The sequence below is a fragment of the Harpegnathos saltator genome, unplaced genomic scaffold (genome assembly GCF_003227715.2).
Source record: "Harpegnathos saltator strain DR-91 unplaced genomic scaffold, Hsal_v8.6 scaffold711, whole genome shotgun sequence".
Classification (NCBI taxonomy): Eukaryota; Metazoa; Arthropoda; class Insecta; order Hymenoptera; family Formicidae; genus Harpegnathos; species Harpegnathos saltator.
This window is the reverse complement of record NW_020230551.1, coordinates 1-72,089: the sequence shown is the minus strand read 5'-3', so window position 1 is coordinate 72,089 and position 72,089 is coordinate 1. Positions and strand designations below refer to the sequence as shown.

At 41.3% G+C, this 72,089-nt stretch overlaps 3 protein-coding genes across 3 annotated transcripts; 1 reads left to right on the top strand and 2 right to left on the bottom strand.

The window, feature by feature from the left end:
- Nucleotides 1-41,083: 41,083 nt before the first annotated feature.
- Nucleotides 41,084-42,137, bottom strand: LOC109504022 (piggyBac transposable element-derived protein 4-like). The gene is made up of 2 exons (XM_019842360.2): nt 42,066-42,137; nt 41,084-41,977 (listed from the first exon to the last, which is right to left on the bottom strand). Exons 1-2 carry the CDS (start codon nt 42,135-42,137, stop codon nt 41,084-41,086), a joined length of 966 nt encoding a protein of 321 aa, XP_019697919.2.
- Nucleotides 42,138-58,429: 16,292 nt separating this feature from the next.
- Nucleotides 58,430-58,865, bottom strand: LOC112590095 (uncharacterized). The gene is made up of 2 exons (XM_025305787.1): nt 58,741-58,865; nt 58,430-58,655 (listed from the first exon to the last, which is right to left on the bottom strand). The coding sequence occupies exons 1-2, from the start codon at nt 58,839-58,841 to the stop codon at nt 58,430-58,432; spliced, it is 327 nt and encodes a 108-aa protein (XP_025161572.1). The 5' UTR covers nt 58,842-58,865.
- A 3,530-nt stretch (nt 58,866-62,395) lies between these two features.
- On the top strand, nt 62,396-64,145 carry LOC112590094 (uncharacterized). The gene is made up of 2 exons (XM_025305786.1): nt 62,396-62,596; nt 63,972-64,145. The coding sequence occupies exons 1-2, from the start codon at nt 62,396-62,398 to the stop codon at nt 64,143-64,145; spliced, it is 375 nt and encodes a 124-aa protein (XP_025161571.1).
- Nucleotides 64,146-72,089: the final 7,944 nt, after the last annotated feature.

Sequence of the window (72,089 nt, the reverse complement as noted above, 5' to 3'; positions counted from 1 at the left end):
GAGAGAGAGAGAGGGAGAGAGAGAGAATGATTAAGAAATTTTGATTGAAAAAAGCACAATTTTGTTTAAGTTAACCATAAACCTTGATGAATTAGATTCAGTGTTAATATTTTCAGTTAATATTTCTCTGTATCGTTCATATTTCATTTGCAATCTGTATCATGCACCAAATATTTTTACCATATATCATGCATAAATTGTTGTCTTATATCGTAATTCTTGTCAGTGGTATATTAACGACAGAAGGAACTGAAAGTTCTGTATCATACAATTGCGAAAAGAGTACCATCGTTGTCAATGGTGCACCAACGATACTCGGTATAAAATTGATTCCTGTGTACAATCGCGATACAACACAAATCCGAGTGTTATTTTGACACGTTATTTTTATGCGTGTTATACCTAGGAATCAATTTTATGCTGAGTATCGTTGGTGCACCATTGACAACGATGGTACTCTTTTCGCAATTGTATGATACAGAACTTTCAGTTGCCTCGGTCGTATACCACTGACAAGAATTACTATATAAGACAACAATTTATGCATGATATATGGTAAAAATGTTTGGTCCATGCTACAGCTTACAAATGAAATATGAACGATACAGAGAAATATTAACTGAAAATATTAACACTGAATCTAATTCATCAAGGTTTATGGTTAACTTAAACAAAATTGTGCTTTTTTCAATCAAAATTTCTTAATCATTCTCTCTCTCTCCCTCTCTCTCTCTCTCTCTTTCTCTCTCTCATTTCGTCAGAAAATGGGTTTATTCAACCAAACATATTTTCCGTGTAGACTTGAATAAAACGATAGGACACGATGAGCCTCTACGCGAATTCTATCATACTATAACAATTAAATATTCTCCTAACGATAGAGTACAATAGAGTACGATGAAAAGTGTTCATCGTACTCTATCTTTACGCGATATCATTTCTTTCGGATCCGATGCAGCAAAACGATAGATTGCGATAGAAAATGATGAGAATCTCTGTAGATCTCATCGCTCTCTATCGCTTTCTCCTTTTCGATGTTTTCCTTGATCAAAGAACTTTTGAATCTTGAACTTTACAATTCAATATGAGCTATCTGTGGTACCTCATAAAATAATCTCATAATTGTAATCGCGAATATTCAGCGGCCATATCGGCGCGAGCTTAGACGCGGTGCGGCGGGATGTAGGAGCGGCGAGGTAAGGACATAAACATTGGCGCGTCGTCCTTCCTCTCGCCGCGTGCCGGCAACAGTTCCTTTGTTGACTGGGCAGTGCTCTTTAACCTGAGCGGCTACAGACTCCTCCCATAACGTCTCGACGTGCACTCATTCCTCAGATTTCTGTCATTAATAACTCGATAATTATTGCGAATCTCACAAAACGGTACGGGACTTTTATATTTGTCTTAACCCGTCTCCACGAGCTCTGCCAGATTTGTTATAAGACACCCTGTATACAGGGTGCGTACGGTATTTGAGAACAAATTGACATTAAAACTTATTTGTTCATATTTTTTGCAAAATTTATTATAATTCCATGAAATTTTTACACGACGTTAATTGACTCCTAGACTATACAATTACTCAATAAAATCCCCATTAACGGCAATAACGGACTCAATCCGGGGTCGGAAACGATTGCATGCCCGAATCAAATGCTCTTTGTTCATTTTGATCATTGTTGTTGTTATAGCATCTTTCAGTGATGAAATATTATTATGAGGATGTTTATAGATCTCCCGCTCAACTATGCCCCATATGTAATAATCCAGGGGATTAAGGTCTGGGGAGCTAGGTGGCCATAAGTTTGGTGCAATGTGGTCATAGAAATTTTTGGTCATCCAATCTTGTGTCGTCATGGCTTTGTGTGAAGGAGAAGAGTCTTGCTGGAATATGTATGGTCTGCCCCCATGTACACTGTCAATCCAAGGTTTCACAACTGTTTTTAAAACCTCGATGTAGGCGGCAGTATTCACCCGAAGGCCTTGACGAAAGAAGTGGGGTGGCATAACATGTCCTTCGTTGCTCACAACTCCTAAAACCATGACAGTTGCTGGAAACTTCGTGTGCATAACACGGGGAATCTCTGTAGGATGAGAGCATAACCACCTGTCATTTCTCCGATTGATTTTTTGGTCTTGGTCGAAATTTTTTTCGTCAGAAAAGAACTACAACATGTTAGGAACTTCAGGGTGCTTAAGCTTGTTCAAAAGACGTTTTCTTTGGATAAGTCTCTGTTCCCGAGTTTTTGCCGACATAAACTGTCCTCTGCGCATAACGTAGGACGTATAACGAAGGTCTCTGTGGACAACTCGACGGATTGGGCTCTCAGAGACATTCAGGTCCCTCGCAATGGCCCTCATGGACTTTGAAGGGCTTTCGTCAACGATCTCTTGCACTTGTTGGACAAATTGTGTATTTTTAGTAGTGTCCGAACATTCCTCATGCTTTTTGCGGTTTGCAACAGTTCCTACATCACTAGCTGATGCTTCAAATTCACGACGAACCTTATGTACGAATGATCGGGCGTAATTGAGAAAATTGGAGATTTCTAAATCAGTGTGTTTCGCGCATATAGTGACGATAACTGCATGTCTCTTCATTTCTTGCGTTATTTTATAGTCCTCCATTGATGATCTGACAAGAAAAAAAACAAAAAAATTGTTCTCCAGAAATTACATTCACATATATGAGTGTCCTCAAATACCGTACGCACCCTGTATATATATATACACAACATACATATCAAGAAATAGATTTCATTGCGAACTAAAATGTATACTTATATTAATAAATGCTCAATTTGTAATTAATACGCAACCACTCGTCACAAATAATTATTTAACGCAAAAGTTCTCCCTTTCCTCAACCGTCGCTCACGGTCCTATCCCAGGTAAAAGAATTCAGTTCCTTGACCTAGATAAGGGACCACCGACGTATGTCCGCGCCAGATAAAGGGGTCATTCCTATCTTTGATCTGCAGCGCAGACTTGCGAGTACGTCGGAGCTTGCGAAAGCAAGCGGCAAGTTGCGTTTCTTCTTCAGGACGTAACACTATCCAGGATGCTTTTAGCAAGCGATTCTCCCCACACGGCCCTCCCTCCGGTTGGACTGGAGGTACTGCCCATGTGGATCATTGGATCACCTGTGCCTCCCCACCACGGTAAGATGTCATCCCATCAGGAAGGTGACGGGCCATACCTATCCACATGCTACTCACACACAATGTACTTCTACCTACTTAGAAACACGCGTGAAGCCTTATCTTACTCGCCATGACCTCTTTATCCTACAATCTCAATAAAAATGTTTAAATAATTATAACTCTACGAAAAAAATCATAGATACCTCGACGACCTCGCATTGTTCTTGTCTCGAGAAGCCCTTTCAAACGAGCCCTCACTCAACCCCACATGTCATTTAAGATTTTCTGATCTCTCTCTCTCTCTCTCTCTCTCTCTCTCTTCCCGCCTCCCTGTAATGTGGAGTTGGGTGTTTTTGTGGTTAAATGATAGACTATGTAATCCCATCGTATCCCTATAAATTTTCATCCAATATCTTAAACCATTCAGAAGTTATATAGGCGGCCTGAAACTGGCGGGCACTGTATACCGGATGTTTCAGACCACCCGAGTCAACTAATTTTTTCTTTAACGCGACATTTTAGAGAAAAATATTACAGACAAAAGTTGTAGGGCTTCAAAGGATTTATTTACTGACGCTATGAATTTGATCTTGGAATAACCTCAAAAAGTCCAATCAAAATCAACATAAAAATCTTAAATGGATACTCTAATTTTTTATTACTTCATCTTTTTCTAGCAATTAATTTTAACAACTTTTGTCTAAAACATTTTTTTATTTACATAATATTTTTTTATATATTTAAGGAAAACTTGATAACTTTTTCAATATTTAACTCACGATATTTCGCTAATTATTTGTCAGAAGAAAAAGTGGTACTAGACTTTTTTGCTCTATTTAGTCTCAAGAATATATTTTTATAATAGCGCTCTGATTTTTGTTAACTTGCTAATTTTTGGAAATTTCAAAATCATCCAATTAACCAAATTCAGGGTGCTATTGGGACAATATATTCTTAAGACTAAATAGAGCAAAAAAGTCTAGTACCACTTTTTCTTCTGACAAATAGTTAACGAGATACCGTGAGTTAAATATTGAAAAAGTTATCAAGTTTTCCTTAAATATTAAAAAAAAATGTTAGGTAAATGAAAAAATGTTTCAGACAGAAGTTGTTAAAATTAATTGCTAGAAAAAGATGAAGTAATAAAAAATTGGAGTATCCATTTAAGATTTTTATGTTGATCTTGACTGAATTATAAGGAATTACAAGGTTATCTCAAGGTAAAATTTATAGCGTCAGTAAATAGATGTTTTGAAGCTCTACAACTTTTGTCTGAAATATTTTTCTCTAAAATGTTGCGTTAACGAAAAAATCGGGTGACCCGGGTAGTTTGAAACACCCGGCATACTCAAATTTGAATGTATATATCTCTCCTCTTTTTATGAGTTTAATTACTACAATCTCACTATAGAACATTCAGTAATATTTGTAATAATATATTATGTCTTGTTCGGTATGTGTGCATTAATATAACTTCTTTCTTCTTATTCTACTTATAAAGTCTTGTGGTAGTTTGCGTTTCAGTCACCTTCACTTTTTATGACAGGTTCCATTAACTGTTATGCTAATGAGTTTAGGTGCGAATAAATCCTTGTCTTGTATCATTTTACAAAGTTTGCCGTCTCTTCTTTAATCGGAGGTAAATTAAGGTCATGGTGGGGTATTTCGTTAGTTATGAATTAAAGTGAGTTTATGATTATGCGGAGCGTTTTGAAACCTTTGTATGATTTATATATTGGAGTGGAAAGCTATATCCTAGAGTTATATCCGTATTGATTTTATGATACGTTTGTATAATAAAAGTTGGTTTTCCAATGTTAATTTGGATTTTTTGGTCATCATTCAGTATATTTTGCGAAGGTGTAGCCCAAGTTGTTTCTGTTTTATAAATATGTTTTTTCTATGTAAGCCTACGATTCAGATGCATTCCTATATTTCACCACATCAGCTTGTGAAATTTGAATGTTGTTCAATGAAACTGGAGGCAAGTCTCATGCCTCAACATGAAAGTTACGTGTATTGATTTCGTCTCATTAACTTTTCTGTTTTTCATTTTCTTAACCATCTCGAAATCTTATAAGGAACATCCGCGATGTGTCTCCGATTTCGACGAAACTTAGCATATATGTAGAGTAGCCAAAAATAAGAGACCCATATTTTTTATCGGCAATAACTTAGATTTATGGGGTGAAGCTGTTCCTCTAAACTTTATCCTCTTTATGCTATCTTGATAATTATTGCAAAAAGAAAAAACTTTTTAAACAAAAATTGTAAAGTTTTTTATGCCGTATCATCAGCAAATATTCCTATCATAGCTATGAAATCGGAATGTCGGAGATGTACAGAAGATATAGAATAGAGCCGAGGACATTGAGATACTTCAAATCGTATCATGAGGCCTGTAATAGTTTTATTACATTTGACCAAAAAGTGACGATTTTTAGGTAAGATTTAACATATCTGAACTGGATGATAGATTGTATTTTATTTTTAATAGCAGACCCTCATGTCATACCTTGTCAAATGTCTGAGAGACATAAAAAAGGAGCAGTATATTCTATTTTCAAAAGTGGAATGAATTTTTTTTACAATCCTGTAGATTTAGTCTACAGTGCTACTATGTTCGTGTCGAAATTCGAATTGGTATTCCGGAATCAGTATTTTTTCCCAATTATAGGCATCATTCTGATTAGAATTTTTCTAAGACTTTAGAAGCGATGAGCAGCAAACTAATAGGCCTGTACAATTTTAGGTCTTCTTGGATGATTGCAGGTTTGTGCCCGATTTTCATAAATGGCGTTAACTTACTGCATAGCGGAGCTCCGGTGTTTTTGTTTGGTTGTTATTGCATGCACTGAATAGGTGACAGTATCTTGTGTCACTTTAGTGTCAGGCATCTTTCAGATAAGTCGATTTGTGCGTAAAAGAAATTTCTAAAAATGGAGAACGAAAAGGTGCATTTGCGGCATGTAATGCTATACGAATTTCGGAAAGGCGTAAGTGTAAGGACTGCACAAAATAACATTCAAAGCGTTTATTTGGACCGTGCTCCTGCTCTCCGGACAGTTAAAAAGTGGTTCGGCAAATTTCGAAATGGTGATTTCAACTTGAAAAATCAACCCCGCTATGGACGGCCTTCTAACAGTGATGACGACATTGTATATGCCTTAGAAGAAGAAAACCCAAAGATTACAACTGAGGAGATGGCTGAAAATCGATAATTCGATTGCATTTCGTAAGAAGTGAAGCGCTGCTCAGCAAGTGCGTGTCCCATCGATGCAAATAAGTAGTAATCGGACTGAGCCAAGTCTGGTGAGTAAGGCGCATGCGAAAGTATTTCCCAACTAAACGCCTCAATCGTTTCCTTGACCAGTTTTGCTGTGTGCGATGGTGCATTATCATGAAGCATAATCACTTTGTGTTGCCCTTTTTGATATCCTGGTCGTTTTTCACGCAAAGCTTGATTCAAATCGATCATTTGTTGTCGGTAGCATTCAGTATTAACGGCTTCGCCAGGTTATAGCAGTTCATAATAGATCACACCCTTCTTATCCTACCAAACACAGAGCATTGTCTCCCGTCCATAGCGATTTGGCCTTGCAGTCGATGTCGATGGTTCGCCTGAAGTTACCCATGATCTTTTACGCTTAGGATTCTCAAAATATATCCACTTTTCATAGCCAGTCACATTTCGATGGAGAAATGACTTTCTTTTGTACTTGGCGAGCAGCATTTCGCAAGTGGTTTTTCGGCTTTCCTGCTGTCTTTCATTCAGTTCATGTGGGACCCATTCTCTCATCTTCTGCATCTTTCCCACGGCTTTCAAACGTATGGAGACAGCTTCTCGTGTCACATTTAATTGATTCGTGAGTTGTTGTTGCGTTTGAGCGTCATCCTCATCCAACAATGCTTGCAATTCGCTGTCTTCAAACTTTTTCGGTGGTCTTCCACGTTCTTCGTTTCTCATGTCAAAATCGCCACGTTTGAATTTTTTAAACCACTCAAAGCACTGTGATTTACCAAGAGCATGCTTACCGTAAGCTTCGACAAGCATTCGATGCGATTCTACAGCAGTTTTCTTTAAATGGTAACAGAAAATCAATGCTGTCCGCAAATCGTAGTTTCCAGGCACAAAATTCGACATGTTCAACGCTATTATAAACTATGCTGTTGTATGAAACTCGTATTGTTGTGAGTTGAATAATCTTCGTCAGATGTCAACAAATGGAAATGGCGCCAATGACGCGGTTTGACGGTAACTACATTGACAGCTAGGACCATCTATAGGCAAATTCCGGTTTCATATTTGCAGATCTGGTATAATACTACGCGCAGTGGAGGAACATGTCAATGGTGCAATAGACGCGGACACTTAGCATCACAATGTCGCGAAAGACAAATTGTTAAAAACCAATCGCGACCAGTAACATGTCAAGTATGTCGGAAATCAGGTCACAACGCCCGTGATTGCCATGAAGATGACATTTAATAGAAAATTGCGTATTACGACTTGAAAGGAACGGTAGGAATCAGAGAAACTTTCAAGGGTTCCCGACAGCGCGAACCGAGGAGCCGACGGATCGGGGAGCCCAGTGATGACTGCACTAACAGAGGACACAATAATCGAGTTTCAATAATTCGACCGGTAGAGATTAATTTGAATAAAGGAAGCTGCGTTCCTACTGTTCAATTAAGTTTAAACGGAAATAGTTATTTTGAAACTTTTATGTTGGATATGGGATCGGGACCTAACCTTATTAAAGAAACTCGCATTTCGGGAACTCCAGACTTTGATCCAACACATATATTAAAATTAAACGGAATTAATAATTCACTCGTATACACTATCGGAAAAATTACCAAGACAATTTTGGGAATTCCTGTCGATTTTCATGTAATTTCCAATGATTTTCCTACTCAATCATGTGGGATATTAGGCAACGACGTTTTTCAACAAATCAAAGTTAAAATTGATTATTCAAGAGGTCACTTAGAAGTTTTAACCACTAAAATCCTTTTTTATTCACATGAATCTGTAATTATTCCTGTGCATTCAAAAGCATTGTTTTTCGTGCACATTGGAAATTCGCATATTAAAGAGGGATATTTACCCAAAATAACTGTAGAAAAAGATGTAGAAGTAGAATCAAACGGCTTAATAAAAAATATCGACGGTAAGGCTTGCACTAACGTAATTAATTCTCTGGATACTGAGATAGAAATTCTAATACCAACTATTAATATACGACCCGCGATTTTAAGGGATAACGAGAAAGATAACGATATTAAAGATGGAAAATTAAGAATAATAAAGATAACAACTGCGAAAATCTAAAGATAAAGAGGAACATATTCTTGACCGCGAAGAAAGAGAACCATGAAATGCGGCATCATGCGACAGTCAAGATACATTTAATCATATACATATTAACTCACCGGAGGAAAATCTCGTAATCTCCGTCGAATCAAGAAATGTTGAAAACAGAAATTTTGAAAAGAGGGATCAGTCTCAACTTCCCCGCCTAATGACGAAAACTCAGAATTAAAAACAAAGAGCGATCTTCCATGCTCCTATCAAACAAAAAGAAAAAATTAAACAACATAAAAAGTTCGAATCGACTCTTCCTGTAGGATTAGGCAAAGGCATAAACAAGATTTCAAGAGAAAATTCTCAATTCTCCTATCCAAACCATGACCTTCCCAGCCAAGGGGACAATTTCCAGATTCCTCATCCAGGAGAGAAAGTGGGTAACCAGAAGGAAAAATCTCTTGAAAAATATAATAACTCTAAAGAAAATACTTTAAAAACTAATGAAAGTATATATACGAGTACCATTGAAGAAGAGTCACACGATAAAATACAATCGCATTATCCAGAATACAATTTCTCAAATGTAACTGAAAAGATAGGTACAAAATTTAATGAAACTCAAGAAGGAGTATTCAAGACTTCCTATGAAAACATTAAGACATAAAAAATTAAGGGATATGACGAGAATCTTGTATTAGAGATTGAAAATTCTACAGGAAATACTGAGTGCGTGTCAGAAATTGATCTCCTAAATTTCAATGGTCCCTTGCGATCGAATAATGTAAATAATATACACAGTCAGATCTATAATCATTCTTCTAATGAAAATAATATTTCAATTCCATGTCCTCTTAATTCAGTAACTAATAACAATTTAATTACAGCTATTGTACCTCTTACCGACAGACACGACACGAACGTGGCCCGACGGCCGGACGAAGAAAACCTACCTGACACTGTCAGAGACGCGATTACTATCTGCTTAAACGATTCAACTCCTCAATTGAGCATCTCGCAAATAAATTCAACAACTGTCTATGACGAAAATAGATCAAACAAATTATTAGATCTAAGTACTTTAAATCATTTAGACGCACTTGAAGCTAATAGTATAATCACATTAATAAAACAATATCAAGAATGCTTCCATTTACCGGGTGAACAATTGACCACAACACGCGTACTGCGACATCGCATACCGACAACTGACGATTATCCAATAAACACAAAACAATATAGATTTCCTCAAATTCATAAGCAGGAAATAAATTTAGAAGTACAAGAATTACTGGATGGTGTTATTGTACGACACTCACATTCGTCGTATAATACTCCCGTCTGTATAGTGCCTAAAGAAAGAATTCAGAAGGCAATAAGCGATGGCTTATGGTGTTGGATTTTCGCATGCTTAACGACAAAACTATCGGAGACGCGTATCCGTTACCGAATATAATTGACATCCTTAATCAACTTGGTGGCGCACGATATTTTTTGGTATTTGACTTAACTTCGGGATTTCACCAAATAGAAACGGATCCACGTGATAGCCACAAGACGGCTTTCACTACGCCGTTTGGACATTATGAATTTACCCGCCTTTCGAATTAAAAAACGCTCCCGCTACATTTCAACGATTAATGGATATAGTTTTAGCTGGAATTCAAGGACGAGAAGTATTTGTTTATTTGGATGATATCGTGCTATACGCATCTTCTTAAAAAGAACATGAATTCAAATTCAAAAAATTTATGCAAAAGCTTAAGGAGGCCAATTTAAAATTACAGATAGATAAATGTCGCTTTTTATGCAAGGAAGTCAATTATTTGGGACATACAATTAGTAGCGAAGGTGTTAAACCGGATCAAAGAAAATTATTACGCGAATTTCCAACGCCTAAAACACCTAAGAATATAAAACAGTTTTTGGGATTAGCTGGATATTACAGGAGATTTATATCAGAATTTTCTAAATTAGCTCGTTCTCTAACGCAATTATTGAAATTAGAAGTGCCTTTCAAATGGAATGATGCGCAATAACAGTCATTTGAAATATTAAAAAATTAACTATGTAAAGAACCGATGCTGCAATATTCAGATTTCTCACAACCATTTATTTTAACCACCGAAGCTTCGCAGTAGGAGGAATTATCACAAGGAAAAATTAATGCAGATTGACCAATAGCTTACGCTTCTCTTACCCTGAGCGATTACGAAGTAAAATACGACACTTACGAAAAAGAAGCCTTAACAATTATATACCGTGTTAAACATTTTAGATCATATTTATATGGGAGAAAATTCACACTCGTAACGGACCATAAACCATTGATGTGGTTTAAAAATGCTCAGGATGCGAAAATGCGAATACTTCGATGGAGGCCAGAATTAGCCGAATACGATTATGAAATAGTTTATAAAACCGGAAAGACAATTGTAAACGCAGACGTCTTATCAAGAAACCCGATTAACTCACCTCTAACGAACTGCAAAGTGATTAACACTAGAAGTAAAATTAATCCGAATAATCCACAAGATGCCGAAGCCATCAGATGCCTTTTAGAAGAGAATAATAATCCTGAAGAATCAGACGAGGACGATATTAAAATGACGTACTTATCAAAGGATCATGTTTGAATCGAAGACTTTGACGAAGAGGGAACGTACGAAATCAATTCAATTGATAACTAATTACAACCCAAGAGGTTAAGCACAGACACACGGCACGAAAAAACTGATTGTCCACACTGTGACGTGGCAGCCGGGAAGGCGCCCGTCCCAGGGCGAACCTTCGGCCCTTAGGCGAGGGTGCGGGGGGGCGGACAGTACATCGCGCGAGAATTGCGGGGGGGGGAGAGCCGCATTGCGCCCCCCCGTATTAATTAGTGTTAGCGATAGGAGCGTGCAGGTGGAACGGTCCCGCGTCCCCGAGCTCTGTGCCCCTGGACCTCCTGTGCCGCCCATCAAGACCGGAGGGTCCAGCGGAAGAAGAAAGAGGACGACACCCCTCGACAAGACCGCCACCCCAGGTGAATGCGCTTCTTTATGAGTAATATTATCGATTCCGTATCGCCTTGAAAGATTCTCGCTGCCGATTCCGTTGTCCACAGGCCCGCAGGGATATCGCGCCAAACTGTCGGCGTTCCCGTGCCCGAAGCGTAAGCGCCGGCTAGACAAAGCCGGCCTAGACGAAGAGACAGCGGGAGTGCGAGCGAGAGAGAGAGAGAACGAGCAAGAATAAGAGCCCCCGTCCCGCGGATCGAAAACAAAGATCCGCGGAAGGATTCCCGTATCGGGAGATACGACGAAGAACGGGGAAAGACGGGTAGCGCGACAACACAACAGAAATAAAAGAGGGCACTCCCGTTTCTTTTTCTTCTTCTTACCGCTTGTTTCGAGAGTCAATTGCCGAGAACCGAAAGAGAATTATCGTGGACAAGAAGAGTGCCTGTCGTTAGCGAAAGAACGAAAGGATACTGTGTACTGGGGTGGAGTGCAGGAGTTTGCTGGAGCGACGGAGTTTGGTGGAGTTCCCTGCGCCCGGAGGATTACCGCTGGTGGCGGAATTTCGGAGGAACGACCCCGAGGAAGGAGACCGAGAGTCCACGCCGCCGGGAGGTCCCCGCATTTGTAAGACCGTCCACTTGCTTTATTGTATCGGTGTCGCAAACGTACTGAGTCTCGTAATAGTTATCGGCGTAGAGCAAGTTTCGAATTCGCGAGAACGCCTCGCGGAGTGTACCGTATCGAGGGGTCGGATCGTGCCGATCCCCGACAGAATAAAGCTGAGATAAGCGAGGCGCGTCTCTAGTCTTGTGTCTTCCCGACTGAATCCCGGATTCCCGATCGAACCCTCCCGTCTACCGACTATAAAATACCGCGGAGCTACCGGTCCCGTCGAATTCGCGTGTCTCGGCCTTGGGTGGTGTATCGTTTCGTGTTGGTGAACGGTGCAGCCCGCTGCACCTGGCGCCCAACTCTTTGGTGCGAGTGCGAACGACCGAGGCGCATGGACCGACGGCAGTTTGCCGACGGCGAGCGAAAGTCACGTCGCAACACACAAGCAATTCGTGCGAAACATATCCGCTCGAAGATCCGAACCAAACTGAAAACTTTTCCGCCAACTCTATACCCTTCACGCCTGAAGAATTAGCTGAACTTTCAAGTACACAAGTAACCGACGTACTAGTCTACTCACCCGATCTGCCCACAGAACTAATTGAAGAAAAAGAGAGTGAACAGAAATCCGCTGAAACCCTTCGGCCCATGCTAACACGAAGTCGAGCTAAACAAAAGCCCAGGATTATAGATGAAGAACTGATAGGAGCAAAAAAGCAGCAACGACCGCCGAAGCCTTTACCTGAGGATACCGATGACAGTGACGCTGAGCTACCAATGGCTGTTATAAAAAATTCACAATACATTGACCTCCAAGCCAAAGGGAAAAATTTAATTGAGTCTAGAGGTGCACATTTTTTGAGCAGGGATAATTTGCTATATTTTACATATACTTCAGAGAATCCTATTGATACCGGTGCTAAAAAATTATTCGAGAGACAGGAAATACCGAAATTAGCAGGTTTATCGATTAGCGTATCTAAATTAATAGAGAAAACTAAACGATACCATATCATTCTCCCCATCAGTGAAGATCTGACCGAAGGACCGACGATGATACTAACCAGCATAAGCAAAGCAGCTATCAACTTACAGAAAATAACTGAAGAATTGAACCTCGCGAGCATCGGTGTCGCTATAAATGAACACATATTAACCTTGGAATGATATTAAAATAAAATTTCGTATTGCATTTTCAGGCTCCAACGCAAAAATAATTATTTGTAAGAGACTAATCAAATATCCGCCAAAAGGTATACGAGAAGCTATACTCCAAGAGATGCATTGCACTCCAGTGGAAGGACATAGAGGAATAATCAAAACTTACAACCGAATCCACTAAAATTACTAGTGGGAGAACATGAAGGAAGAAATCCGACGACACATTCAATGCTTGTAGTGTCAATCAAAGAAATTGGTTGGAGTAAAGACAAAACAACCTATGATAATAACCGATACATCAGGATGGACATTTGACAAAATAGCAATGGATATCGTTGGATCGCTGCCACGAACTAAAACAGGTGACGAATATATATTCACAATGCAAGACCAATTAAGCAAATTCTGCCTAGCTGTGCCGCTACAATAGCCAATAAATTTATGAAGTGATTTATCGCCATTTTTGGACCACCCAAAGCTGTACTCATAGATGAAGGCAGAAACTTCATTAGTGATTTAATGAAGAAATTGGCCATATACTATAGAATACGAAAATTTCGCACCACCGCCTTTCATCCTCAGTCCAACGGCTCATTCGAAAGTTCTCATCATGCATTGGGAGAATACCTGAAACAATATGCCAGTGACGAAAAAGAATGGGATGAATGGGTAGACTTAGCTATCCAAAATTATAATACTAGCATACACGACGGAACTATACATACGCTGTACGAATTGGTTTTCGGGAGACCTGTACGAATACCCTCGAACGAACCATTACTTGAAGACGAGAAAATTAAGATATACGACGATTATCTGATACAATTATTTACTAGATTACATCAAATTCAAACAAGAGCAAATCATAATTTAGTGGAGGCTAAAGAAAAATAAAAAATTCGTTATGATAAAAAAATTAATCCCCAGATATTTAAACCCGCAGATTTGGTATTTTTGTTAGAAGAACCCAAATCTAGAAAATTTGGATATCAATATACGAGACCGCACGAAGTATTAGAAATAGTAAATAGAAACAATGTCAAAATCAGACTGAAGAAAAACAGTCATATCGTACACCCGAATAGACTTCGAATCTCTTATGTTACCCCAACTCCAAAAGCAAGTTGAAACACCTGGAAAATTTTCAACAATCATTACTCAAGTAATTACAACTTTCAGATGTATCGCAGATTCAGCACAATCATCTTCTCTCTGTACCTATTACAACATCTCCCGGTTGGAAAGGGAATAATTGGACATGACTGTGGCTCTGCTTCTTCAAACATCACCATTGTGTCACTTTTAACCACTGAGGATGTGACATACCACCATAAAAAATCAACTCCACCAAGTTAAAACTACAACTATTAAAAGCTAAAAATTTCCAATCTGTAATAGTAAGGCAATGCAAGATGGAAATAGATCGTATCATGAGAAGATGTGGAATGCATTCCCATACTATTGACGTTACAGTAGTGTTTATGTTGTTTATTTTTTCATTTAGCCTTCCAGCTTCTTTGATGTTGCTTGAGTTACTTCTAGAGAGTAAAATTATATCCAGTATTTCTATAGCTACTTCGTTGATTGGAAGTTTTTCACTATAGGAGTTAGATTTGTGTCTATTTGTGACAAGGTTTCTATGAAGAATTTGCTAAGTAAGAGCTATCTTATTGTGATGATTTAGATCTTCGTCATCTCTCTTTTTTCATCCGACTTGAGACTGTTTTTTTGTGTAGTTCTTTTTGGCGTTATTTAATAGTTCATCATTCATTTTAATCCCACGAGCGTGACGGGTCGAACCGTCATCCTGGGCAGAGCCCTTTATGTCCTCAGAGGAAAGGATAATACTTCAGGGGATACACCAGAATCCCTAGAGGGCCGTTCGAGGCTGTATTATTTATATTCCCACAGCCATTCACTCTTCAGCACAATACCGAACACTTTGGGTTTAGAATTTGTTTTCTGTCAGAATTTTCCTTCTTCTGGCTACTTGCTCTTGTTTTTAAGCGTCAGAGTCTCGCTTTACGATCCATGCTGTGACCGGTCATATCGTCCAGGGTTCGCGACAAGAAAACTAAATGTTTTGGACTTATTGGTTTATTTGCTGATGATGTTCAACGCGGCGTTTAGTAGCTTTTAATAGATACGCCTCTTCCAGCAAGAGGCATATCACTGCAGCCTCACCAACTCTTGAAATCCCATATTCACATTTTAGAGTTTGAATAATTGAGTATAGATATTTAATATTTGAATGTTTTTCCATAAAGGTAGGTGTTATGCGCAGCAAAGTTTGCGCAGTTTTTGCTGTAAATTTGCTACAAATAGCCTGGCAGATCTATTGCATATTAACGGCAATTTGGCGACAGAATTTGATAACATAGATCCTGTATTAAATTTGTTACCTACCTGCCATCAAAAATTGATAGTAAACTTTGTTCAAAATTTGCTCGCGCAGATTTTGCTATCTGAATATCTGCCATGACTAATATCATATTGCCCAGGCTTCGCAAATTCAAAGACATTAGATGATTGTATTTAATGGTAATGTTGCTAGGATGCAACATGGCATAACGCAGTATTCTTTAAATATATATTTTCCAACAAAATGTGCACCACTGTGATTTAACATAAAAAAAAATTCAAAACCATGTAACTCCAGATTTCGGAAAAAATAGTTTGCAACAGATTTGGCCTACCTCGTCCGTCAACTTAACTAATATAATATATTAAAGTAACATATTATATTATATAAATAATATTTGATATATAATGATTGATACTCTATGATTTATAATTAGTGCAAAATATCCTTAGTGGGTAATAAATATGCGTAGCAAAATATAACATCTTTAGTATATGAAAAATTATATATAATTTTATCATAAAAGAATAAAATGTAAAATTAATTATCAACTATTAACTATCAACAATCAATTATCAACGATTATATCGATATGTTATCAACTCTTTTACAGGGTATGCGTCTAGCTTTGTCAGTATATAGTACATCATGGATCGGCAAATCGTCAAAAATGAAAAATGATATTTTTATAATGCTGCAAAGAAGCCAGAAACCACTTTTAATATCCATGGGTGGCTTCTTACCTGCACTCACTTTAGAATATTACGCGAGCGTAAGAAAAACCTTCTTTATAAAATAAAAAAAATATATATATATTTATTCTTAATATTTAACCCAAAAAATTTAAATATTTTTACAGTTCTTAACTACGGTCTTATCATATTTTATGACGATGAGAGCAGCGATCAACACCTAAACCATAACAGAACTATTTAGCATTAAATGAATGTATGGGTATAAATAATACGATTTGACTGTATTTATAAAAACAGGAAAATTACATAAATAATATGAATGTTATATTCATAATTTTGGTTATATTGTCTTATATTTGTCTATATACTGTGACGAGTAAGCTTCTTGCTTTTCGCGCTTGAATTTCGCGGGTTTGTGCTTCGCCCGTACATGAAGAAGGTCGGGGCAGCCGACGACGAGCATACAAGTCCGACGTTCAGAAGATCAGAAGTAGATTGACGGCCTCCAAAGAAGCTGCGCCGAAGACGCCCGAACACCCCAGCCGAGGATCGCCGAGCCGGTCCGACCGAACACTCGAACATGCGCGAGGCATCCCAGCAAGAGGTATACCTGGTGTTTCAAACCACCCGATTTTTTCGTTAACGCGACAATTTAGAGAGAAATATTTCAGACAAAAGTTGCAGAACTTCAAAGCATCTATTTACTGACGCTATGAATTTGACCTTGGGATAACCTTGTATTTCCAGTCAACATTAAAATCTTAAATGGATACTCCAATTTTTTATTACTTCATCTTTTTCTAGCAACTAATTTTAATAACTTTTGTCTGAAACATTTTTTCATTTACCTAATATTAGAAGTACAAATAAGTTTCCGCTGTTTTCTATCAAAAATTAGGAATTTATTGTGAAAGAACGGTACATTATGTTTTATTCAAAGTATTGTCCATCACTAGCCATTACTTTTTCCCACCTTTCTGGTAGCATTCGGATACGTCGGAAGAACTCTTCATCTTTTGAGGCTATCCACAAGTCGACCCAATTTTTAGTATCTTCATATGATGTAAAGCGCTGCTTAGACAGGTCATGTGCCATCGACCGAAACAAGTGATATTCGGAAGGGGCAATGTCCGGTGAATATGGCGGGTGGGATAGGACTTCCCAATTAAGTGTTTCCAAATAGGTTTTGACCGGTTTTGTAATATGTGGCCGAGCGTTGTCATGTAGGAGAATAATTTTGTCGTGTCTGGAGTAGTAATTTTTCCTTGAGTGCTCGGCTCAATCTCATTAATTGTGTTCGGTAGAGAGCTCCAGTAATGGTTTCGCTCGGTTTGAGCAACTCATAATACACGACACCAAGCTGATCCCACCACTACACAGCATGAGTTTTTTTCCATGAATATTCGGTTTGGCTGTCGATGTTGAAGCATGGCCAGGTGGTCCCCATGATTTTCTCTTCTTTGGGTTATCGTAGTGGATCCATTTTTCATCACCAGTGACTATACGATGCAAAAACCCTTTCTTTTATGCCTGGCAAGCAGCATTTCACACATGTAAAATCGGCGTTCAACGTCTCTCGGCTTCAGTTCATATGGAACCTAATTTCCTTGTTTCTTAATCATTCCCAATGATTTTGAACGATGTGAAATTGCTTGTTGAGTCACTTCTAATGTAAGTGCAAGTTCTTCTTGCGTTTGGCACGAATCTTCCTCCAGTAATGCTACCAATTTCGTGTCTTCGTACATTTTCGGCCTTCCACTACGTTCTTTGTCTTCCATGTCAAACTCACCGTTTTTAAACTTTTGAACCAACCACTCACAACTTCTCTCACTTAAAGCAGTTTCTTCATATGCTTCTACAAGCAATCGATGCGCCTCAGCTGCAGATTTCTTCAAATTAAAGAAGTAAATCAACAGTTCCCGCAAATGACGCTTATTCGGTAAAAAACTTGACATTTTCGCACGAAAAAAATTATGTGATACTGATACGGAGTCACTAATACTTCAAGGTTATATTGTTACCAGATGTCCAAACTTACGATATTATGTTTCATATCTGACAATTTCAACATAATTTTCTTGTGGGACTATCTTTTGTCAAACGGCGGAAACTTATTTGTGCTCCTAATATTTTTTGAGATATTTAAGGAAAACTTAATAACTTTTTCAATATTTAACTCACGATATCTCGCTAACCATTTGTCAGAAGAAAAAGTGGTACTAGACTTTTTTGCTCTATTTAGTCTCGCGAATATATTTTTACAATAGCGCCCTGACTTCAGTTAATCTGCTAATTTTTGGAAATTTCAAAATCAAATTAACCAAATTCAGGGCGCTATTGAAACAATATACTAGGTGCGCAACTAAGTTTCCGGGTTTCACACATGGATGACGATAACGGCACATGTAGTCGACATACATGTCTGAAGTTGTTTTTTTTATAGCTTGGACATCTGTTAACAATAACCAGTCGTAATACCAACACATATCACAACGCAAAAATATTTTTTCTAACAACGAAGGTGTTGAGTTTTGTGCTAAATAAACAGCATTTGCGGGAAGCTTTGCTTTTCTGCTTTAACTTGAAAAAAATTCAGCTGAAGCACGTCGTATGCTTGAGGAAGCCTACGGCGAACATGCACCACCGAAAACTACCTGTGAAGATTGGTTTAAACGCTTTAAAAGCGGCGATTTCGGCACTGAGGACAAGGAGCGCTCCGGAAGACCAAAAACAATTGAGGACGCCGATCTGTAAGCGTTATTGGATGAAGATGATACACAAACACAAGATCAACATGCGGAGGCATTAAACATGACTCGCCAAGGTATTTCCAAACGTTTACATGCCATGGGAAAAATTCAAAAAGAAGGAAAATGAGTGCCGCATGAGTTGACTGAGAGACAGATGGAAAATCGAAGAGCCACTTCCGAAATTTTACTTTTGCGGCATGAAGGAAAGAGTTTTCTGCATCTAATTGTTACTGGCGATGAGAAGTGAATATATTTCGAGAATCCCAAACGCAAAAAATTGTGGCTTTCACCTGGCGAAGCATCAACATTGACGGCACGGCCAAATCGCTTCGGAAAGAAGACAATGCTCTGCGTTTGGTGGGACTAGAAAGGAATCGTATACTATGAGCTGCTGACACCGGGCGAAACTCAGTGGGCATCGCTACCGACAACAACTGATCAATTTGAACCATTGCTCGAAAAACGGCCAGAATGAGACACGAGACACGAACGAGTGATATTGCAGCACGAGAACGCTCCGTGCTATCGCACTTCCATCGTCCAGGACACCATCAAAACGCTGAAATGGGATCTGCTACCGCACCCGCCATATTCGCCAGACCTGGCCCCTTGCAATGATCATTTGTTCCGTTCGATGGCGCATGGCTTGACTGGGCAACACTTAGCCAATTTTGAATAAGTGCAAAATTGGTTGGATGAATGGTTTCGGTCCAAAGACGCGTCGTTTTATCGTCGGGGTATTCATGCATTGCCAGAGAGATGGCAAAAATGTGCAGCCAGCGAGGGACGATACTTTGAATAAACCATTTTTTGTATTTCTCTTGAAATTTTCCATTTTTCATGGATAAAAAAAACCCGAAAACTTAGTTACACACCTAGTATTCTTGGGATTAAGTAGAGCAGGAAAGTCTAGTACCACTTCTTCTTCTGACAAATAGCGAGATGTCGTGAGTTAAATATTGGAAAAGTTATTAAGTTTTCCTTAAATATCTTAAAAAATATTAGGTAAATGAAAAATGTTTCGGACAAAAGTTGTTAAAATTAATTGCTGGAAAAGGAAGAAGTAATAAAAAATTTGGGTATCCATTAAGATTTTTATGTTGATCTTGACTGGACTTACAAGGTCAAATTCATAGCGTCAATAAATAGATGCTTTGAACTACAACTTTTGTCTGAAATATTTTTCTCTAAAATGTCGCGTTAACAAAAAATCTGATGACCCGGGTGGTCTGAAACATCCGGTATAGACTAGCGACATCGAAATCCGAGACATCAGTTCCTCGATAGCCGTCAACAGAGACACAGCTAGCAGCGAGTACCGAAGATACGCTTTCACTCAGCAACCGATAGGTGAGGTCCGTTCTCACGACACGTGCCTCACCATCCGGAACGATCTAATCGTTCACATGGCGGTAACGCCGATATACGCCACTTACCTTCTGGAACGATTAGATCATTCACACGGAGGAAACGTCGACATACGTTACTTACCCTCCGGGACGACCAAATCGTCTACCCGACGGTAACGCTGTCATCCGCTACAATAGTAGTATAGGGGTCGATATGGCTCCCCAAAACATTCCTCCTCCAGTCGACCTCTGGAGCCACTAGACCACGCCCACTCGTCGCCAGTGGTCGAGTGGAGGGGAATGTTTTGACGAGCCATACCTACCACCAAGGTCTGATTTTTTATATATGCAAATTATGGGCGAAGCTAATGAATAGCGGAAATTTGAATCAACTGACTAAAAATTAACAATCTAAAAATTAACATTTTCTAGATATTAGTATAATCTAACTCTAATAGCACAAATATCCAGAAGACGTCCAGAGTACGTCTTGAGAATATCCTGGAGATGTTTCTTCATCTTCAGAACGTCCTTAGGATGTCCCCAGGAGAACATATACTATCAGGGAAATATCAAATTTTTATTATTCATTATTGGGCGGTCGTGATTCTAACTTTTGGTCAGCTGGTTAATTTACATATTATGTTTGCGAAATCTCCTAGGCACTGCAAGGCTCAAATCTGGGACTTTCGGCTCTGTTGTTATTGTGAAGCCCGACACCCGTAGGATGCCGCGCTGTGCTACCTCGGCTATGAAAGCTATACGCTACACAACTAACCACTTTCAAAGCGAATTGTCCTCTTACCACTGAAACGGGCAATGGAAAAATCCAGCAGCGCCTGCGTGGGTCGTACTTCGCAGGATGAGCGGTTTAGTTTTTAGTCGTGACACGCACGCCGACTCCCGTTAAGGTGTCGTTTCTCGCCCCACGTCCACGGGGAACTACGGGGAGGCCCGCTCATTTGTATCCCAAACCCGGACACACTCTGACCTTTGGTAGGATAGGACAAGAAAGGAATATATGACGCAGTACTCCCGTTTCTTTATCAAAATGAATGCCCAGATACCTAACTTTCTTTTTAAATTGAATTCTCTTTGGTCCTAATCGGATGGTCGGTGGTCTCGCCGCGAGGTTAGATTTCTTGGCTCTAACTGCTTTTCACTTTCGGTCCAGACGTGCTCCTCTCCTTCTACCTATCGGGGCTCTCTTGATCAATTCGCTCCTGAGGACATCCGCCTCAGTCTTACGCGAAGAGATCTGGAGTTTTACCTTTTCGCACCATTTGTTGATTAAATCAACAGTGCACTGCCCTCGCTCTTCAATTTCGCAACGGGAGTCGCCTTCGACTGTGACCAGCAGATCGTCGGCATACGCAATAAATGACCTGCCTATCTCTCGGTTAAGTTCACGGAGGAGGTCGTCGAACATGACTGTCCAGCAAGCTGGGCCAGCAAAACTAAACTTTGAGGGCAGCCTCTCTCTGCCTCTTTGGAGACGCAGATGTCTCCGAAAGAGATTTTAACTTTTCTATCGCTGAAGTAGCTGCACAGAACCTGGAAATTATTGCGCAGGCAGTCCCGCTCACGAGCCTGCAGTACGAGAGGCCACTAGACGTTGTCAAAGGCGTCAGTTATGTCGAAGAGCAGCGCAATGACGTATATTCGCTCTGAAGCGGAGACCATCCGACGCAGCACCACGGTCGCGTCCTACGTCGACTTTTCAGGCATGAAGTTGAACTGTCAATCGGAGAGCTTCCCCGACGACAATGACGTCTGGGTGAGTCGCTCCTTTAGGAGCTTCTCGAAGAGTTTCCCTACAACGGGGAGGAGACATATGGGTCTGTAGGATTTCGGGTCCTCCACTTTCTTGTCCTTGTCTTTCAGAAAGATTTTAAGCGAGCCCTCCTTCCAGATCGAAGGAAAGACGCCCTACCGGAGGCAACCGTTAAAGAGCCTAAGTAACTGACCAGGTATTGTCTTTGAAGCTGCCCGCACAACTGCAACCTCTACGAGGTCGAGGCCGGGTGCTTTCTTAGACTTCAGAGATTTTGCGATCGCGACAATTTCTGCCTCCTTGAAGAACGGAACGTCATCGGTGTCGGACGCGATGCGTGCGCTTCCTCTGATGTCACGCTGCTCGGGCATGTCCTCATTCTCCCGGTCTTCCGAGACATGCACCTCTAGCAGGCGTCCGGTAGTTTCCTCTGGAGTGGTGGTCGAGGAGTTTTCGGTACGAAGGCTATTTAGCAGCCATATTTTTGTCCACTCGGAGCTTTTGGGCTGCGTGTTTGTACACGAATCCCCAGGACTCCGAGTTTCCCACTTCTGTCACAAAATTTTGCTAGCTCTTGCTCTTTTTCTTCCGTAATCACACGCTGTATTTTCGCAAAGCTGCGCAGTACTCTTGGCGTTTTGCGAGGCGCGTCGACTTATCGCTCTCCTGCTGGAGAGCCCGTCTCTTCCTGTAGACATCCTTCTTGAAGATCGTCAATTCTTTCGTCCATCACGGGTTGGACTTTTTAAAACGCCTCTTTCTGGACATGGCCCGTCTTGAGGGGCCTTCTATGAGGACATCTGTGAGGACTTTTGTGAAGCTCTCCACGTCCCGGGCAGACTCCAGGTCGAGGACCTCGAGTCCCGATCTGGATAGATCGGTTAGGCTCTCAGTGTGCTCTCCCAGTTGGCCCGACATACGTCAAACCGAGCGATGGTCAGAGCGCGTTGATCTTCGCCCCTGACCTTCGGCATCCTCAGCCTGATGTCAAGGGAGTTGTGGTCGCTCGTCGTACAGCCCTCTCTGACCTTCCACTCGCCGACAAACCGGCTTATGGCAGGAGAAGCCAGGGTCACGTCGATGTATAACGAGCTCCATGCTGTCCAAAAGGTAGGCGGCTGTTCTTAAGTATTGAGGATTTTCCAACCGCAAGCGCGGATGAATTCCTCAAGTTTCGTGCCTCGCTTGTCTAATTTGCAGTCACCCCACAAGGGGAATCTCGCGTTGGCATTCGTGCCTACTATTAATCTCTGCCCCCTCAGAGAGTGAAACACCGCCTCGAGGTGTCTGAGGTGCCCCTCGATTTCTTCGCTGCATTGAAAATGGCACGATACTGCGTAGAACGAGAAGTTGTGTGCTCGCACTTCCGCACACGCACAGTGTGGAATGGTGAGCTGCGAGATTGTCAGCATTTGTAACTCTGAGTTACATATTGCAACTACCGTCCACGGGTGTTCCTTCCAGGTTGCCGCTATGCTGATGCTTAATCCTAGCCCTACACACGATAGATCTTGCCTCGCTTTCTGGCATTAGTTTCCTGCAATGACAGGATATCCAGCTTTTTGCAGGTAGTTAGTCGACGGATTTCTCCTGTAACGGCTCTTGAATACCTCATATTTTGCTGAAGAACTCTAACTCCCGTGGTTCTTAACAACGCGGGATGCGTAACTACCCCCGGTCGGCTCCAGAGGTAGGGAGTCTGGATTTAAACCAACAGTGTGGGTTTGGGACAATTTATTTTTCTCTTCGCAATTCGCGATTTCCGACTCGTGCCTACTGTCATCCAAATTGTTTTATTACTCCTATCTTGCATCGCTCTGTTCCCCTGTACCGACGCGAGCATTATCACACCTTTCTAATACAATGCGGACAGTTCAAAGACTGCAGCTCCCTAATCTCGACTCTAGTCTGTCTGGCTGCTTTCCTTCAATACACCTAGGCGTAGGATAGGAGCCTTAGAGGCACGAAGATCCTTCCCTTTCCTTTTCTTTATTTCTGTAATTTTAACCATTTTGTTCCCACGAGTACGGTGGAAAGGAGATCAAGCAACGCAGAGCCACCATTGCGCCACCAAGTCAGGGGTACTGCAGAGGGGTCGACAGGTACCTCTAGGGGAGCGCTTTAGACTGTGATTTTTTTAGCATCTCCACAGCCATTCAGCTTTAGGCGCGTTTCCTTCACCTAGCTTGAGAATATCGTTCGACCGCGTATCGACCGTAGTCTTCCCGGGGGGTCGCTAGCGACTGTGCATGTTTACCGTCCCCACAGCCATTCAGCCATCAGCGCGACCCTAACGTTAGCATTGGGACACGTTCAAATATATTACGAGTATACAGGATATACCCTAGCGCTGTATCTAGAACGGTCTACAGCGCTGTTTGCCTATTCGGTTTTGGTATTCCCATGTCTCGATGGTTCGTCTATTCCAGTCACTACTCCTGTTGTTTCGGTTTCCCAGGCCGAGACAATCAGGTTCATTGCATCGCAATGGGAAGAGTTGGAGTTCGCTTAGCGACTCCCATTTCGACAAGACGTGAGCCCACCTTCGTCTACTCGGGCAATGTCTCTATTGACGATATCCTTATTGGCTGTAAGGGAGTCCTCAAGTGAGTCTCAGGGATGTCCCAAGTACACCTGGCAGAGTCCTTAACGTGACTGGGGGGCCCCAGGCCCACGCTCAGATTACCCCCATCCATGTCACGCATGGCATTAGCGGTCCGCAGGGCGCCAGCCGAGACCAGTCGTCCCCGGATTCGCTTCTCTGCTTGAACATGCTCCGCTGTCATCCAAATTTTAGCATTTAGTTATTTGCTGCGTTGGGCGTCAATTTGTCATTCGTACAATTTCCGTATGTTTGGCAGAGTCCTTAACGTGACTGGGAGCTCCAGGTTAATGCCCGGATAGCCCCTATCTATGTCACGCATGGCATTTAGCGGTCCGTAGGACGCCAGCCGAAACCAGTTGTTCCCAGATTCGCTTCTTTGCTTTGGTGAGATTACAAACGTCCACAGCATCGTTTACTGTTTTGGGCGTTAAGCTGCTGGATCATGTGTTGGGACACTTAAATCTATTGCAATTAGAAAGCCCCTTGCCAAGTGGGATTTTTGTTTTTTTGGACTTCGTTCGATGCACACGTGCTGTACATTTGGAAATCTCAGCTCTCATCTCCGTTTGGTGTACTAGGTTACAGGTTTCACTCAACGCACGTGTGCTTTGCCCTAGGACGTTGGTGTTTACACGCTCCGTCGTTTATTGCAATGCTTTTGCGGAATATTGTGTGAGGTTAAATGTATCATCTCTCACTCAGTTATTCCACCCGAATGTAGACTTGTTCGCTTGCCGTTGAAGGCCACCACTCGTGTGATAAACTTCTTGCAAGTTCGTTCGAGTGATTTTTGAGCAGCATGCCTTTGATTTAGAGTTAGTTTGCTTTCGAACTTGCGGTGTATTGCTTTTCATTTTGTGCGGAGGTTCTTTTACAAGTATATATATATACAAGGTTTTTCAATTGGTGCGGGTCGATGTTGGCAGCCTGTGGCGGCCATGTTGTTTTGGCGGCGTCTGTCTAACCTGTTGTTTATTATTCAGTCACTGATGCCAAATCACCATGACAAGTTACACGATTGAGCAGCACGTCCAAATGATAAAACTTTATTATCAAAATGAGTGTTCATTAGTGCAAACGTTGCGCGCGTTGCGCCCATTTTACGGCAGACGCGGTGGCCCTTCAAAGTCGACTCTCCAACGTTTGGTGGCCAAATTCGAGACGACCGGTTCGGTAAACGATCAGCCAACATCCGTACGTCAAAGGAACGCCAGATCGGTCGAGAACATCGCCGCTGTAAGTGAAAGTGTGCAGGAGAACCCGAGGCAGTCAATTCCTCGCCGTGCACAAGAACTCGGCCTTTCGCAGACTTCAACTTGGCGAATTTTGCGTCGGGACTTGGGCCTGCACCCATACAAGATCCAACTGGCCCAGGAGCTCAAAGTTAATGACCATAGACAACGCCGTTTGTTCGCTGACTTTCTTCGGAGCATTTGGAAGAGGACCCCAATTTTGGCCGAAAAATCATCTTTAGCGACGAGGCGCATTTTTAGATGAATGGCTATATTAACAAGCATAATTGCCGTATATGGCACGACGCCAACCCACACGAGGTTCAATAGGTAGCAATGCATCCACAAAAAGTTACTGTTTGGTGCGGATCTTGGGCCGGCGGCGTCATTGGTCCGTACTTTTTCGAAAACGACGTTGGTGAGACCATCACCGTCAATGGCGAATGCTACAGAACGATGATAACTAATTTCTTTTGGCCCAAATTGAACGATATGGACGTGGACGACATGTGGTTCCAGCAGGACGGCGCTACGTGCCACACAGCGGACGCCACGATGGACATTCTGCATGAACGATTTGAGGATATGGTTATCTCTCGCAGAGGTGACGTGAATTGGCCAACAAGATCGTACGACTTGACCCCGCTAGACTTTTTCTTGTAGGGTTTTCTGAAGTCGCAGGTCTATGCCAATAAGCTGCAATCGACCGATGCCCTTAAAGTCAACATAACCCAGGCCATCGCTCAAATTCAGCCGGATCTATGCGGCAGAATCATTGAAAATTGGACCACTCGGATCCGTGCCACCGTGAGAAGCCGCGGCGGACATTTGAACGATGTTATATTCCTCACATAATGGCATACATGGGCCTTTCAAATAAAAAAAGAATTTCGTTAATACCTCACACACAGCTTGTTTTATTCTATTGCAACATCGACCCGCCCTTATTCAAAAACCTTTTATATATATAAGCTATATATGCTATTATATTATATATTATATTATATTATATACGAATATGGTATGGTATGGAAGGCAGGTACTGTTTGGTATCTCAATAGGTGGCCATCGTGAAACGGCACTGCCCATGGCGCTCGAGCTTAGTCACGGGCCGCTGTCTGCAACCTTATTTTTGCACCCTTCAGTTATCTCTTACGCACACACAGAGACTGGCTGCGGCCTTCCGAGAAAGGTATCGGCGGCACTCCGGTGAGAGCACACCACGACTCATCAAGCCACAACTTTAAGTCCCTCCTTCATATATGCGCATGCCTAGAGACAACTGATAGGGTATCCGGCTACGAGCACGTAAGATCATGCAGCCCAGTCCCCGCCTTCCTGTCTTCTTCCTTGGATGATATACAGGGTGTCCCATTTAACCTGACAAATCGTAATATCTGGAAAACTACATGTCGGATAAAAAAAGTGGGTAATGAAATCTGTTCGCCTCGAAGGGGGACATCCAATGGTATTAAACTCGACCTCCCACCCCACTCCCGGGGGGTGGGGTGGGGAGCAACTTTGAAATCTTAAATGGGAACCCCCATTTTTTATTGCAGATTCGGATTCTACGCTACAAAATACGTAAGCTTCGTCCGAAACCTTTTTTTATTCGTGATAGATGGCGTTGTAATCGCAAAAAATTAGAGTTTCTGCAATTCTCCAGAAATGATTATTGGATTGAAAAATAAAAAAATATCTGTTCAATATTTTTAAAAATATTTTAAAGAAACATAATAACAGTTATTCCCCCCATCCCCTCGGGGTAGGGTGGGTGGTAACGTTCAAATCTTAAATGAGAATCCACATTTTTCATTGCAGAATTAGATTTTACGTGAAGTTTTTATAGAAACAATTTTTTTCATTCGTGATAGATAGCGTTGAATTTTTCCGAGAAACTACTTTTAGCGTTACCCAGGAACAACGACGAGGACGTAGTTGCTTTCTATTCCCTTCAGGGTGCTTGTTTTAGGTGAGTCCCCTCGCCTCTCACCATCGGGGTGATTTTGCATAATTAATTTGTTAGTGGCATCTCCCCATCGTACGCGCCCATAGAACTTAAGAGACGATCATTATTAGACACTTACCTTTCTAATCAGGAGAGGTGCTTAATCAATTTTTGAAGAGTGTTCCATGCCACTATCATTCTCTTCTGACTTTGCATCATGGATTATGTAACTGTGCAAGAAAAAACTGAAATGATTTTCATTTATGGCGAATGTAGGAGAAATTTTGACGATGTTGTCAATTTGTATGCTAAGCGTTTTCCTGAAAGAGTACGATCACGTTCTTCTTTCGTTAGAGTTGTTACACAGTTTTGTATTGATGGAAGTGTACAACTGAAGAAAAGAAGGCGTAGAGCTACTGTTTGTGAAGAAAATAATCAAATATCAGTACTAGCTGCAGTGGCTCATAATCCACGTACGAGCGTCCGAGAAATTTCGCACCAACCTAAAACAAGCACCCGGACGGTGAGAGGCGAGGGGCTCACCTTAAGCAAGCACCCCGATGGTGAGAGGCGAGGGGACTTACCTAAAACAAGCACCCCGATGAGAACAGAAAGCTACTACGTCCTCGTCGTTATTCCTGGGTAACGCTAAAAGTAGTTTCTCGGAAAAATTCAACGCTATCTATCACGAATAAAAAAAATTGTTTCCATAAAAACTTCACATAAAATCTAATTCTGCAATGAAAAATGTGGGTTCTCATTTGAAATTTGAACATTACCACCCACCCTACCCTGAGGGGATGGGGGAATAACTGTTATTATGTTTTTTAAAAATATTTTTAAAAATATTGAACAGGTATTTTTTATTTTTCAATCCAATGATCATTTCTGGAGAACTGCAGAAAATCTAATTTTTTTCGATTACAGCGCCATCTATCACGAATAGAAAAAAGTTTCGGACGAAGCTTACGTATTTTGTAGCGTAGAATCCGAATCTGCAATAAAAAATGGGGGTTCCCATTTAAGATTTCAAAGTTGCTCCCCACCCCCATCCCCGGGAGTGGGATGGGAGGTCGAGTTTGTTATCATTGGATGTCCCCCTTCGAGACGAACAAATTTCATTAGCCACTATTTTTTATCCGACATGTAGTTTTCCAGATATTACGATTTGTCAGGTTAAATGGGACACCCTGTATATAGCTTAGTTATAACAGCTTCAATTATGAAGTATTTGCTTTGCTTTGCTTTGTTCTGCTTTGTTCTGCAACATGAGCCATTGTTCGAAGTTTACTCTCATTAGATAGGAATGCTGGGTATAAATCTTGTTTATCCCTTTTTCGTTACTGATCAGATGACGAGGCATTTGGCTACCCGAAGATTCTTTCTGATACCTATCCGTTTGTATGCATCATTGTTTCATGCATTTCAAATATTTTCCTGACGCTAGATCGACATAGCGACCGATCACGCCGGGAAATCGTATTTCGTGTTTCTCACGACATTTCGTCATGGATTACAAGTAACGAGCGAGAGAGGCAAAGCCTTTTTCCTCGAACACTTCACTCGTGAAGTATTAGGAGCGCAAAAAAGTTCTGAGCCCTAGATTTTATACTACTGAAACCACAATTTAAATTGCATTAATTTTCCCGCCCTCTTGCTGTTTTAAAGCAGTGACATTTGGTCTTTCGAAACATCGTGCGATTTGGCGTTTGATGCACATAACCTTAAAATCAGCAGTGTTCACGATGGCAATAACAAAAGAGCATATTCGATTTCCCATCCACTTCGCGTTTCATCTGAAGAAAAATGCTGCTGAAGCCACTGAAATGATCTGTGTTGCATATGGAGAGAACGCTGTAAGTTATGCTACGTGTAAAAGGTGATATTAAAAATTTCGTCAAGGAGATTTCAGTCTTGAAGATGAACCGCGTGCTGGACGCCCTCAAAAGGTTGAAACGGACGAACTGCAAGCATTGTTGGATATAAACTCTGCACAAACTGAAAAGGAGCTTGCAAAGCAACTTGGCGTTACGCGACAAGCCATTTCCACACGTTTACATGCAATGGGAAAGTTCAAAAGGAAGGCAGATGGGTTCCGCATGCACTGTCCGAAGACAACAAAAATCGACGGCGTGACATGGCACTCACTTTGCTTTCAAGGTTCTGGAAAAAGGATTTTCTGCACCAAATCATTACAGGCGATGAAAAGTGGGTACTTTATGATAATCCGAAGCGTAAAAAATCATGGGTTGACCCTGGTCAACCTTCGACATCGACGCCAAAGACCAATATCCACGCCAAGAAGGTTTTGCTTTACATATGGTGGGATTGGAAAGGTGTATTGTATTACGAGTTGTTACAGCCGGGTGAAACAGTAACGGCAGATCGCTATCAGCAACAATTGAGCAATTTGAGCGATGCGTTTGAAGAAAAGAGGCCATTTACTGACAAAGGACGTCGTAAAGTGATACTGCTTCATGACAATGCCCGACCACATGTTGCGAAAGTGACTCAGGACCATATCTTTGCGTCAGGCTGGGAACTTCTCCCGCACGCGGCGTATAGCACAGACATGGCGCCTTCCGATTACTACCTATTCCGGTCTCTGCAGCATTTCTTGGCTGATACACATTTTGTGACACTTGAAGAGATACGAAAATGCATTGATGACTTTATCGCCTCGAAGCCGGTGAGCTTCTACCATCAGGGAATTCGCAAGCTGCCCGAAAGATGGCAAAAGGTCATCGATGCAAACGGGGAATATTTCGTTGATTAATATAGTTTTGTTTGTTTTTAAATAAATTTTAAATTTTGCAAAAAAAGGCTCAGAACTTTCTTGCGTTCCTAATAGATTCATAGCGCTCCTCGCTCGGGCGGTGAGGTGCCGAGAAGGGAAGCTCTCGCTCCCGCGCATGATCAAAGCCATGTGCGAGAGCGAGGAGACTTGGGGGGCGGCGGCCTCCTGCAAGGACGTGATGTCCAAGAAGGAGGCCGCCGAGTGGGAGCGCCGCCCTGGAGTCCACCGCAGGGAGCGGCGGACACGACGGCGTTCCCCGGGTATGGGCAGTGAGCCCGAGGAGCCCAGTGGCGCCGGCCGAGGAGAGCTCCCCGATTCCACGGGGACCTCCTCGGCCGTCTCGGGCTTGTTTCCGTCCACGCGGGGGGAGTCAGTGGTAATCTGACTTCCCCCGTGCCACGGACAGGTAAGGACAGGGGGAGAGGTGACCCGTTTGGGGACGAGTCCTACTCTCCCGTCCCCGTTAGATAGAGAGGGGCGCGGGGAGGGAGGGTGGCTGTCCCCCCTCTCCTGTAATCGGAACCAGAAGGCCAACCCGGCCAGGCAACCGGTAGGGGACCGCGCCCCCCCAATTCCCCATTGGGGAAGGGGGTGCGGTAATTAGGCGAGGGGCTCTCCGAATGAGCCCTGGGGTCGGGGTGTCGAGGAGGGAATACGGGAGTAGTTCTCCTGACTCCCCCCACACCGGTCCGAATGGTAGACATCCCGCAGGGGTTTTAGCCGGTAGGAGTCCGGCATAACTCCCGACTCCCCCAAGGGTCGGGGATATCCATGATGGATTTCCCCTGCGTGACCAAAAAAAAAGAGTAGATTCATAGCGCGCATCGCAAACTGACTGGCTGGCACCCAACGCGAGCGGTGATGCTAAGTACGGCCAACAGCACTCGGAAGTGCTCGCCACTTAGGAGCCAATTCGTCTGACGACACAAACTCATGACAATACTGTGAAGAAAACTTTAGGCTCTTGAGTCAAGTGCCTTATCTACGTCACTGCTACTCTTTGGTAGAAACTGGTTTCACAGCGTACATATATGCCGGTCGACTCGCTCCCGTCATCTGCCGCGGCGCCGGCGGACCAGCTGCCGCAGAGTTGCAGGAAACAGTTGCTGCAGTCGAGGGCGCTCTTCTAGGTTTGGTCGCATCGCAACCACGTGCACGTGGTTAGTAGCAAGTCAGCAGTCGTCGACGCCGGGACACGGTCTCGGTAGTCGTCGCATTTCGTCAGTCGTATGCCTGTTCGTCGCGACCATTCCGTGCCTCATCATCGCGACCGCTTGGTGCCTTTTCGCCTCGATCACCTCGTGCCTGCCCATCGCGCCAGTTCAAGATCTGCTCGGCTCATGCTTCTCGGCCACCGCAACGCAGCCGTCCCCGGTCATCCGTAGCTCGAGCGAGTACAGCGGTTGAGTGAGTCTCGCCTCCTGGTGCTGCGATAGCTCGCGTCGTCAGGATGCCCGCGCGCACTCTTCTCGCGAGTGCGCATTCGGGAGTATCTGTACGTGCCGTCCTTAGCACATGCGCAGCGGGTACATTCAAGTGAGTAGTTCTCCCTCGTGCTTACGTGTTGTACGGGCGCGCATCACGCACCCGCCCGCCTACGCGCATCGCTCGTTTGCGCGCCAACCGGGCGTTCCGCGCGTCGTCTTCGGGCGCGCATCGCACACTTCGCGCACGTTCCGTGAGTCTCGCCGCGCGCGGACCTTCTGCGTGCACGCGCGGCGCTATCCGACACATGTGCGCATCACGTGCCCTGTGCGCGCGCCGTGTTTGGTTTGGCTCGACTCGCGTGGCATGCAACGACGTGCCCTGGTGTTTGCGAGCGTTTCTTCTTCGCAATGTTTGCGAGCGTTTCGTCTTCTTAGTTTTTGCGAGCATTTCTTCTTCTTAGTTTTACGAGCGTCTCCCTTTATTAGCGAATTTTGTTTGTGTCCGTTTCTCGCGGTTGTTAATGTTGTCGCGCCGCTGCGAACGTGGTCGCAGATTCCGGCCGCGTGATCACCGCCAGCTGGCGCGCGACCGATTCTTCGAACGGGCGTTATAGCAAGTAGCGTCATTTCCTGTGTGCGTCTGTGACTCCACACGTGGAACCCGCCAATAAAGACTTTTTCACGAGGACACCGTGCAGTACCGATCTGCCCGAGACTATGCCTCGGGCGAAGTTTATTTTGAACACGTTCCTAGGGCGCGAGTATTCATGCCCCGTTACGCAAATTGTGTGGATGTGTGCGTGTGTTGTACGTCGGTACCGCGGGACACCTCTGTCACTACTGCCGAGGACGAGCTGTCTCTGCCCTCCACCGGCGCCGCGGCGCCGCCGTTCCGGATCACCCTCACACATATACGGTGAGAGAGAGAGAGAGAGAGAAAGAGAGAGAGAGAGTGTGTGTGTGTGTGTATGTGTGTGTGGAGGGGGTGGGGTTAGTACAGCATGCAAGAAAGAAGTTCTGGAAAAATCCTGCAGGCCCCTGCTCCGTCAGATTCGAACCTGGGATCGCTAGCTCTTGAATCAAATATTTTATGCACTGCGCTACTGCTATACCCTGGTGGAAACCAATTATATTGCATGCATATGGGAAGTATCGACGTCACACGTGACAAATTTTGGAAAATTCTAGGCTCTATGTGACTCGAATGCCGAGACCTCTGCTCTTGAGTCACGCGAGCGTGTGCAAGCATGTTCGAGCAGACGACGATAATTTCGAAGACAGAAACAGTCCAACAATTGTTGGAAGACGATACCTTCGAATATTTTTACCTGTGAAGGACCCCGCTTTCGAATTTGAAAAGTTTAGGATGTGATTTGTTACCTCGAATTGGAAAATCACAAGAAGGAGAGAAAAAGTGAAGAAAAAGGAATGCATAATATTTTTCACAAAATAAATTCACATATTATTTTTCATGAATAAGATGTGTTTATTATAATTGCTCGTACAATTTTAATTAAATAAAACGAAATAATTTCTTGAAATACAGTGGAAAAATAAGTATCTAAAAACGTTAAATCTTTTAGTTGCCGGCATACATTTTGCTCGATTTCCTGATAATTTGCGATGAGCGTTTCACGATGTCCTCGTCTAAGTTTTTCTTGGGGAATCTGAGTTCTATCTCCGTTACGAGATATCGGACACAATCGTTTACAAGTTTTGCAAACGATGGTAATTGTTCATATCGTGTGGCAATACATTTTGTTATAAGTTTTAGTCCATCAAAAGATGGATCTACATCACGATGTTTACCGTGTAGAGTTTTTGTTTCTTCGGCAGGTGCTGTGCCTGGGTTGAGTCGGTAGGCATCTTTGATGCAGTGTTCACTTCTGCCATTTTCGTATTTTCGCTTATCATGATCGTCCTTGTCTTGTACATTGTGGTAAAGGTGGTAGTCATATCGTTGATATGGACTGGCTCCGGTATAACCTTGATTACCGAGCGCAAGTAATCGCCTATGGGTTTCGTGTACTCCTTAAACTTTTCCTATGTGACGAAGTCGAATTAGATCCCTGTCGAAGTATTGCCAAATAGTTTTATTGTAAGCTGCAACGTTGTCCGGTCACTTGATGTTCGCAATCCGAGTTGCATCCTCTTGGTATTCGAAGCGTTGAGGGGGTAAGTGAAGAGTAGCATACAGGGTGTCCCAAAAGTAACGGATCATCCTAATAATTCTTCAGTATTGAAGTTTCAAGGAAAATGATCTGAATAAAAGTTGCAGGAATTTAAGTGAACTGCTTATGATGACCTTGACTTTGATCTTGACTTCTATTTTCAAGGTCACTTGAAGGACTACTTGCGTTTTTTAAATAGAAATGCTCATTTTTTATTACACTGTTCTTTTCTACTAGTTAATTTGAATAACTTCTGTCTAAAACATTTTTTTATTTGTCTAATATTTTTTTAGATATTTGAGGAAAACTTGATAACTTTTTCAATATTTAACTCACGATATTTCGCTAACTACTAGATGCGCAACTAAGTTTTCCAGTTTCACACATGGATGGCACTAACGGCACATGTAGTCGACATATATGTCTGAAGTTGTGTTTTTTTATAGCTTGGACGTCTATTAAAAATAACCAGTCGTAATACCAACACATTTCGCAATGCAAAAATATTTTTTCTAACAACGAAGATGTCGAGTTTTGTACCAAATAAACAGCATTTGCGGGAAGCTTTGCTTTTCTGCTTTAACTTGAAAAAAGGTGCAGCTGAAGCACGTCGCTTGCTTGAGGAAGCCTACGGCGAACATGCACCATCGAGAACTATCTGTGAAGATTGGTTTAAACGCTTTAGAAATGGCGATTTCGACACTGAGGACAAAGAGCGCTCCGGAAGACCAATAACAATTGAAGACGCCGATCTGCAAGCGTTATTGAATGAAGATGATACACAAGATCAACATGCGGAGGCATTAAACATGACTCGCCAAGGTATTTCCAAACGTTTACATGCCATGGGAAAAATTCAAAAAGAAGGAAAATGAGTGCCGCATGAGTTGACTGAGAGACAGATGGAAAATCGAAGAGCCACTTCCGAAATTTTGCTTTCGCGGCATGAAGGAAAGAGTTTCCTGCATAGAATTGTTACTGGCCATGAGAAGTGGATATATTTCGAGAATCCCAAACGCCAAAAATCGTGGCTTTCACCTGGCGAAGCATCAACATTGACGGCACGGCCAAATCGCTTCGGAAAGAAGACAATGCTCTGCGTTTGGTAGGACCAGAAAGAAATCGTGTACTATGAGTTGCTAAAACCGGGCGAAACTGTCAATGGGCATCGCTATCGACAACAACTGATCAATTTGAATCATGCATTGCTCGAGAAACGGCCAAAATGGGACACGAGACACGAACGAGTGATATTGCAGTACGAGAATGCTCCATGCCATTGCACTTCCATCCTCCAGGACACCATCAAAATGTTGAAATGGGATCTGCTACCGCACCCGCTGTATTCGCCAGATCTGGCCCCTTGCAATGATCATTTGTTCCGGTCGATAGCGCATGGCTTGGCTAGGCAACACTTAGCCAATTTCGAAGAAGTGCAAAATTGGATGAATGGTTTCGGTCCAAAGACGCGTCGTTTTATCGTCGGGGTATTCATGTATTGTCAGAGAGATGGCAAAAATGTGCAGCTAGCGAGGGACGATACTTTAAATAAACCATTTTTTGTAGTTCTCTTGAAATTTTCCATTTTTCATGGATAAAAAAAACCCGGAAACTTAATTGTGCACCTAGTATTTGTCGGAAATAAAGCAAGAAAGTGTAGTTCCACGTTTTCTTCGAGGCGCTGTTGTAGCAAAATATTCTTGAGACTAAATAAAGCAAGAGCGCCTTGACTTTTGTTAATTTACTGATTTTTGGAAATTTCAAAATCATCAAATTAATAAAAATCAAGGCGCTATTATAACAATATATTCTTGAGATTACATAAAGCAAGAAAGTCTAGTACCACTTTTTCTTCCGACAAATAATTAGCAAGACATCGTAAGTTAAGTATTGAAAAAGTTATCAAGTTTTCCTCAAATATCTGAGAAAATATTAGACAAATGAAAAAATGCCTTAGACAAAAGTTGTTCAAATTAACCCTTATGTGGACAACCGAGTACCCGGGTACCCACCAGCGCATATTCCTTGAAATTTTTCTATGTTCCACTGAAAATTTTTCTAAATCCGCCCGGATCGTCGCGATTTGAACTTTTTTCCATCAAAAAATGCTTTTAGATATTTTTTTCATGTTAGGAATAAAGAAAATTGTTCCATTAATTTAATCAACTCGCTGGGGCAACCGGGGTACCCGGGTACCCATGCATACAAATGAATAATTTCTGCATAATTTCTTACTCTGTTCGCGCGAGCAGGTCGAATTTTTGTCCGTCGGCGAGCGAGTGTTCGCTGCCGTCGGCCGATCACACGCGCGAATCGCGTTGGGCTGATACCGCCTAGTACAAGGACGTGAGGACAGTTCGGGATCCTTTAAACAAGGAAAATGATAGTAGACCGTGATAGTGTATAAATCTTGCCTTTATACTTTTAGGCGCGACACGATTCACGCAAGATAGCACATTAACAAAGTCCACGACAATGACGGTTCGACACTCACTGAACAGAGTTATCGGCGACGAGCGCACCGGTTACCGTAACCGTTATATAGAGTTTGCGATGATCGTCGAACGACGGTATCAATCCCGCGTCGACCACAATCGTCGACCTCACAACCACACGGACGGCTCGATCGGAAGACGGACTCACGCGAAGCGCAACCGCTCGACTTCACTCGCTGAGGCTGCGGCGCGGCAAACGGATCAACAATCCAAGTCCGGAGAGATCGCCTATGAACGGCGTGATCCTACACGCGGGTAGCACGCGAGATCGCTAATCGATCCGCGCAATGCCACACGGACGAGAAAAACGGTTATCCGCTCGACTTGTGGTTTTGTTCTCGTCGTTGTCGACCCATCTAACCGCTCCTCAACGTGAGCGATCGATCCGCTCATCGATCCGCGTTGCGCAGATATTCGCATTGTATGTCTAATTGCTTCCGCGTACGCGTGTCACAAAATACGCCGAGCGGATTGGTGGCCCCCGCTGAGCGCGCATGCCTTGTACGACTCACGGGCACCACGATCTAAACGAAGCCACGTGAAAACGCGCGAGAGCGACGCACCGGCGAGCGCGACGTCGATCACGCGGCCAACACGAGCCACTGCACATGTAGCGCGGTGTCGATCGCCTATTGGCTGGCTAGCGATGAGCGTTGTCGGCCCGCGCCAGAAGCGCACGACTTGAGCACGCGTGCTTTTTTCCACGACTTAAGGTGGTCGTGTTTATCTGATGGGAGCGAACAACGTATCTGAAAACGTATCTGTAAGATATCAGACCGCGGGAAAGGGTTAGTGTTGCCACCTGATGTAAGCAACATACCCGGCAATATTAGAAATAATAACCGCGCGACCTCTGTGAGGTATATATATATATATTCGGAGACGAGAGTAACGAGGATTGATTATAGAAGATTGGATTGAGCAGTATTTCAGTAATTCGAGCTCTTTAGCTTTTCGGCTTATAGCCTTATCTTTTCAATCGTGGTGCTCTTTCGGCATTTGGCAATTATTGATTCGTTTCTGCCTTCGTCTTCTGCGCTCTCCGTTTATTAGAGTTTATATTGTAATCCGTGAGCTTCGAGGCTTTTGGAGTATTCAAAGTCTGTACTTCCGGACATTGGTCATCGCCAGGCGAGTGCTTAGGTATCCTATTGACGGACGTGGTTCTGACACGGCCTGAGGAGATAGCCGTGTCGTAGAATGTAACGAGGTACAGAAGAATAAATTTCTACGCACTATTGTTAATAAATCATTTTATCAGTCTCTCTTCCAAGCGGCAATCATTCTGACAAGAAAAAGTATCATTTTGATATAAATAAGAGATCTAGCAATAGCTACGTAATCTTACAGCTGTATATTTAGAACCCCTTTTATTCAGAAGTGAGATAACAATCTGCCCAAATATAGAATTTTTAACGTTAAAAGACATTGAAATATCTCGAGAACTTTGCATTGGATAAAAAAAAGTGGTTAATAAAAGTTGTTAGTCTCGAAGGGGGACATCCAATGATACCAAACTCGACCTCCCACCCCATCCCCTGGGGGTGGGGGTTGGGGCAACTTTGAAATCTTAAATGGAAACCCCCATTTTTTATTGCAGATATGGATTCTACGCCACAAAATACGTAAATTTTGTTCGAAACTTTTATTTTGATTCGTGATAGATGGCGCTGTAATCGCAAAAAATTATATTTTCTGCAATTCTCCAGAAATGATCATTGGATTGAGAAATAAAAACTACCTGTTCAATATTTTTAAAGAACATAAGAAAAGTTATTCCCCCCATCCTCTCGGGGTAGGATGGGTGGTAACGTTCAAATCTCAAATGGGAACCCGAATCGAAGAGGGAACTGCTCGACGCGCCACTGTGGGTGTATGGCGAACTACGGCTTATTATAAAAGGCAGTGCAATGCGGTCAGAGCTCACTTTTCTTTCATAATTAGAACTGAAAGCATCTCTAACAATTTCATTTTACTTGACTAGTTTTTATTACCTGCATATCTACCCTTCATTCTTTGAACAGAATTGCAAGTGGAAAATGAATTCTGTAACCGTAGAAGAAAAAATTGAAATGATTCTGATTTATGGTGAATGTAGGAGGAATGTTGACGATGCTGTTGCCTTGTATGCTGAGCGTTTTCCAGACAATGTTCGCTCACGTTCTTTTTTCACAAAGTTGTGACTGCCTTTATCTCGGATGGCAGCGTACAAACTAAAAAAAGAAAACGAAGAACAACTGTTACAGGAGAAGTTAATGAAATAGCTGTGCTAGCAGCTGTTCACCACAACCCACAGGTAAGCACTCGGCAATTACATCGCGATTTCGGAATTTCCGGAGATAATATTCGTAGAATATTGTATCGTCATAAGTATCACCCATATCACATTTCACTGCATCAAGAACTTCATGACGATGATTTTCATAATTGAGTGGTGTTTTGTGAATGGGCACTTCAACAAATGCAAACGAACCCCAATTTCATTGCTAATGTACTATTTTCAGATGAGTCTACATTCACAAACCATGGTGGCGTTAATCGACATAACATGCATTACTGGAGTGTAGAAAATCCCCACTGGTTACGACAAGTTGAACATCAACGTCCTTGATCGGTTAACGTTTGGTGTGGAATCATAGGGAACAGACTCATTGGTCCTTATTTTATTGAAGGTAATTTGAATGGAATCAAATATCGAAATTTCCTGGAACAGGAACTACCACCACTACCTGATGATGTTGCCTTGTTCGACAAAGTATGTGGTTTCAGCATGAGGGTTGCCCAGCGCATAACTCAATAGCAGCACGGGAAGTATTAGACCGTGATTACAATGGTCGGTGGATTGGCAGAGGTGGCCCGATTAATTGGCCTGCTAGGTCGCCTGATTTGACATCGCCGGATTTCTTTCTGTGGGGTTACCTAAAAGATAAGGTTTATCACCAAGTGCCAACAATTCGTGAAAACATAATAGAACGCATAAGAAACGCTTGCGCTGAAACTCCCGCAGATATGCTTCTATCCTGTGTACAGTCATTTAAAAAAAGGATCAATAAGTGTATTGAAGTTGAAGGTAAAAATTTCGAACACTTACTCTAATTAATTGAACAGTGAGAGGCAAGGGGACTCACATTAAAAAAGCACCCCGATCTGTGAGAGGCAAGGGGACTCACATTAAAAATGCACCCGAAGGGATTATAAAACTACTACGTCCTCGTCGTTGTTCTTATGTAACGCTAAAAGTAGTTTTTTGGAAAAATTCAACGCTATCTATCACGAATGAAAAAAATTGTTTCAATAAAAATTTCACGTACAATCTAATTCTGCAATGAAAAATGTGGGTCCCCATTTGAGATTTGAACGTTATCACCCACCCTACCCCGAGAGGGTGGGGGGGGGAATAACTTTTATTATGTTCTTTAAAAATATTGAATAGTTATTTTTTATTTCTCAATCCAATGATCATTTCTGGAGAATTGCGGAAAATATAATTTTTTGCGATTACAGCGCCATCTATCACGAATAAAAAAAAAGTTTCGGACAAAATTTACGTATTTTGTGGCGTAGAATCCGTATCTGCAATAAAAAATGGGGGTTTCCATTTAAGATTTCAAAGTTGCCCCCAACCCCCATCCCCAGGGGGTAGGGTGGGAGGTCGAGTTTGGTATCATTGGAAGTCCCCCTTCGAGACTAACAACTTTCATTAACCACTTTTTTTTATCCAATGCATAGTTCTCGAGATATTTCAATGTCTTCAGATAAATCGTGCACCCTGTATATGCTGTCGATTGCTAACTTCGTGGAATAGTGTCTCATTATTTGCAGATTTTGAGAGCGATCTTCAATTATCGGGATGGCGAGCTCTTCACTTAATTGTCTTACAAATATTCTACGTTGATTTCTTTTCTTTTGTATCATTTTATTATTTTCATAATAAATGACGTACGCAGCAAGACAGGCAATATCAATAATATTATAGAAAAAAGCTAGTGGCCATCTATTTGTACGCCGATGTGTGGTATATCTTGTTAACATCTGGTCCATAGTGTCCATTCCAGCTTTATATTTATTGTAATATAATATCATTTCTGGTTTTTTCTTCGCATCATCGGATACTGTCATATTTGAGTGCATAGTCGAGAGTAATATTACAGCTTTATTCTTTTTTGGCACATATGAACATAAAGCAGCTTTCTCATGGAATCCAAATAATGTTGAAAATTCTTCTCTTGTTTTGGAGGATGCCATTCCTTTAGGTATAAGATTTGTTCTTTTTCAAAGTACTAACTATTGTTAGATTCCACGAGAGTAAATGTTTAGCTAGCGGCAATGATGTGAAGAAATTGTCCATACAACTATTTATACCGGATCCTTTATATAAAACTGCAAGTTCTTTGACAACTCTTTCACCCTGGTTTACTTCACGTGTATTCCCTGTTTTACCAGTATAAATCAAACCTTTCAGCGGATAAGAGTTTTCCGCGTCACATATCCACCAAACTTTTATCGCGTAATTAGCAGGCTCAGATGGAATGTATTGAGTAAATTTAGTTCTACCTCGAAAAGGAAAAAGCTGCTCGTCAATTGTTAAATTTTCCGTAGGCTTGTACACCGCATATAAATTTGCATTTAGCATATTCCACAGATCGCGTATAGGAGCAGCTTTATCTTCACTCAAGCGTTGTTGACGCGTATTGAAATCATCAAAACGTATAAAACGTATAATTGATTTAAAACGATTTATTCCCACAGTTGCACGATATAAAGGATACGATGATGATTTCCACATTTCTTCTACGTGATCAGTGTTGGAATTATTTGCACCTGCACATATCAAAATACCTAAAAATGCGTACATTTCGTTCAATGTTACATTTTTCCATACGCGCGGCTCTTTTTCGGGGTATTTGTTATTATACTCTTCATACATTGCTAATACTTTCTTGTTGGTATAACGAACGATTATATAAATCATTTCATTTGACATGATTTTTTTGAAAGTATTGCAGATCGATAAAGTCTCCGTGCTTCTGTGTGCACCAGCTCTTTGCCTTAGAATATTTCTAACGGCAGTTTGATGTTGAACTGTTGGTACTTTATTCCAAACGGATTTTATCTTTAGCCACAAAAGTTGTATCGGTTTCCTCTGAAAAATATAATCAAATAAATAATTTGTTATTATGTATACATGTTTTCTGAAATGTTTAATTTTTAAATTATGCAAATCAAAATACCTCTTGCTTCGTCCTCTGCTTCACTCTCTGTCTCACTTTCTTGTGTTTCTTGTTCTTTTTCAATTTCGCCATCGCTATTTTCCGCTACTACTTGTCCTTGTCCCTCTTGCTCTCCACTTTTATCGTCATTTTCTTCGCTATCAGAGACATCAACTGCTGGGTTTTCCATGGGAAATCAGTCTTCATCGTCACTATCTGAAGGACCTAAACTCTTATCGTCATCAGAATCACCCAATAACTGTTTCAAATATATATTTTGTTCTGAATGACTCAATCTAAAATAAATGCACAAATAAATAAAATTATACGCGGTTATACATTTAGTTACAAACATCTACACAGTCTGTCCCAGATCCAATGAGACTGGTTTAAAAAAAATACAAAGCGTTTATTATTTTGATTTTTTATTCTTGTTTATTCAAAATAGTCTCCTTCTAAGTCAATACAGCGCTGGAAACGTTCAACAAATTTTTCGAAACATTTTTTATACTCATCGGCTGGAATGGGCTTTAGTATGGCGGTCGAAGTCTTTTGGATGACCGGGATGGTATCGAAACGATTTCTTTTCATCGCCAATTTCAGTTTGGGAAATAGCCAGAAGTCGCGTGGAGCCAAATCAGGTGAATACGGTGGATGATCGATAACAATGATGCCTTTTTTGGTCAAGAATTCACGTACCATAATGGCTCTGTGCGATGGTGCATTATCGTGCAACAAAAACCAACTGCCTGGCTCTCGATATTCCGGTCGAACTCGTCGAATTCTGGCCCACAATCGTTGTAGAACTCCCAGATAATATCTGGGCAGACACACAGCGGTCGTTTCGAAGAATTTCTTTGACTTTCTCGATGTTTTCTTCATTGCGAGTAGTTTTTGGCGGCGGTGCTCGGTCATCGTCTGCAAGGTCCTTACGACCGTCACGGAACCGGCCAAACCAACGGAAAACCTGTGCACGGGACATGCATTCATTCCTGTACACATTTTTTAGCGTTTCGTACGTTTCTGCACCACTTTTACCCAATTTAAAACATGTTCCATGTTGGTTTCTCGACCGACGTACAAAAAGTGACTTTACATAAAATGTCAAACCACTGTGAAATATCAACAGAATTCGCTCAAATTTTGAGGTTAAGTAGATGAAGGGTAGAACATACACCTACCATCATTCACTCATAGATATCGCTGCGCTAAGAACTTTGATGGAATCAGTCTCATCGTATCTGGGACAGACTGTGTAATTTCGCAAATATAATACAAACTAAATTAAATTAAATTCAATTATCACTCTCAATAACAAATGATCTTAGTTCGGGCTACGAATCGATAGTTGAGAGACTTAAACATTAGTTCTGAAATTCGATTTTGTATTGTGTAACCGTTCAATTTTATAAATATGTTATGACTCTTACTTCGATATGTATATAAGACATCTCTGTTTATTATCTTCCCTACTTGACTTTTGCGAAATACATGGACACATTGGTTCCGAATTGTCAACATATAAATTTGATTATGTATTATATAAATTTTGTTTGTAGCGGCTTTTATTACTTCGATGCGGATTGTCCTACCATCTGGTGCAGGTGCTGACGGGCCATGGGTGCTTCGGAAAGTACCTGCACCGGATCGGAAAGGAGCTCACCACCAGGTGCCACCATTGCCCCGTGCTCATGGACACGGCGCTCCACACCCTGGCTGCTTGTTCAGCCTGGAGTGGGTAGCGCCGGGTCCTGGCCGGGGCGATGGGGTGTCAGGTGGGGGACATCTCGCTCCCGCGCATGGTTCAAACCATGTGCGGGAGCCAGGAGGGTTGGAAAGCAGCGGCCTCCTTCTGTAGGGACGTTATGTCCAAGAAGGAGGCCGCCGAGAGGGAGCGCCGGCCACGCCGAACCCGTCGCAGGAGGCGACGGGGTGGCCGGCACCCACTGGGGGGAAACTCAGACAGCGGGTCTATGGTGGCACAGGCTGAGGAAGAGGAAGGACCCCCGGGTAGCAGGGGTCCATGCCCTCCTCGACCTCTTCGGGCCCGCCTCCGTCGGCAGGGGGGATCCGGATCTTCCTCTGCATAGAGAAAGATGGATCCCCTTGCCGCGAACAAGTAGGGAAAGGGGGAGTGATGACCCGTTTGGGGACGGGTCCACTCCCCCAGAAACCCTCCCTCCCTGACTAACGGGGAGGGGGGTGGAGGCGGATGCCCTCACGCCCTAGATGAAACCGGAAGGCCAACCAGTCGGTCTTGGACCGACCGGGACCACGTCCTGGATTTCCTTTGCGGAACAGGGCGCGGTAACAGGTGGCGTAGGGACTCCCGAAAGGGAGTCCTGGGTCCGAGGTGTCGGGGAGGGAATACGGGAGTAGTTCCCCTGACTCCCCACATTTCCGGTCCGACAGGTAGGCATCCCGCAGGGGTTTTAGTCGGTAGAAGTCCGACATAACCCCCGATCCCCCAAGGGTCGGGAGTATCCATGATGGATTTCCCCTGCGTAACCAAAAAAAAAAGAATAAACAGAAATATAGAAAAAAAGGATTGAAAAAGAGTAAAAGGAACTACAAAAATACAACATAGATAGAAACAATAGATCGGAAAATCCGAGATAACACGGATTTTGCAAAGATATCCTAAAGAAAACCTAAGATGTCCAAATGACATTCAGCGTCCTGAGGACATCTTTAGAGCATTTCCAAGATTTCTCTTGGAAGTTATATTGTCTCGGATATAAAGAATAAGAACATAGAAAGACATGCAATGTTTAGAGAGTTATATTAAGGTCACTTTACACGATGTATACTTTACGACAGAATTCGGAAAATATTGGATTTTGAAAACAATAACATACTTGGAGTAATTATGATAAAAATAATAAAAATATATACATTTAATAATAATACACATAAATAATAAATATACGTAATAAATGTGTACATATTTAATAATCATGTATTGTTAGCTCCATTATACAATATATTATATGAATAAATATATCACCCAAATTTATCGCGAACAATAAATTATGTAAAGTGACCTTTACATTAGTAGTATATTAAATTATTTTTGACTTTTTTGTAGTATTGTAAACAAATATTGAATTTGTTATGTTCAAGAGAGCATTGTTGTGAAGTTTGTATCAGATTAAAATGAATATTTAATAAATAGTCCAGAAACTTTCACAATTCTACGTTCGACATAAATACAATATTTATTTAAACTTTAAACTTTAAACAGAGCTAAAAACTCAGAAAGGCTGAAAATAATTTAGTACTTCAAGTATTAAAAGGAAAAAAGCGCATATGCTTTTACTTAATATACTATAACTTTCTGGTGGGCGCGTATGTGAGCAATGTATCAGCTTATCAATTGTATTGTTACGTCCTGTAGATTTAATTAGTAAAAATTCTTTCCTCTCGCGGATTTATATTCTCCTAATATAACTATAATAGGAATATATACATATATAAATATAAATTAGGAAACAGACCCATCTGGCGAACAGCCGTCGCGCCAAATGAAAGGCGATTCGGGAAAATTCCATAACAGGAAACAGTGCCCTGTTGTAAAAATCTACGTCTTCGTTTAAAGTTTATATCTGGGTAGTGTTCGCCAAGTGTGTCCGTCGTCCAAGCCATAAAAATTTGAAACTCCGCGCTAACAAACCTTCAGTAAAACAAAGCAACACAGAGCATTCCTGCTCTAAAACTTGAAACTTATATCTTCCCAATCCAAAACCATATGTGCCCTATCAGTCAACCAACAAAGCTTACTTCACTGATAGTCGTAAAATCTGATCTCAGCCTTTGATTTACGGCATTTTGATTTTTCCAGCTGGCCACTTGTATACATTTCTCTATCTCAAGAATCCACCACCTCCACGCTTGTCGCGCCTAATTCATTCAGCCAATCATATATCCACCTAAAACTATGAGACACCCACGCTCCACCCTTTAGCCCTTCCATATTCATATCTCCAAAAACTAACTGTCTCCTCCCACGATGTCTTTTAACTTTGCTAATGGCTGAGACTTTTTCCCACTAAGACCAATTCACCCCTTCCTCAAAGGCCATCTCTCTACCCACCCTGATAGTTTCTGCCTCCGATTATCACTATAAAAACCGCGGTAATCCGCCTCCGCGACACACTACTTCTACTTCTACTTCTAATTCTACTCTGAAAAAGGCAGTCATACTCTCACTCGGATATTCTGTTTTGAGCATTCAGAATTTAGATTTCAAGTCAGACATTCAAATAATATATCTACGATTCATATATCCGAGTTTGTGCAAACATTCAAAGAAATCAGCAAAAGGCATTAGTGTTTGTGTTATAATTGAACAACCGGAAGGGAGTGGACGAGCACAACTTAACCTACCGAGCAGGAGCTACCAAACGACAATTTTATTTTTTGCTCACCTTCGGGATAACAGGAGTCAGCAGTAAGTTCTGTTTTTTTTTGCTTCTACCTTTTTTTTTATTTTCTCCTTTTTCACTTCTCATACATACACACATACACATACACAGTCATTCCTCAACTGTATTAAACCGCGCCGTAATTCATTTTGTTATTATAGTCATTTTAATAAATCTGTTTATATTTCATTCTTTTTCCAATTAACTTCAAAATCACATATACCCTTCCAACAGTCAACTCATGGTCCTATCTCCGGTAAAGGGATTCGCGTCCCTGACCGAAAAACGGACCGCTCGTCGTACGTCGGTGCCCGAGTAAAGGGACCCGTCGGGTCCCTGACCCGTTCACTGATACGCGTGTACGAACGAGGTTCGCCTTACTCGCGAACGAAAGGGTTGCGTTCCTCCTCTAGGACGTAACAGTATAAAAGAAAGAAACGTATAGAAATCTGTGATATATGTACTAAAACATCTTCGTGTAATGTATATTTTACATTTATATAGGACACGCTCGTTTTCGTAAGTAAAAACAGCACGAATGCTAGAAATTAAATGATATATATACAGGGTGTCCCATTTCAACTTTCGCATTAAAAAATCTCGAAATCTTCGAGGTCGACAAAATATTTCAGACAAAAGTTTTAGGCCTGAATGGGGGACATACGTCAGTGATCTTGACCTTGACCTTGAAGTCAAATTTCAAGGTAATTTGAAGGTCAATTATTTTTTTTAATGGAATCCTCAATTTTTTATTACACCGTCTTTTTCTACTAATTAATTTAAACAACTTTTTGTCCGAAATATTTTTTATATGCTTAGTATATTTTGGAATATATTTATATTTTGGATATATTTAAGGAAAACTTGGTAACTTTTTCAACATTTAACTTACAATATCTTGCTAACTATTCGTCGAAAGAAAAAATATTGTATTAGATTTCAATATTTTTTTCAGTAATTTAATAATTTTAAAATTTCCGAAGGTCGGTAACGAAAAATGAAGGTTGGTAAAAGGAAGGTAAGTTAACAAAAGTTAGGACATTATTATAGTAATATATTCTTGATAGTAAATAAAATAAAAAGGTCTAATACTATTTTTTCTTTCGACGTATAGTTAGCAAGATATCGTTAGTTAAATGTTGAAAAAGTTACCAAGTTTTCCTTAACTATCTCAAAATTTACTAAGCAATTAAGAAAATATTTCAGACAAAAGTTGTTCAAATTAATTAGTAGAAAAGATAATGTAATAAAAAATTGAGACTTCTATTTAAGAAAATTGATTATCAGTGAATATCTCGAAAGTGGTGCCATTTATAAACAAACTGCTATCGCTGTTTTATGTCCCGCTTCAAGCCAAACAATTTTTGTCTTAAACATTTTTCGACGTTATGTTTCTGAGATATTTAAGTGGATCCTTTAAAATGGGACACCCTGTATATATATATTGGATCTGGGAAAAAGTTCATGGCGTTTTTTTAGTAAAATTCAACCTTCTTTCTTATAGTGAGAAAATGAATTTATTTAAACCAAATATGCTCCATTACTATCGACAATGTTTCGCCATTTTTCGGGTAGAACCATAATGCCATCGGTGAAGAACTTCTGTGGTTTCTGGTTGAAAAACTGAATCAAGTGGTTTTCACAGGCTTCTTTTGAAACCAGCTTAATTCCATTGAGAGAGTTCTGCAGAGATCGGAACAAGTGATAGTCAGAGGGTACTATGTCTGGATTATACGGTGGATGCGTCAAAACTTTCCAACCAAGCTCTCGCAATTTTTGACGGGTCATCAAAGAAGTATGTGGTCGGACGTTGTCATGATGGAAGACAACACTTTTCCTATTATTCAATTCGGGCCGTTTTCTTTCAATTGCCTGACGTAATCTCTCTAGTTGTCCACAGTAGAGTTGAGAATCAATTGTCTGACCAACTGGAAGTAGCTCATGGTGAACGATTCCCTTCCAGTCCCACCACAAACACAGCATCACCTTTTTCGGCGTCAATCCTGACTTCGCGAACGCTTGTGACGGCTCACCATCCTTGTCCATGATCTTTGATGCTTCCGATTGTCGTACGTGATTCATTTTTCATTACCGGTTATGACACGTTTCAGAAATGGCTCGATTTCATTGCATTTCAGCAGCGCATCACAGATGTTAATTCGGTCTATCATGTTTTTCGCGCTCATCTCATGAGGAACTCGTACATCGAGCTTCTTTTTGTAGCCAGCTTTGTGTAAATGGTTCAAAACAGTTTTGTGGTCAATGCCTAGCTCCATACCAGTATCGACACTGCTAGTATGCTTATCTTGCTGGACTTTTTCAAGAATTTCATCAGCTTTTTCAGTAATTGGATGACCAGAGCGTGACTCATCCTTCATATCAAAATTACCAGAACGAAAGCGAGCGAGCCATTTCCGCACAGCAGATTTTGATAAAGTACCTTCACCGTACACAGCACCAATTTTTTCACAAGCCTGCGCAGCGTTCTTTCCTTTGTCGTAATAATATTGCAAAATATAGCGCAATTTTTCATTACTTTTCTCCATTTTCAAACGCAAACAACTTACCAACCACTGCACCAATTTCGATGTTTATACACTCAAAGTAACACTCGAAGTGTCACCTTTCCAACGAGCGTTCAGTGGTGTCGCTGCGATCTGTGTTTCCTGAGTTATTTGCAATTGACGCCATCTATCGGGAAAAACGCCACGAACTTTTTCCCAGACCCAATATGTCATTTAAACTTTCTCGCATGTGTGCTTTTTTTACTTTCGAGACAAGCGTGTCCTATATAAATGTAAAATATACATTGCACGAAGATGTTTTAGTATACACATCATACATTACTATACGTTTCTTTCTTTTATACAATTGATAAGCTAATACATTGCTCACATACGCTCCTATCAGAAAGTTATAGTATATTAAGTAAAAGTATATTAAGTATAGTATATTAAGTAAAAGCATATGCGTATTTTTTCCTTTTAATACTAGAAGTACTAAATTATTTTCGACCTTTCTGAGTTTTTAAACAAATATTGTGTTTATGTCAAACGCAGAATTGTGAAAGTTTCTGGACTATTTATTAAATATTTATTTTAACCTAATACAAACTTCACAACAATGCTGTCTTGAATATATTAGGTGCGCAACTAAGTTCTCGCTGTTTTTTTGATGAAAATGCAACTTTATTGTGAAAAAATGGTTACAAATGAATCATTCAAAATATTGCCCATCGCTAGCGACAACTTTTTCCCATCTTTCTGGCAGAGCTCGAATACCGTCACGGTAGAAGTGTTCGTCTTTTGAGGCTATTCACGAATCAAGCCATTTTGAGATGTCTTCATATGAGCGGAACTGCTGATTAGCCAGACAATGTGCCATCGAACGGAACAAGTAATAATCGGACGGCGCAATATGGCGCAATCTGGGGAATATGGCGGGTGGGGTAGGACTTCCCATTTGAGCGTTTCTAAATAGGTTTTAACGGGTTTGGCAACGTGAGGCCGAGCGTTGTCATGCTGTAGAATCACTTTTTCGTGCCTCTGCTCGTATTGTGGCCGCTTTTCGCGCAGTGCTCGGCTCAATTGTGTCAATTGAGTTCGATACCGTTCCCCAGTGATGGTTTCGTTCGGTTTCAACAGCTCATAATAAATAACACCGTCCTGGTCCCATCCAATACACAGCAAAACCTTCGCAGCGTGAATATTCGGCCGAGCCGACGACGTAGAAGCATGACCGGGCAGTCCCCATGATTTTGTTCTCTTTGGGTTGCTGTAATGAATCCATTTTTCATCACCCGTAACGATGCGATGAAGAAAACCCTTCCTTTTTTGCCGCTGGAACAGTTGTTCAGAGGCGAAAAAACGACGCTCAACGTCTCTTGGCTTCAATTCATAAGGAACCCAAGTTCCTTGTTTTTGAATCATTCCCAACGCATGCAATCGCTTGGAAATGGCTTGGCGGGTAACTCCTAATGCTGAAGCAAGCTCTTTTTGCGTTTGGCACGGATCCTCATCGAGCAATGCCTCCAATTCAGCGTCTTCGAAGGTTTTTGGCTTTCCTTCACGCGAACGGTCGTCAACATCGAAATCACCGTCTTTAAAGCGACGGAACCAATCACGGTACGTTTTTCACTTAGAGCAGCATCTCCGTAAACTTTTTAGAGTTCTCAATACGCTTCAGCCGCCGTTTTCTTCGAATGAAAGAAGAAAAGCAACACTTCCCGCAAATGACGATTATTTGACACAAAATAAGACATTTTCATACAACCAAAAGTATATGACGCAAAAACAAAATCACTAATGTGTCAAAGCGGTTTGTTTACCATATGTCTAAGCTTGGTTCATGACGTTTTGATTATGTCACAATCGACCAGCACTTACTACTGGAGCCATCTCTTGAAAAACAGCGGGAACTTAGTGGCGCACCTAATAACAAATTCAATATTTGTTTACAATACTACAAAAAAGTCAAAAATAATTTAACATACTACTAGTGTAAAGGTCACTTTACACAATGTATTGTTCACGATAAATTTAGGTCATATATTGTTATGTCCTGCGAACTCCAGACAATTAATTAAAATTTTTTTTTCTCTTATCGTTTTTCTCTCTCCTTTCGAACTTCTATTCTCATAATATAACTATATAATAGGAATATACAGCTTGTCCCATTTTAAGTGTCCACATCAAATATCTCTCTTATTTTTGATTTTAGAGAAAAATGGTTCAGAAAGATTTTGTATGGTTTCGAGGGGACCATAAGATGGTACCATTGACTTGACCTTGGAGAGTAATTTGAAGGTCAGGTGAAGTTTACCTCAATTTTTTTAGATGGCACCTCCTACTTTCTATTACACCTTCTTGTAGCTGACCTCGAGCGCTTCCCAAAACACTATAACCAAATGTTTTTTGCTGAAGTACTTTTCGAGTTATAAAGCTTCAAGTTTACAAAATTTTGATAAAGATACAAAATATTTCGTAAAACGTTCACTTTCCGATAGTCTTATCTTACATGATCCAACCAGTCAAGGCAAGATCCGAGCATGATCCAACTAGTCAAGGCAAAATTCGAGTATGATCCAACCAGTCAAGGCAAGATCCGAGCATGATCCAACCAGTCAAGGCAAAATTCGAGCATGATCCAACCAGTCAAGGCAAGATCCGAGCATGATCCAGCCAGTCAAGACGAGATCCTGTATTGCCTGATAATCAATGAACTAGAACAATTGTGAAAGCGCAATTGTCAATTCTTTTAATGAAACAAATGTCAAGAGGCTTGTTCCAAATTTCTTACTTAGGCAACTGTCGGTATTTTGGAGAAGTCTTAGACAGATGCATATTATTATCCACTGACTTTTTTTTGATAAGACAGGAATTTTTTGTTCTTTGGCGCTTTTTTATCTATAATTATGGCTACTTATCCACCAAATGAAATTGTGGACATGATTTTGGGTGAGGCCAAGAATAATTACTCGGCAGCAGAAAGGCTTTATGTTGAAAGATTTCCAGACAGACGCCATCCTGATAGGAAAGTAATAAAAAGACTCTGCGACAGAGCTGAATAGGGTTTTCTTAGAAGAAACCGGCGAAAATCGGGCCCTGATGAAGTCACATCATTGACTGTTATAGGTGCTGTTGCTTTGAATCCTCAAATCTCTACGAGACAAATTGAGAGACAATACGGTATATCTAAACCAACAGCCAATCGTGTGCTCTAACTCAACAAGTTTCACCCATATCACATTCATCTAACTCAGTAATTGGAAGAGAAGGACTACCAACGCCGTGTACGTTTTTGTAACTGGGCTCGAGATCAAATCCAACAAAATCCTCGGTTCATTGTTGATACGCTTTTTTTCTGATGAAGCCACGTTTTGTAATAGAGGAGACGTTAATAGACATAACTGCCATTATTATTCAGATGCTAATCCACATTGACAGAAAAGCCAAGAGTTCCAACGGCAGTGGTCCATTAACGTTTGGGCAGGCATCATGGGAGATGTTATTGTTGGTCCATATTTTTTTGAAGAAAATCTCAATGCAGCAATCTATCTAAGATTTCTTCAAGATGACCTGCCCTCTTGAGACATGTCGACAATGATTTATTCAGACGAATGTGGTTCCAACAAGATGGAGCATCGGCTGATAGATCTCGAGCTGTTACACAATATTTAAACAATAAATTCCCGAATAGGTGGATTGCTATGGGCAGCCGAGTTCAAGAATAGCCCCCAAGATCACCCGACTTGACACCCCTACATTTTTATTTCTGGGGCTATTAGAGGGCATTAGAGATATAGTTTATTTACAAAAGCCTACAACCGTTGAAAATATGAAAAACCGGATCAGACAGGCTTGCAGAAATATTAATGTAGGTGTTCTTGAAAAAGTTAGGGACGACTTTCACCATAGACCAGAGCTACGCATACAAGTAAATGGCCAAGTCTTTGAACACTTTAAGTAATTGTACACAAAAGAAGATCTTGCCTTGACTGGTTGGATCATGCTCGGGTCTTGCCGTGACTGGCTGGATCATGCTCGGATCTTGCCTTGACTGGCTGGATCATGCTCCGATCTTGCCTTAACTGGATGGATCATGCTCGGATCTTGTCTTGACTGGCTGGATCATGCTCGGATCTTGCCTTGACTGGCTGGATCATGCTCGGATCTGGCCTTGACTGGCTGGATCATGCTCCGACCTTGCCTTGACTGGCTGGATCGTGCTCGCATCTTGCCTTGACTGGCCGGATCATGCTCGGATCTTGCCTTGACTGGTTGGATCATGCTTGGATCTTGCCTTGACTGGTTGGATCATGTAAGATGAGACTATCGGAAAGTGAATGTTTTACGAAATACACTCAAACGCAAAAAACCCGGTACACTAAAAATTTGGGAAAAAATTACAAAATTTCAAATGATCATAACTTGGTAAATAATGAAGATACAAATATGCGCAGAAATGCAAAATGAAGCTTGAAATGTCCTCTTTAAGAATATCTGAATGGCAATTATCTGAATGGCAAAATCTGAATGGCTCGGCCATTTTTTTCACAATGGCGGATGATAAAGTGAGAGGATGCAAAATTGATAATCAAAGGTCCGTGTTTGCGATGGTGCATGGTGTGCATCAGGTATCGCAGCGTAATGGGACCAAATGCACATGAAAGTATAGAGTGTTATCTTTAAAATGCTACTTTACCGAGCTCGATGTGATCATTTTTCACTGAGTTGTTCCAAATTTTGCTAAAAATGCGGTTTTCTTGTTAAATTTGCATAATTCAGTGAATAAGTATCGCATCAAGCTCTACGACGAAGTATTTTAAAGAAAACATTCTATACTTTTAGGTACTTTTCGTCCCATTGAGCTGCGACACTTACTTTGCTCCATGCGCCGTCGCACGCTCGAACCTTCTTTTAGCAACTTTTCATGTTCTCCTTTTTATCACCCGCCATTTTGAAAAAATATCGTTGCGCACAATTTCGATAGATCTTTCGAAAAGTACGGTTTCAAAGCTTTCAAACCGTTTTTGAAATTTGCTGCTAGGATATTTAGATGTCGAGATATTCAATTTCGAATTTGCAATAAATGTCGATTCAGCGAGGCTAAAGGGGCTAAGAGGTTCTGCGGTTCGTTTAGCTCTTTCATAATTTCAATAGCAACGTTCATTATTCTCTATATAATAATTTACACAATTTTGCGAATTGGAAATTTAATTTTTATCAAAAGTTATCATTCTTTACCCTTCAGTTACGCATGATCACTGTGGTATACACTTTAGTTCGCGAAACTGTCCCTAGCTCTCTACCTTCTCCGTACGATTGGCCATTATGGTATACAGCTTGAATATGCTGTTCAGGATCGCGTCTGAGTTCGCGGTGACCTGGCGCGCGGGATGCCGAGTCGCTGGACTCCACCTGAACGTCGAAATTCCCTGGCGCTCCTAGTCCACGGAGCCGGCGCGAAGCGGCGATCTGGGTTGTCGCGCGCGCGAGCCCCTCGGCTCGCACGCGAGTTCGAGCTGCCCGGGGCATATAAGAGTACCCGCGGAGACGATCAGAGATTGCCTTCGTACAGCTTTTGGCCTTCGTACGGTCCACTGCCGATAGTGGCACTATCTCTTGTACGCTGGACTTCGCGAGTTTGTCAGTACGCCAGGCTTACGTTCTGGCTTGACTGAGATTCTGTCGGTGCGCCGGGCTTTAACGCCTGGCTTGACTGGATTTTTCTTAAATGTATGTGCCAAGACAATAAACAAAGACAAACAATTTTCCTTTTCCGAACGTGTTCACTCCGATAAGCGCTGCCTCGTGCGACTTTTCTTTTTCCGTGATCTTTTCTTTTCGAGGCGCGTTGCTTCGTGCAACTTCATCAATTTAAACCATAATTGATTGTTTCGCATCGAAATTATTGCGTCGATTATGGCGACGATAAATCCTGAAAAGGCTGCTCAAGTTATTGCTTTAATTGAAGATGGCAGAAGTCGAAGGTACGTTGCTCAGGCACTTGATTTGTCAGTGTCAACTGTGCAACGTGCTTATGCCAGATACTTACAAACCAATTCTTTCCATAGAAGGCCTGGTTCGGGACGTCCTCGATGTACCAATCACAATGATGACCGATTTATTGTTTCAAATTCGTTAAGAGACAGACATCGAACATCTGTTCAAATTAGAAACAATTTAAGGGATGTCCGCAACATTAATGTATCCGTTAACATCGTTCGGAGAAGATTAAAGGAACAAAATCTGCTTTCGCGCAGGCCAGCAGCTGTACCTTTGCTTAAATGTCACCATCGCGTAGCTCGACTCAATTTTGCAGTTGAGCATAGAGACTGGACTTACGCAGACTGGAGCAAAGTACTCTTTAGCGATGAATCTCGTTTTTGTGTCTATTCTCCAGATGGACGAGAACGAGTTTATCGTCGCGGTGGAGAACGATTTGCAGACTGTACGGTAAGTGAGAGGCATAGCTACAATGGAGGCTCTGTAATGATTTGGGCAGGAATTTCAGCTAATGCTCATACAGATCTGCACTTTTTTGACAAGAATGTGAACGCAGATGTATACGTGGAAGACATACTCATTCCGTATGTTGTTCCGTACGCACCCTTCATCGGAGAGAACTTCTTGTTTATGCAAGACAATGCTCGACCACACACTGCGAGAAGAGTGCTTGATTTCTTCGATGAAGTTGGCATAAATCGACTCGATTGGCCAGCAAATAGTCCAGATTTAAATCCAATCGAACACTTATGGGACAACCTCGGCAGGAAAGTACGAAATCACGTACCTGCTCCTCAGTCACTGCGAGAACTGCGAATAATTCTCGAAAACGAATGGAATACAATTCGCAGGATGAAATTAAAAGATTCATAAGGAGTATGCCTGATCGTATGAATGAGGTAATACGCGCACGAGGCAGTCATATCCACTATTAGTACACACACACCACACACACAGCAGAGAGGGTTTGGAGTCATTAATTACTGCAGGAGTGACGAACTGCGGGGTCCTTATCTCTGCTGTAACACCACACACACACACACACACATACACACACACACACACCCCACAAGGAGGGTGTGAAATCTTGAAATACTGTGGAGCTGACGAACCACGTGGTCCTTATCCTTGTGGTATACAAACACACACACACACACACACACACACACATACAATGGGACTTTTCCTACCAGTAAAACTCCATGCGGTTTATATTGGGAAGACTTACAACCATAATTTGAGCTAATGGCAGCGGTATCTTAAAACGCAATTCATCTTTATTGCGTAATATCGATTACGCAAAATGAAGAACCTAAATTGAATTTTACTTTCATTTCCCTGGCTTTCAAAATAATAAATGCAAATCATTGAATATATTGTGCAGGTTATGTAAATTATTATATAGAGAAACATGAACACAGCTATTGAAATTATGAAAGAGCTAAACGAACCGCAGAACCTCTTAGCCCCTTAAGCCTCGCTGAATCGACATTTGTTGCAAATTCGAAATTGAATATCTCGACATCTAAATATCCTAGCAGCAAATTTCAAAAACGGTTTGAAAGCTTTGAAACCGTACTTTTCGAAAGATCTATCGAAATTGTGCGCAACGATATTTTTTCAAAATGGCGGGTGATAAAAAGGAGAACATGAAAAGTTGCTAAAAGAAGGTTCGAGCGTGCGACGGCGCATGGAGCAAAGTAAGTGTCGCAGCTCAATGGGACGAAAAGTACCTAAAAGTATAGAATGTTTTCTTTAAAATACTTCGTTATAGAGCGATGCGATACTTATTCACTGAAATATGCAAATTTAACAAGAAAACCGCATTTTTAGCAAAATTTGGAACAACTCAGTGAAAAATGATCACATCGAGCTTGGTAAAGTAGCATTTTAAAGATAACACTCTATACTTTCATGTGCATTTGGTCCCATTACGCTGCGATACCTGATGCACACCATGCACCATCGCAAACACGGACCTTTGATTATCAATTTTGCATCCTCTCACTTTATCATCCGCCATTGTGAAAAAAATGGCCGAGCCATTCAGATTTTGCCATTCAGATAATTGCCATTCAGATATTCTTAAAGAGGACATTTCAAGCTTCATTTTGCATTTCTGCGCATATTTGTATCTTCATTATTTACCAAGTTATGATCATTTGAAATTTTGTAATTTTTTCCCAAATTTTTAGTGTACCGGGTTTTTTGCGTTTGAGTGTATTTTGTATTTCTTCAAAATTTTGTAAATTTGGAGCTTTATAATTCGAAAAGTACTTCACCAAAAAACATTAGATTATAGTGTTTTGGGAAGCTCTCGTGATCCGCTACAAGAATGGGTAATAAAAGGTAGGGAGTGAGTAGATAGACTAGGTGGATTCTAAACCAAATTGCTAATTAATTATGCAAAAGACATTATTTATTAATTATCATTTTTTAATTATTGCCCCCCTTTATTGATACTCTGTATTAATTGATTCCCCCCTCTTAATTGATCCCCCATCTTAATTATCCCCTTTCTTAATTGATCCCTCCTCTTAATTGATACACTCTCTTTATTGATACCCCCTCTTTATTGATCCCCCCTCTTTATTGATATCCCCTCTTAATTGATATCCCCCTCTTTATTGGTACCCTTCTCCTCCACCCCAGAATTTTTGATTCTATGAGCAAGATGGCAGCCGTCACATCACGAGAAAAACGCGTCGGGCTGTAGGTAGACTCGAACCTGGGCCCCGCGGGTTGCTATCGGACGCTCAAACCTCCTAGACTATTGCTGCCTGTTGCTAGTAGGCGCCTAGTGAATGTTCTTACAGTGTGTATGATGACGTCACGCATGCGTCAAAAGAAAAACAAAGTCGAAACTAGGCCAGACTCGGACCCCGGACCCTTCGTTTACCGTGCGATGGTCCTACCACTTAGACCATCATAGGAAGGGAATACGAAATGTTCGTCGAAAGAGTATTTTACCATGCCGACTTGCGCCGGGCACTATCCTTATCGTTCTGAGGAAGGGGAAGGGAAGTAAAATAGGAGACATATAGAATTAATTTATACATAATTTTATGTTTTCCAGAATATCATTTATTTGTTCACGGCTTCATACATTATATTTTTTACAGCACATGCTAACAATTCACAATCAATGAGCGACTCGCGGTCAAAGTCGCTTTCTTGTATTGTTTTTGTTGCAGTATGTATATTAGTAATATAATTCTTCTTTTCACGAAGAATATTTACAAAACTTTTGAATTTTACACTAAGTATACAGATATTTTCTGATAACCATCCATACATGTGATTGATGCAATTTTCAAATATAAATAATACATTTGACGTATTTGGTGTTACATATAAGCAATTATTAAAAATTGTGAGTTTCACAATTTGTGAGTTGTACATCTTACATGACGTTATTGTTAATTCTTCTATACGCATCGGGGGAGACGATGACTTATAAAAAATTGGCCTGCAGAAATCTTTGGATGTCAGCACGTTGCCCCATTAGCGCATTCCAAGTTTTGATCGGCAATAGCAGTTGTTTGCCACGATTATCATCAATGACTATGTCTATGACGGGTTCAGCTCCTATGCTGATTCCGATATTCAAATATTTATAAGCAGTTGCAGTCAAAGCGTATCGGCGTCCTAAGATATGCATAGCAGGAGGTCGTGGAACGCTGAAAAGACATAGAAAATTTACATGTCTGAATCTTGGAAAAATTATTACGGATAAACTAAAAGAAATAGCATTATAACACTCACCTTTCGCACATTTTCTTGCTCGGTGGAGCCTCGTCCTCATGTTGAGCAGGCATGTAATAATTTGCGTGTTTAGCGTTCACTTCAGCACCGGCAGCATACATTTTTATTATGTAGACACACCCAAACTTTACTACGTAGACACATAACCGATGAATCTCGTGTTCACAGAGCGACTGAGAGACAGAGGTTTTTTTCCGAAGCCTAATATTAAAGCTACTATTGGGCATCCCCTCCTCTTACTCTTCAGAGTTGCAGCGCATGCGCAGATATATTCCTCAAAACAGGAAAGTAAATGAGATGTAGATATCTTTGGTTTAGACTCGGGATGGCATTAGAGATGTCGCTTCCGAACGACATCTTTTAACGATATCAGGGGAGAGGAGAGTGTCTTGACCATGGAGCGTCAGGTAGCTCAGTGGGTTTAGAGCAGTCGCCCTGCAAGCGAGAGACCCGAGTTCAATTCCCGGTCTAGCGACTACCGTGCTTACGCGATATTTTTTCTCTCTTCGGTACGAAATAAGAAGCAGGTCCCATCGCCTAGTATTCCCTCCTTCTTTCACGGTCGTCATTTGACTCGCGCATATCCGAACGTGTTTTCTAACGGAGAGAATATAAAGTAAAGGATTCCAAAGAGCCGAGTATTCTCTGTAGTTAATAAAGAAATGGAAGACTTCACTCAAACCGAACGAGAACTGTTGGAGCAATCCACTCGTCTGAATTCGCGAGAGACTTACGACGCGTGGGTGCAAAAGTTTGATAAGTATATCAGATGTTTGGAAGAACAAAGTCGAGCAAAACGACCGCGATTGTCGATTGGCGCCACGCAATCAATGGTGGCTCGGATTGCACGACTCGAGGGACTGAAAATTTCTGTGCAAGAACGCTTCATACACGTGGGTGCTGGACACGCATCAAGAGATGTAGAATTGGTACGGAGAGAAATTGATATAGCGTTCGGAAGCCGCATATCAACCGGTGCAGTTATTAACGTGAACCATATCGAACCTCTTCGATTTCTCCAAGATGCGAAGAGTACAGTGCTCGAGCACGTGCGAAGTGCTATGGAAAAGCACGGCAATCTTAAGGTGAACACTGTGTTCAATGGCGAGTTTATCGCAGGCGACAATCATGCATTCAAAAGCATTAACACGAGAAACAGTGAACTCTTTTCTGCTTTAGATTTGGATAAATGGTACGAGCAACGCGTCATCGAGCCTACTTTGGCATCTTTGGAAGAATTTCAAGAACGTGATAGTGAGTGGGCACTGCTGCGCATATTTGATCTCACAGTCAATGTGAACAAATACAATCCACTGCATGCAGGGTGCAACATTGAGTTGCCTCGCGAAATAAAATTAAAGAAAGCCGTGATAAACGTACGAACTAAAGACAACGCATGTTTTGCATGGTCCGTGGTCGCGGCATTATATCCAGCTGCAAGACATGGAGACCGGGAATCTTCGTACCCACGTTACACCAAAATATTCAATCTTCAGGATATTGAGTTTCCAATTACCCAATATAAAAATTAAACAAATTACCAAGTTTGAACAGCTAAACAACATATCCATCAACGTATACACCATTCAAGATAAAAAGAAGCAAGAAGAAGCATGTACGATCGTTCCGATACGTCTCGTCAGTAAGAAGGAAAAGCATGTAAATTTGTTATATGTGCAAGATCCACAAGAGTGCAACATGGGACATTTCGTGTGGATCAAGAACTTGTCACGTCTTGTGGACATGCAACTAAGTAAGAAAAAATGCAAGAAGTATATGCGATCGGTAAAGAGATATTCACCATAAATACAATATAACAAATATGAAATAAAAGAATAACTCGTAATATCCATTTCTTTTCAGTTGCTTGCATTATTTTTATTCCAACGAAAAACTGGAGAATCATATCATAGATTGCAACAAGTTGAATGACTGTGCAGTCATCCTGCCAACAGAGGCCAACAAGTGGCTCAGTTTTACTAATTACAGCAGAAGGGAACGGATTCCATTCGTGGTGTACGCTGACCTGGAATGCATTCTAGAGAAAACGCTAAACGAAGAAAAAAAATCGTATGTGTATCAGCATTATAAAGTACATAGTATAGCTTATTATATACGATGTTCCTACGATGAATCATTATCCGCATATCAGTGTCGTCGCGATCCGAATTGCATTTCGTGGTTCGTCGAGGAACTTAAACAATTGGCGTATCGTATAAAAATTATTTTGCGTAATAATGTCCATATGGAAATTTTATCACAAGAACAGTGCGCAGCATTTTATAGTGCAACGCGTTGTCATATATGCGAAAAATTATTCGTAGTGGGGGATATACGAGTACGCGATCACTGTCATTTAACCGGACAATACAGGGGTCCGGCACATTCCAATTGTAATTTAAATTATACAGATTCCTATTATATTCCGATAGTTTTTCATAACTTATCAGGTTATGACGCTTATTTTATTATCAAGGAAGTAGCCACCGCGTTCGAAGATCACGTCGATGTACTACCAATAACGAAAGAAAAATATATTTCATTTACCAAACATATTGAAGATACAACAAGTAAAACATCAGACTGGCGAAATCATATTAAATTGCGGTTCATCGATTCGTACAAATTTCTCAGCACCAGTCTCGATAAATTAGCATCGTATCTCACTGGAGACACATTAAAAATTCTTCAGTCCGAATTTAAAAACTTATCCGACAAAGATTTTGATTTATTAACGCGATAAGGTGTCTTTCCGTACGAATATGTGGATTGCAATGACAAGCTGCAGGATCAATGTTTACCACCGCGCGAGTCATTCTACAGTTCGCTGACAGGTGATACAGTATCTGAGAGCGATTACATGCACGCCGTGAACGTATGGGAACGGTTTTCTGTTCAAACCTTAGGCGAATATAGCGATTTGTACCTGAAGACTGATGTTTTGTTATTGGCTGATATTTTCGAAAATTTCCTCGATAGTTGTATCAAAAGTTACGGTCTAGACCCCGCGCATTATTTCACATTGCCAGGTTTCACGTGGGATGCGATGTTAAAACATACAAAAATTAATTTTGAATTACTCACAGATATTGATATGGTAATGTTTATCGAACGCGGTATACGTGGCGGTCTGAGTCAGTGTTCCGGTAGATACGCAAAAGCCAATAACCAATACATGCAATCTTACGATCCATCGAAGCCATCCTCATACCTCATGTACTTTGATATAAATAATTTGTATGGCTGGGCAATGTGTCAACCGTTACCATACGCTGAATTTAAGTAGGTTGATGATACGTCGAATTTTTATGTATCATCAATCCCGCTAAATTCGCTCACAGGTTATATTCTCGAGGTTGATTTGGAGTATCCTCAACACTTGCATGATGCACATGCAGATCTACCGTTCTGTCCGACGCGAACGAAGCCCCCGAACAAACGGCAAGAAAAACTCCTTGCGACTTTATATAATAAGCAGTGTTATGTTATTCATTATCGTAATCTGCAGCAGTGCATACGCCATGGTCTTCGTATCGAAAAGATTCATCGCATACTCCAATTCACACAAACTTCATGGCTACGCAACTACATAGAATTAAATACGCAGTTTCGAACGCATGCAACAAACGATTTTGAGAAAAATTTAGACAAATTGATGAACAACGCGGTATTCGGCAAAACAATAGAAAATGTTCGCAATCATGTCGATGTAAAACTTTTGACAAAATGGGATGGACGATACGGTGCAGAGGCAATGGTCGCAATGCCCAATTTTCATAGCAGGAGCATCTTTTCAGAAAATTTGGTTGTAGTTGAATTACGAAAACTCGAAGTGAAGTTCAACAAGCCGATTTATGTGGGTATGTGTATTCTCGACATATCTAAGACCTGCTTGTATGAATTTCATCATGAGTACATGTCACCTTTATATCGCGAGAAATGTAAAGTACTGTATACGGACACAGATAGTTTAATTTACCATGTAATGTCCGACGATGTATATGAGTTAATGAAACGTGACATTGCTAGGTTTGATACGAGCGATTATCCTCAAAATAACATATACAGTATACCGCTTAAGAACAAAAAATTTCCAGGGCTTATGAAAGACGAAAATAACGGAGCTATAATGACAGAATTCGTCGGGCTCAGAGCAAAAATGTATGCGCTGAAAGTAGAAGATAAAAAGGATACTAAAAGGGCGAAGGATGTTAAGAGGAATATTATAGCACGAACGATCAATTTTGACGATTACACGCATTGTTTGAGAGAGGAAATTGAAACGAGTCGGTGTCAATCGTACATAAGATCCAAGTTACATGAGGTATACACGGTATTCGAAACGAAAACTGCTCTCAGTCCATACGATGATAAGCGATTTATTATGCCTGATTCGATAAATACATTACCATGGGGACATTATAGTATACTATTATAACATTTATTTGTTTTATTAGCTATTTTACAATTAAATATGTCATGAAATGTTCTAACAAAACTATATTCATTTTTTACAATACATTATCCTTTTGTATCCATGAATTATGCGAATTGTCGAATCCCAACCATTTTACATATACTTTGTCACCTTGCCTGCGCAACACCTTTTCTACTAAGTATACATCTGAATTGGTGACACTATGTAGTTCGTGTTCGTAGAAACCCCCGGCGATAGGTTTCCCGCGCGAGTCTGCGAGTAGGTAAGTTGCAGGATTAGTCGTCTGCACTTTGACGATTTTAAACACTTCGGTTATCCAATTCGGTGTATAGCCTTTTTCAAAGATAGTTTTGAATTTGCTGACACGTACCAGATCACCCACTTTGAATTTCGCAGGCGTTGCAATCTTTATGTTACTATAGACTGTGTTTAAGAGCTTATTAGCAATCGTAGGAGTCACATCGATAGGACGCATGCCGATAGTTCGATGTTTTCGCGTGTTGTATTCAGCGACGAAACGCAGTAACGAGTCGATCCATTTGTAAGTTCCGTTGAACGTAAACATTTTCCACATGTTGTTCTTTAACGTACGGTTGAATCGCTCCACAACAGATGCCTTCATTACTGAATAAGTCGAATAATGATTGACACCGTGTTTCTTCACAAGTCTCTGCAACTCTGTATTGTAAAACTCCTTTCCCTGATCAGTTTGCAAGTTCTTCGGACATCTTCCATCCGTTCGAATTATCTTTGCGAATGCCTCAGCTATCTCCTTTCCGCTTTTGCTCTTTAACGGCACGGCCCATGCGTGCTTGCTCAGTACATCGATAATGGTGAGTATGTAGTGGTGGCCTCCATTGAATCGCGAGTAAGGACGCATTTCCACCACATCAGCCTGCCAAAGATCATCGTATCCACGCACTATGATGCGTCTGCGAGGAAAATTTCGTCTCGTTGGAGCACGTAATTCTTTCACTAGTTCTTTTTCGGAATGTTTCTTCTCATTATTTTTCCCCGTTACTCGCCGAGTCGTTTTCCCATCATGCGTGAAGCTTTGTCGCTTTACACCGGCAGAAACAGCTGAAATAGTACCGATGAGTTGCTTCTCTGAACTTTTCTTCTTTTTGTTAAATTTTGACGATTGCTTCACCATTGCAGCTCGTGATGATCTGTCTCTTGCTTATGTCGATACTACATGTCGATTCAACTGCAATATTCTACTTTTATATTTTCGACGATTTCTTTATCTCTGAATCTGTCCAGTCTAAAATTCGTTCTGTGTTCTCATGAATGCTATTTATGCTCAGTATGTTTTTTTTCTGGTAGTCTTCCAGCCAATCCTTCAATTTTTTAACATTCTCATCTACATACTGCTTCGTCTCAACGTTACTCTCATGCAGTAAAAGCTTTACAGAATTTATATTCTCATCTATATACTGCTTCTTCTCAACGTTACTCTCATGCAGCAGAAGTTTTACAGACTTTATACTCTCATCCACATAATTTTTGTGCGCAACATCATTGAAGGCTCTCGGCAGCGTTACATGATGTATCGCGTGCTCTGTTGCGTCAAAACCTTTGCCATCGGCGGTTAGACAAAGGGCATTTTCATGTACATATTGTTTGGTTGCAACGTCACTGTCGGCTTCAGGCTGCGCTACATGCTTTATCTTGCGCGATTGTGCATCAAAAACTTTGGCCGCGTTTAAGCAAAGGGCATTTTCATGTATGTAATTTTCAACATGTTCATTCCATTGATGCGCTCGATCAGTTTTCGCACCATTGCTTTCTCGCGACACTCCAAACTTATTCATCGACATTTCGGAACAAGTTGTACCGACTGACTGACTTGTGTCAATACTACGCTGCTTAATTTATAATGAGACCAGCTTCACGGAGTTCTTCGATAATCGATAAAATTTCATGCTCGTGCGAGTTGTTGCCAGCTTGGCGCGAAGCGTCAAGCAATCGCAGACGATCCACCAGCTCGTTGGGATCATCCCAATGCACGTAATCGATATTGTCATTTAAGGTCATCATAGCTTGTGATGTGTATAAACCTTTTCCTCCCACTTTATTGCTCGACGCATCTGATACTAGGGGCGCGATTATATGTTTATATTTGTGTTCCTTGTTACCGAGTATAGGATTTTGCGGGAGATACCCGCGTCTGTGAGTATTTGTCGCCAATAGTATATTTTTGTATTTTTGCATATCAGCTTCGGTGTACACAGAATCGTCGGGGATTCTTTTGAATATTAGCTCGTAAAGACCGGGTGTTCCAATGTATCCTGCTTCGCCTATGATTATATTATCGTCTCTGTCCACATCGATATGTTTATCACCGAGCATCGCTCCATCGTTACTAAGACGTACGCCGTAAACATAATCTATAGTGTTATCTTTTCCACTGCTTAGCACAGCTCCCATATATTTTTGACCCAACGGATCAAAATGATCACGTAAAGTTTGTTGTCCTTTGTATGTTCGCAACTGTCGTCTAACGGATGTCACTACCGGTTTATCGGGGGTTTCGGAAACATTCTCATCATCATCATCATCATCAGTGAGTAGATTGTCGATCGGTGAAGGTTCATGCGACATTCCATGTAGTTCCTCATGTTGTAAAGCTTCCGTCGATATAGGAACTATCAGAGGATCGTTTAATAGTTTCCGTTTCGGTGTAGTCAATGCGACTGGTGAAAGTTTTGCCTTACGCTTTATCTTTTTTTCGGGTTTTAATATTACACTCTTTGTTTCTTCGCTTCTACTCATTGATAGTGGCTCAGTTTTAATATCAACGTTACTTTCCACATTAGCGCTGCTTCCCGCGCTAATTTTTTGCTTGAGAGGTTCAATAATAGGTTTAAAGTGTCTCTCCAATGCAGCATTTTCCACCATTCTACCGGTTTTCAAAGCGCGATACTTCTTGCGGATCGATTCGCTCGTTTTCGCAATTTCTTCCGCTACCTCTTCACGATCCATGATCTTCACGCTACTATTCATCATTGATATGTTTGTCTTGTGAATGTTGAAGATATTACCACGTTGAGGTTAAAATGACGATTGTGCATCTCACAGCACAGCAAAGTCGTTAAATCCTTTCCTGTATCGTCCGTCGGCCATTGAGCTGTCCTTATCAATCACTGTGAAACCATTTATCCTTCCAACATTTGCAACACAATGTACTGAAATCCTCATATGACATGTCAGTGTTCACATGATCGTTGTACACATGTTTCAAGTTGGTACCATCCTGTTTAAAGAGAATCAGAAGATTTGCATTGTCCCGTATAAGATGCTTGGGTATTTTTGCGTACGTCTGACAGAGATAGAAACAGTCAACGCTCGAATGACGACCCATTGCAAAGTATTCTCTTATCGTATCTTGTTTGTCACATGCAACGTCATCAAAGATAAAAATGGAATTTTTGGGCGCTTTGGTCGTTGGAATCACATCACTGTTATTGGATGAATGTAAGAATGTAAAGTATCCAATTTCATCTATCGATTTCAGCAGATTTCCTAGTAGCGATATTTAGGTTGTTGCAACGATTTCGAGTACACGTACAAGTTCTCGAAACGTAGACCGTGCGGACTTTCCAACAAGCTAATGAGAATGTTTGTCTTGCCGCAATTCGAAGGACCGCATATGATGCCGCGTATGGTGTTCGGAAGCATGTTTCCATGCCTGCGCGCCTCTTGTTCAAGCATTGATTCCGTTCTATTGTCGAAATTTGTCATGCATATCGACGTTGGTTGCTTCACGAACCGCATGTTTCCCCCGTGAGACGCAAAATAATTTAAATGTGACGCTGATTTAACTATATATATATAAGCGTGTCAATCTTGGAAACACTCAGTTTAGAAAATGTTCCTCCTGTTGACAGATACCCATGATATTCGAGAGCTAACCTCCGAACAACTGAAATATATACCGAAGATTGTTCCGTTACGCGAATTTGCAAATATATATTGACGATTTGCAGGATAGACTCCCGGAACATTTAAGAGTCGATCCAGAGGTTCAGCAGTATCGTCGATGTTTGGAATATTACAATCGTCCGTGGCAGCAAACACATATCGATGGTCCAGCACCGCTGATCAGGGACTGTAGTGAATGTCGTCGACAAAGTCAAAGTCGGCAGTGGTCTATTGAATCACGCGATAAATGCGCTTCCTATCGAACTACACATTCCCGGATATCAATTTTATGGTCCTGGAACTCGTTTGGTAAAACAATTGGCCAGAGGTGACCAAGGCATTAATTCATTGGACGCGGCGTGTCGTGAGCACGATATAGCCTATTCGCGTAGCAACAATCTCACCGATCGGCACGCGGCGGATGAGATTCTCGCTGTGAAAGCGCGGAAACGCATAACTTCGAAAGAATCAACTCTAGGCGAGAAAGCTGCTGCTGCAGTCGTTTGGGCTGCTATGAAAGCCAAAACGAAAATCGGCATGGGCATGGGCACGAAGAAAAAGAAGTCGTCCAAGAAAGAAATTCGAAAACGAGCACTTCCAGTAGCAAAACGGGGTGGTATTTTACCAGTTCTACCATTACTGGGAGTTCTCGGTTCACTAGTCGGTGAGAGCGGCGGGTGTCGCAAAAGCGGTGAATGATGGCAAAGCCGCGCAACGCCAGCTGGAAGAATTAACGTCATCATCGCGCAATGGAAGGTCGGCTACGAAAGGTCGCGGAATCTATCTTGCTCCGTACAAGCGCGGGAAAGGCGCTGCAGAAAAAAAAAAAACGTCAAAGAAACGCTAAAATTACCCACGGGTGCAATGACTAATGTACAGTTGGAAAGACTAGCGAGGCGTATGCGTATATCTTTCTTTCGAGGTGTTTTCATGCGTGACGCCTTACCGATAGATGGAGTACGTCAAAACGAGAGCGGTATTGTAAATTTAGACAACACAGAGGGACCAGGTACTCACTGGGTGGCGTATGCGAAAAAGAGGAAATCGCGCAGTATATTTTGACAGTTTTGGTAATCTTCGACCGCCCAAGGAATTGATTCGATAACCTTGAGAGAGATGTAGTGAAAATTGTTACAATCGCACATCATATCAACATTACAACCAGAGCCATTTGCGGACAATTGTGGCTTGCAGTTTCTCCAAACGGTAGAGGATCAATTTAAATGATGATGATGACATTCCACTAACAGCAGTCAGTATTCGTTCGGCAGTTTGCAAACATGTCGCAACGCTTACGTTGACTGGCAACAGTAGCACCCTTACAGTGAGCTACTTTCCCGCTATAGATTTGAAGCGATGGTGATTACGAGCTCGGTTTAACGGATTTCGAAGCATACAATACGATACCAAACGTAAATTCGTCGAATAATAAATTTTACTATGGGTGCTAACATGAAAGAAATTACGATTCCTGAAGGATCGTACGAATTGGCGCGCCATATACGAATATCGAAACGTGCAATTTCACATTCTCCAAAAGCAGTGCGTCCAAAAATAATCCATATAGAGATGACGAGAATGAATATCCTATAATAATTCGTGCCAATAATAATACGATGAGGAGTGAAATAAAATGTGCTTATAGAATAAATTTTAGCAAACCAAACAACATTGGCTCGCTTTTGGGATTCTCATCGAGTCGTATATTAGAACCGCACCGATGGTACGAATCGGACGCCCCGATTAAGATTATCAACGTGAATATCATTCGTATAGAATGCAGCGTTGTCAGTGGTGCGTACAGTAACAGTATGCGTGTACATACGATACATGAATTCTCGCCTAAGGTGCCACCAGGATATAAGATATCGGAAACACCGACACATGTCATTTACCTTCCAATCATCGCACGGAGCATTACAGATTTAACGGTGCGTGTAGTTGATCAAGAAGGACAATCGCTCGATTTTCGAGGAGAAGAGATTACCGTTAGATTGCACGTACGACGGCGACGATAATAAACGTAATCTATGAAATGCTTGTGGTGAATCAAGTGGAACAGGTGAAACAAGCTGGAAATATACTTTTTACGAGACGCAATTAACAGTACAAAATCCCTCGTTCGAAAGAAACTCAGCGCGTTGAACGTTGAATTTTTGAAATCTCTGGATTCATCGTACGAAACGATTGAGAAAGATGATTGACATTTTGAACATTGGAAATGAACCGGTCTTTGACGAGCGCATCGTCAAGATTGAGACACATACGTACAATCCATACGCTAACACAACGTTTGGACATAGCGACGAGATACGAATACCCATACAGCAGCAGGATTTATACATATTGCCATGTGAGAGTTATCTCTATGTCGAGGGGAAGGTGACGAAACAAGTTGCAGTCGATGGTGCGACTGTAACGTTGGGATATAATGGCGTTGCATTCATGTTTGATGAGATCCGTTATGAACTGGATGGTGTGGAGATTGATCGTAACAGAAACGTGGGAATAACTTCAACGCTCAAAAACTATGTATCGATATCTTCAGAAAAAATGCCATCATGAAAAATGCCGCGTGGGATACGACTGACACTATTTCGCCGGACGGGTACTTCAACTTTTGTGTACCGCTCAACGTTTTGCTAGGATTCTGTGAAGACTACAACGTATAGTGATTAACGCGCGTCACGAATTGATTCTATTACGATCGCGCAGCGACAACAACAGTCTACTAGGATCTTCAGCGCTGGATCCTAAGATTGAGCTATTCAAGATACAATGGCGAATGCCTCACGTAATCTTGAACGATATCAATAAACTTTCCATGCTGAAAACTTTGGAGGATGGACGATACCTGAGTATGAGTTTCCGCTCGTGGGATCTGTATGAATTTCCTCTACTGCAAAGCACGACCAAACACTTGTGGACCGTCAAAACTGCTACTAATTTGGAGAAACCTCGATACGTTATCTTTGCGCTGCAGACTGGCCGGAAGAATGTCATGTCGGAAAATATAACTCGTTTCGATGACTGCAAATTGATCAACGTGAAGCTCTATCTGAATTCAGAGTGTTATCCGTACGACGACATGAATTTGGACTTTACAAAAAATAAATACGCCGTACTTTACGATATGTATAGACGTTTTCGTAAATCGTATTATGGATGCGACAATGCTGAGGCATGGTTAACAACTACCGACTTTCTGCGGCTAGGTCCTTTTGTGGTTATCGATTGCTCGCGTCAAAATGAGTCCGTCAAGAGTGCCACTGTGGATGTGCGCATAGAATTTGAGTGTAAGGAGAATATACCGGCGAATACTACCGCATATTGTCTCATCCTGCATGATCGTGTAGTTGAATACAGCCCGCTAACCAACATGGTGCGCAAACTTAACTAACATCAGAAAGTATGTACGAGAAAAGAATAATACATGCAACAAAGTGCTATAAACAACATTTCTCTCCCGGACGTGTCGAAGAATATTTCACCATGGATGTGCCGACTTTTGTGGATCTACAAGGGTACATGGTTGGAAAGAGATTTATTGTAAAAGAAGCGGCGATACTGAAGAATGGAACTATTCTTTCACACTACATCTTCACGAGTCCGATGCCATGGCATCTGCTCACAAGATCAGACAAATCGAGAGCCTACTGGTTAACGGCTAATCATCATGGATTACGATGGGAAGATGGAACCGTCAAATACTGCAGAGCTGAACATTTGATTACTACCGCTGTGGTGGGTGATATGTATGGCGAGCTTGAAGATGTCGCATCTCAACTTGTGTATGTAAAGGGCATGAGAAGCGGGAATGGTTGTTACCATCTTCTGGATGACAATGTGAGAAGCAACGTGATCATTAGGACCGTGGACACCGATATGATGACATGCCTTCTCTGCAAAAATTGAATATAAGTAAACGTACCAAGCTGGACAAGCCCATTACTGGAACACTCCGGCTAACATTGGAATACTAAGAGAAGTGGATACATTAATATGTAACTATTTGAAATGGATCGTATAGTGTTGTTATAATATACGGGAAAAATTGGTTATATGCTTTACTATTAAAGTGTTATAGTTTAGATATCAAAGATATCAGCAGGGTCGTGTCGCTTCAGCCCAGTGAAGCACATCTCTAAGCCGATGAGCTAATTGGAATGGCGAATACTCTTTAAACTTGTACGGTCGTTATTTTGCGATTCCGCGATTTTTTATGTGATTTCATGTACAGAAAATCGTAACGTTTTTCAGAAATGACCGTTAAAAATTTATCTTGATAATATTGACACACATAATTTTTCAGTGTTCCGGCATGGGACCGACATTGTTGCGCTTGTACCAGTGTCCAACGTAGTGTCCAGGCACTGGGGCCGTATATTGCGAAGTCGTCTGAACCCAAAGCCGGGGACATGACCACAAACTTGCTTCGTTGACGCCGGTTGTGAGTTTACGTAGCATCAAATTAATAAGACAAAGTATCTACATCCGTTGTTAATACATATAAACAGTTATCGGTAAGTACACATTTACTGATATCTTTCAATTATTCGAAACTATAAAATACACTGCGCGGATAGTATAGTATTTGCCAAATTGCGTCATTCACCTTCGAAAGAGGTTATGTTGACACTTCCTCGCTATTTCTCATATATTTATTCGCAATTGTGAAATCATGTATATAATTGTTATGATGAAAAAATAACAGGCAAACATTTTATAGGACTTAATGAAGTTTTCAATGCTCTAGATGATGAAAAAAATTCTTTGAAAAATGCATGCGTCAAGCACCTTTCGCTGGAAAAACTTCACCCTTCATTGTCCCAAATTTATTTTTAGTTATTGTCGTGGAAACATGGTCGAAAGGTGGCCATCAACGTCATATTCTCAATCTGACGTCGAAAAGCTGTGGATGCGAGTACGATTAGGAATGTCATTGAGGACAGCGAGCAAAACTTTTGGCGTTCCGAAGAGTACAGTC

Coding starts and splice junctions, on each gene's coding strand:
- LOC109504022 (XM_019842360.2), bottom strand. CDS start 42,137: ATGGCGAAATTGAAAAAGAACAAGAAACACAAGAAAGTGAGACAGAGA. Junction 41,978..42,065: donor AGCAGAGGACGAAGCAAGAG/GTATTTTGATTT, acceptor TATATTTTTCAG/AGGAAACCGATACAACTTTT.
- LOC112590095 (XM_025305787.1), bottom strand. CDS start 58,841: ATGTATGCTGCCGGTGCTGAAGTGAACGCTAAACACGCAAATTATTAC. Junction 58,656..58,740: donor AGCAAGAAAATGTGCGAAAG/GTGAGTGTTATA, acceptor ATGTCTTTTCAG/CGTTCCACGACCTCCTGCTA.
- LOC112590094 (XM_025305786.1), top strand. CDS start 62,396: ATGAACAACGCGGTATTCGGCAAAACAATAGAAAATGTTCGCAATCAT. Junction 62,597..63,971: donor AGTTCAACAAGCCGATTTAT/GTGGGTATGTGT, acceptor TTTGCTCTTTAA/CGGCACGGCCCATGCGTGCT.